We start from the raw sequence: 72089 nt of genomic DNA on the forward strand, positions 1-72089 counted from the left end.
GGGTGATTAATACCCTTGAAGGGTAACGGATGGCAAGGCAGTAGCCAACGAAGTTCTAACTGAGGCTCGGCTATTGCTGTTACCCTCTTGCCACAATCAGAGCTTTATAGCTCAATAACACCTTATCCTTACACTGTCCTCTACAGATAACGGGGAATATGAAAAGCATTCTTGCTTCGCCCCTTTAAGCCAGTCCTTATAAGCACTAAGTTGGCCGAGATGGTATGAACTGAATCGACCGTGAGATGCGGTGATTAATTAATATACTTGGGGGGTAATGGATGGCAACTAAGTTCTAACTGGGGCTTTGCTATTGCTGTTATCCTCTTGTCATGATCAGAGCTTTAATTTAATAGCTCAATAACACCTTATCCCTACACTGTCCTCTACAGATAACGGGGAAGATGAAAAGCATTCTTGCTTTGCCCTTTTAAGCCAGTCCTTATAAGGTGGCCGAGATAAGAGTAGCCCCACTATAACTCATGCATGTCGTACGAGCCGACTAAAAAGGTGTACCCAGTGAAAGTAATGGATGGCAATGCTGTAACCAATGAACTTCCAACTGATGCTAGTTATTGCTGTTACCCTACTGCCATGATCAGAGCTCATAGGTCTATATCATACCATCCTAACATTTTCTTCAATCAGATGAAGGGATAAAGAGTCAAGGACTCAGTCCATCTCCCTCCAAAAATCATATTTTCAGAAAAAAGAATTTATATTTGTTTATAATTCAATATTAATCTGTTGTCCTTGACCAGTGTAGCGTATTTTATGAAAAGAACGAAATGAATTGCGAAATTTCAAATATGGTGATTTTAAGAAGGTATAGAACTTAGCATTAAAACGTTGCTCATTATTTACGAACATTTCAAAAAACATTTTGATGTGGAGGGTATAATATTCAGTTTGACAATTAATACTGAAATTAGTATCGTTTCCCGAAGTAATTACTGAGAGAAAGAAAAATGAAATCTTACCGGCAACACTCCAAATATTAACACCAATCCATTCAGATTTAACGTTGGTGGGACGGGCTCAGTAGTAGTGGTTCGAAGCCATTGTTTGAATCGAGAATTGCTCTTGTAGAGAGACATTTCCAGGGAACATTTCGATCCGTTTTGAATTCCTTCCACATTATAAACTGGAAATGTACGATTTGCCTGCAAAACGCATTGCAATGTCGAGTTTAAAATCAAATGATTTACACTCCTGGTGATTATTCCAAATTTTGTTATCGTTTCAATGAATATTAGGAGCAGTTAATTCATAATATGGAAACAATGCATTTCAGTCAACTGTAAGGTAGAACATTTTTATGATTCACCGAAAATACTTCCAAATATAAATGAAATTACGAACTTGAAATATTTCTGTTATAGAAATTAACCAAAACACTTGTTTACATCGGTTTTGATTTTAAAAAAAAATTCGATACCTCGGTCTAAAATAATAGCAAATACTAACATTAGATAACTTGGTGCCGCATAGATGAAGAGAACAACCACGAATCCTTATTGGATCGAATACAGTCTTTCTTCTCTCTTTTTCAGTCACATTGGCAACCACTACCATCAGCTGATCTTCGAGAGGGAGATTCTAAATAAGGAAAAAAGGTTCTTAGGCAGACATCTTTATATTTGATATTGACAGACATTGGAACAAATGCAGCAGACAACTGCCGCCACCTTGTGGTTCTAATTGTAAACTAGTGTTATAATTGGAATGTATATAAAATATGCTTTTATGTACAGGTCGAAAGAAATATTCATATATTACGAAATTTTTAGATAGAATTTTATATTTGTAAGTTATAACATTAATGGCCGACTGTTTACCTCACGGGAGATTCTTATAGCTTGTTGTAAATCACGAGCCACAAAAAAGATATTCGTTCGTCCGAGTGATCGATAGTCATATCTGAGTGCTCTTTTGGAAGCATTCAAAGCGGTGTAATCAAACACAAGAGTTTTCACATAATTCTGATGCAGTTCACACGTCAAAATTTCCAGGAAAGTATAATCTGAAATAGTGAAATAAAGACGTATGTTGAAAAAGATGTTTGAATCATATATATATTAGTAAATAAATAATATGCATACCAATGCTTTTAGTAGAGGGTAGATGGCGTTCTCTGGAGAAGGTGGATTGTGTTGGGTAGTGTGTGCTCCCTTAACGGGTCCTTGGAATCTTTGGAGGTGCACGTAACTATAATAGTCTGTATTATCAATAAGATGTTTTACAGTACGCTTTTCTTCCTTTGGTTGTATAAATGACGTGTGCAACTAACGTCATGATTCTGGTATGGTGATGTCTGCTAGATTTGATTCTCAAACCAATTTGTTCTCTTTGTGGTGAGGGAACGAGACAAAAGTTTAAAAAGTAAAACCTCTCTAGAGTCATATGAGAACTATTACCTCATCTTCAGTTGTGAACATTAATATTACTCATTTCCAAAAAGAATTGAAACCGTTCTGGTAATGAAGATTCGGATTGAAATATGCCTCATCTGTTACCAAAATCAAGAGTCACTGATAAACTTCAAAGGAATAAAATTTGACCAGGCATACCTCTATTTGTAAGTTGAATTTCCGTAGTTACATCCATTTACATTCAAATTACAATATGTTGGAAATAGTGAAAAATGCTCAAAAAATATTTGTTTTTATTTTTCTTCTTCTGTCTTTTCCATAGACGTCACATCATTGAAATGATTCTGATGAAATTTTGAATATATGATAGTTGTTTCTGATGTTGCTTAAATTCATCTGAAAAATTCACTCGAACTAAAGTGGATGGGAATTAGGATGAAGTGTATCTTCTGCAAGTTGTGCTTCTTGTTTCAATCGATTTGAATAAATTTGGAATATAGTTATTCCTAAAATGATGATGTTTAAAATTAATAATCATGAATGTGATAGTTGGGGGTGATCAAGAACGGAAAAATGCCTTTTGTGGACCGAAAATAGAGCAATGATCTGAATAAGGGTTTATTATTTTGAGAAGTTATTTATTTCGAGATATATGCAAACTATTCATGGAAAAGAGCCTTCGTAGTTCAGTCCGTATAGGCGAAACCTTTTGGTCGGAATGATATGGGTTCGATTCCCGTCAGTGACGTGAATCGAACCCATGAAAGAGACCAGAGAAACCTTCATCAGGTCTCTTTCGACAAAAGGTTGAGTTAGCCAGTCTCATACGGAAGGTTGCTGGTTTTTCACCGGCGAGTAGGGTTTTCGTCCCTCGGAGAAGGCAAACTGGCCTCGTGAACACACACACACACGGATTTACAGTCAAAAATGTATAGGGAACTTCTTCCCTTGCACTTAGTTCTTGGGACAACTGTGCAGTACCAACCACAGTGTTGTATTATGGATAGATCCATAATTGCGAACCTTCAATATAAAGATGCCATCTAAAATGATAATGCATGGAAAATAATCCCATATTTGTTTTCTTTGTCACGTCAAAAGAAAAAGAAAAAAAGACGGACGGTCAAACTATTTTGGACTGATTATTAAAATAATTGCAACCATATTATCCATTTGCACACATACCTCGCCATGTAGACAGTAAAAATTAAAAATAATAATAAAATAAAATAAATTAAAAATGCTCTTAATATATGGCATTGGATTCGGTCTTAAGTGCCATCTAGCGAGCGTCCTACATAATTCCGTCTTACATAATTTTTCTTTGGATTATGGAGGAGGGTGGGGGGTCACAAGAATCCGTCTTCATAACAACACTGGAAAATAAAGAAAACTGAATGCAGGATTATATCAAAGATACGGTAACTTCAGCGTGACCTACCTTTTTTATTCGAATACACTAGTACTATCTCCTTAAGACGGTTATATCTAACAATAAGTCTCTTGAAGGAAGTAACCATGTTGATGTTCTCTTTCCAAGTTGTCCTTTGAGTATCTAATCCATCCATGTTGTTTTCATCCACTGAAAGAACAAAAAAAAAAATCAAACGAAAGTACAAAAGTAAAAGGTCACGTTCTGGATGCAATTAAGTTAGTTGCTTAACTTTTGTTTGCGTTTTCATATTTCTTTATTAGTGAACGTACTTGAGCTTTATAGGAAATAAAACACGATCTTGGAGTTCATGATGAACGGTTCATGTCGTTCATGATTCTTGTCGTTAAATCTCGAATAATAACAAAAAGAAAAATAAACATTTTTAGTCAGGTGAAACATGCAAACACTCGATCAAGACACTCGATCGCCTAAAAAAGGCGATCGAGTGTCTTGAGCAGTGTCAAAACTGTATTATAATCTCTATTTCTATGGTCTTCGAATGCTTGTGACCTCCACGCAGGTTGCAAAATCTATAGAGCTGAAAATCGGTATCATCACCATCATTAATATTTAGGATTTATCTGCCAGTTGCACGCCATAATACTGCATATATATATTTATATTTACTTGATCGGTTGAACTACACCCGTGCGCAGTTTGATTTATGCCATAGTAGCGGTGATTATTCATTCGTTTGTTTAACAGAAAATGTTAAAAAAATTTACGAATCACACTTAGATATTTGTGATTGTGAAAGTTATAGCGCTGAACTCAACTGAGAATGTCAAATGTCATTCAGCGATCGACATTGTTTTTCACTACCTCGATGATATCTGTATAGGACTGTCAACAAAGTGAAAGGTCAACTAGCAGTAGTCACATATTTACCGTATCACTATATAACGGGGTATTTGAATTCATTCTACAACCAGAGCAAACTTTAGCTCTCCAACACTGCGACAATTTAATGGAACAAACCTTCATCCATTATAATGTTGTATAGCACTTCTGTTGTGACATAGTTTTAAGAGAATGATGTGGGGAAACAGTTGGAAAGAGCAGAGTCCGAATTCCAACCTAGGTAGTAGGAAACATCTTTAGGAAGCAAATTTCAGTCCAGTCCAGGGCTAGACCAGCGTGTTGAATAATATTACGCGAACTAGCATTCATGTTGAAAGAAAAACAGTCCAAATTTCGTAATACATATAATCATTAACTGACAGTACTAATACATAATAGCATACGAGTAATCGATATTATCGCAAGCATATTATCAATAACTATTAGCACTAAGGATAGAAGAGTGGTAGGCGTGATCAGTGTCAAAAAAAGGTCCCACATACTATTGAGTGTGTGTGTGTGTGTGTGTGTGAGAGAGAGAGAGAGAGAGAGAGAGAGAGAGAGAGGGGGGGGGAACACGAAGTTTGAGTGCAGCACAATAACAGCATGCAGAGGAGCAAGCGGCTGTTTCAACCAGACGGAGTTGCATTCTTACTAACAGAAAACAAACAATTATGGATACATTAAGTACAAAAACATCTCACTTTTTACATTAGGAGCAAAACAAGTCGAATAATCTGACAGATCATAGTTCCATTTCTTATAGTGAAACTGGCATGCTGCAAGGTTTGTAGTTTGTAGAGCTTTATTAATAAATGCCACAACGTACTTGTACACTGTTGCCGACCAGATGCAGATTTTTTCCCGCCTGGTAATGACTATTTTCAGGAGAATAAAGGGCATACACTATGTTGATAAATCTATTTGGACACTTACGTGCCATTCAGATTTCGGATCCTACCACATGCAAATATTCAGGGAATATCTGCGTAAGTCTGATGAAAGGTGGGATGTGCACTGTTTTGCACTGTACTCGAAGTCAAGATGCCACGTTCAGAAGAACTCAGAAACCTCCAACGTGGGATGGTAGTTGAATGTCACATCAGTAGTCTTTCTGTCTGTGACATTGCTGTCCATCTGAGTATCTGAAATTAACCGTTGCTTATGTCATTCGTGGAAATAAGCAGCGGTTAATTTCGTTATGGACAATTGGATAGTGACGATAATTTATGGTTTTAATGGTGCATGGACCACAAACGTTATACTGCCCCATATACAAGGATTGTATAGTACAAAAGGTAAGACAATCACAACCATCCATGCCCGCAGCGGGATTCGAACTCGCAAGTTGTTAGTTGGAGAGTGGGTACATTAACGACTCCGCTAGCCGATTAACAGTTGATGATGCTACCACAAGAAAATGCTCTTGGTGACCATCGACATTCACTTACGGAAATCGACGAGCTCTGCGTCGTAATGTTCGAACATCCTACATCTTCTCATCGGCGGAGCTCACAGTCAACCTGGAAAATGGTGAAAGAATATCTGTCAGTACTAGAACCGTACAGAAGGGAGATGGATCCCTTAGGTTACCATGTCAGAGCTGCTTGCAAACAAGCCACATATCCCCCTTCCCCTCAATGAAGGGGAAGGGGGATGTGTGTTTGGACTGGTGTCTTTCACACTGTTCCTGGATCGTAGATTATTAGAAAAGGGTTTTGTGAAGCGAAGAATTACACTTCTGGCAGGACTGCATCATTCTGATAAGTTTGGTGGAGGCTCTGTAATAATTTTTTTTTAATTTTTTTATGTTGGGCCCATACACGAGAGGTTGGTTGATCAACCTATTGTACATTAGTACCGTGTATCGGTGAAAGTATGCGGGATGTTTCAGTTCGATGGTAATGGTTCATTGGTGGGCGTGCCCAAAACCATGACATCTGAACATCCTGGACAATTTCATGCTTCCGACACTGTGGAAGTACTTCGGCAGTGACCTGTGCATGTTCCAACACGACAATACTGTATTCCACACTGACCTGCGTGTCCGAGACCGGTTTCCACAAAACGACGTTGAACTGTTGACTGGCAGACTAAACTACATCGATCAACTTTGAGATGAATTAGAAAGCCGAATTCTCTATAGACCACAATTGCCGTCATCAGCATCAACAATTGGGTTGCTTGTGCGTGGAATGGAAGAATATTCTGGTTGCAACGTATCAGAAATTGTCAATTGTATGCCTATCCGGAAACCACTGATTTCTGTGAAGAACCAGAAAGTTCGTCTAGAGTGGTGCCAGAAAAATCCTTACTGGACACCGGAAGACTGGAAAAATTCATGTGGTCCGAGAGGTCTCTGTACATCTTTTTTAGTATCTTCGGTAGGAATTTAGTTTTTCGGGAACCCCATGAAATAACGAATCCAACACAGCTCGATGTTCTGAGGGTGATATCATAGTGTGGTTCGGGTTCTGTTTGTCCGGTACGGCTCCCCTGATATACTGGAATGTCGAGTGTCCTTCAGGGAATATCTGCACATTGTTGCCGATCAGATTCGTCCTTCAATGTTTTATCCAGCAGGTGACGGTTTCATGGATGAACAATGCTACTGTCCACAGGGCAAGAACTGTTCACCAGTGATTCAGCAAGCATGACGGCGACTTCCATCATCTTCCCTGTCCAACATAAACCCAGATCTGAATCCTATTGGGAATATATGGAACATGTTAAACCAAAAACAGATCCAGTAGCAGAATCCTTGTCCGTAAAATCTGAGCCAGTTGTTGGACAGTTTGGTGAGCCTACTATGTGGTAGACGCAATCCAACTTCTTGTGGAACCTGCCAAACAGCACATGTTGTAATTCGGGCTAAAGGAGTTAAAGGAGACTTAACACGGTATTAAATAAACGTTTATAATTCAGCGACCGCCGGTGTGTGTACTTTTAAATTGAGATCCTCACTAGCAGTATGGTCTGCTTATTTTCCAAGTTGAAACTGTTTCCAAGTTTTCAGGTTTTGAGCTATTTTGGCCATGTGGATTGAAGTCTCTTTCGTTGTATAATTTGCTGTTTGGATTAAATATCGTCGTCATAAACCGATAATTTGTACAGCTTGCAATAACCTTTGGATAAACTTTTACGAGCATTAATATATTGGAATTTTATTGCTGTATTAAAAATAAATTAAAAAAGCACACACCGGAAGTGTAAAGAATTTTACGACATCCTGTTGGTTTTCTTTACAGCTGACGTATGAGATTGGTTTCAGACAGTTGCATTGAAAGTCAAACGTTTGGCCCTTCTGTGAATTAATTTTGATTTCTCCTAATTTTCGATTTTTTTTCCCCGAATTAGCACTATATTATGAAATGTATTATAATTGTTTTATAACTGTATTATAAAATGCAATTAATCACAAAAGTAGTACAAACGTAATTGCAAAAGAAAATTGGAAAAATATTTATGAATATTTTCCCAAAAATATTCAACATTGATTGTTTAATGTGAATTACCGAGTTCTCTCATCATACTAGTAACTTTTTTCACAAATAAATTCATCCCCTAAAATAACAATGCTTATTTGCATTGCTATTTTAAAGAATAACAGCTTTGTTTTAATAATACCACTTTATTTTTTGGATAAATACGTAAGAGTTTTCTAAATCCTTTGGTATATATATTATATAAATAAATATGAATAAATTACAAACTAATAGCAAACAATAATCTAATGTTTAAATAAATTACTTTTTGAATATTTGGAGAACAAACGTTGTTAAGCCTATCGCCGAAATTAAGTTCGCGAAAAATCTTCACCTTACGTCTTAAGATGAACAGGAAACACGCTCAAATTAAAGAAATATAGGCACTGTCTATAGCTTACTAAAGACGCCTGTTAGGAGGAAATATAAACTATCACAGAGTAACGTAAGTCTAAGTCATTACTTACCTTTTTCAATACACCTGTTGGAATCTGCAAAATTTCCTAATAATATTGAATAAATTAACAGACTAAAAGCGATCATTTTGCATTTATTCCTTCACTTCTTCATTGAACACAATCAGAGATCAGAATGATGCTACCTGCCTTTTGTACCGGCTAACGAACTTTGGTCCGATGGTGTTGACAGAATTCATTTAACGCATAAATACTACAAAATTACTAAACTGTGCATCACTTGTGCACAACAGAGCTGCTTGTGCACAAATGATAAGTATAATTTCATGTAGAAGCAAACAAAGCCTTACTTCGTTTTTCTACACGTCATAAATAACTTTAGTTATATTAAGATAGCAGCACACCTTCCCTAAATCATTATTCTTGCCATACATTACTATCAATATTCAATAAACAATAAAACGTGTTGCCCTCTTCCATCTATCCATAGTTGCCAAGGTGAATTGCGTTTGCAGTAGAGAAAGAGATTAATATCTAATAACGTGTGTACCTGTCTGCGTGAACATAAAATATTTAGAGTTCGCCGTGTATATCACATAAAATAAAAGAAAAAAAAATTTTTGAATTCAATAGGAAGTGTTCCATGATTGATATACATTTTTATGGAGTGCATGTTTTCATCAAGTAGCGTTGGGAAACTATATCAACAATACGCTATCTTTGCACAATTATCCGGAAGTAGAATATGTTTCATTGTTTGTATGGATCTTTCAAAACTTTGGTTCTAATTTTATTCAAATGCATGGATATGAATACTTTCATCAAGCAACAGATGACTTTTACTCTGCTCAACTATGGATTATGAGCAGGTTAGATGTTGCAAAAAATGGAATTTCACTGTAGTTCAATATTTGAGCACCTATGCCCAAATTATTCGAAATATACTACTTGGAAAGAAGTTAACGAACACCATAGTGTGTTGAACAAACAGCGATGGCGCTCACGTTAATACGATGTAGGACCACCTTTCACTGCGATGACTGCAGTCCTACAGGGCTTAGTTTCCACAAGCGTACGACATCGATCAATGGGAATTTTGGACCATTCTTCCTGTAGGCATGTAATGAGGTCCTGTATTTTTTCGTTGTGTACGTCCCTTGACCTCACCTGACGCTCCAGTTCATCCCACAGATGTTTCAATAGGGTTGAGATCATAACTCTATGAAGGAGAGTCAAGTGGGGTGACGTTCGTGTGAGCAGTTGCAATAGTGGCCATATGCGGTGCATTGTATTGCACAGGACACACACTGGACAACGTAGTAAATATTGCATTGTCCAGAATGATCAGATACCTCTGAATTCAGTGTTTTGGCACCACAAACTGAGGTCCAAGACCAAAACAGGACCATACCATCACATCTCCCAACTCCAGTTACACAGTTGATGTTATGGATTCTGATAACAGACGTTCACCCTGCATCCGTTACACTCACACCCATCTATCTGCTCAGCAGAAGGCGTGCCTTTTTCGTCTCTTCATAAGACAGGTTTCGAACCTTCCACATCTCATTGTAGAAGCTGGAGTTCTGAATGCTCTGCGGAGATTCGTGTTCCAGTCGATCCTCAGAACTCCTCATTCAAAGTGTTGGCCGACTAATGGCCATTTTTACATATTATCCTTCTTAGGACCCTGCGGTCACGTTTGTTAAGTGTGGTGGGTCGTCCACTGCGGTAGCACCTATAGTTTTCACTCTTTGAGCTCCATTTCTGTATGGTATAATTGATTGTTGACCTGGGATGGCACAATTTGCCGAACAGATAGACCTGAAACATGGCATCCTATCACAGCGCATCGTTCAATCTCGATTACCTTCCTTCTCGCAGTCATTTGACCATAACGCAGTTCCACTGACTTGAGAGCATCATATTCGTTCAGTTTATACTGGCTACAAACACTGGATTCGTAAAATGGCATGATGCACCTTGCCCATTGGAGTACCTATTGACTTCTTTCAAGCAGTGTAGATACCATCCGAATTTTTAATAGAAGAAATCGCGAGATGGTATCTATACCCATACCCATACTAAGCATTAAGAACATTTTCTGGAATGGTTTGAAATAAATTGTTGGGAACGTTTTAGGTAAAAAGAATTAAACTTTGATTAAAGTCATTTTCGGGGATTCTATGAGTCATTAGAATATGTCACCGTATACATGGTCGCTTGGGCAGCGCCCATGTCTTTTAAGTAGTACAAGTAAGGCAACTCGAGGTTCTAGTAAGTTCCTAGGTCAACTTACGAAAGACTCGTCAAAAAATTTTATTTCATTACAATTTTGTTAATTCCGATGTCTTCAGACTTGTCGAATATGGACAGAGAGAAAAGAAAAACAAAGAATCTTAGTATGCGAGGGATTTCAAAGAAAAATCTGAACCTCCTGTCTGAAGAGAAAATAAATAGAATATGTTATGATAGTCAGCAATAAAAATCTTTATCTATTAATTAATCACATTATTACATTGAGATGATCTCATACCAAATGGCCTCAGCACATGCAAAACACACTTTGATTCTACTGGTTAAAGACGTCACACCACACAGCAAATGGTCAAACGCTCTCGAAAAGTAAGCACCTGAGATTGCTGCCTTATTATTTAATTTCATTTTAAGACTGTAAATTAGAATAAATTACTTATTCTAATTTGCTCGAATTGAAATTAGAAAAACACACATTCTATTTTCAGATTTGAGATCTTGATATTATAATAAATTACTTGTATTTCCAGTCTTCACCCCCCCCCCTTTGTTTCAAGTGTAATTAACATTGATTACGTGTTTCCGTATGATCTCATCATCAGAATAAGTTATGATTTTGCATACTGTTTTTTTTTTTTTAATGATTTCTGCCCATTTGTATCTCAGGGATTGTAACTGAAAGTGAGCTAACCGGTTCGTGTTGGAGGTTTAATGGAATATTATCAGCACTGGGAAAGGATTAAAACTAATTTTAATGCTACCAATATTTCGTATCGGTCACAGAGACATATTCAAGGATTACAAATAACTTTTTTGTAACAACACACACAAAACGAATACAATGATTGTATTGTATTTGTGTGTGTGAAACTCATGGTAGTTCCCTCTATCTGTTTGTAGATTTTATCGATAGAGGGAACTGCCATGGGGTTCTTCCCCTCTCACCCCCCTTTGCCAATTTGTACATGGAAAAGTTTGAAAAATGAGACAGACTCATCCCCTCTAAAACCTTCTATCTGGCTAAGATATGTAGATGATGTGTTCTCTATTTGGCCCCAAGACCCAGACACATTAGACTCCTTTCTCAGTCACCTCAACAGCCTACATCCAAGAATCCAGTATACAATGGAAAAGGAAAACGAATATAGTTTACCCTTCCTAGACACCTTAATAACAAGCCTTCCTAATAGTAACCTTTCTTTCTCTGTATATAGAAAACCTACTCATACAGGCAGATACATTCACAAACTCTTCCACCACCACCACCCCCCTCTCAGCAATATGGCATTATTAACCAATACTCTAACCAATAGAGCCCACAATCTTTGTTCCAGTGAAACCGCCCTTTAAACCGAACCCAAACACATACACTTTCCAATGGCTGCAGTGATTACAGAATTAAAAAATAATCAGTTCCTTCCCCATTCCCCGACCATCTCTTCAGAAGGACTTCAGAAATGCCATCACCATACCTTAAATCCGTGGCACATCAGAAAAAATAGCATACGTCATAGCTGGTCTCACTACTGTCCTGTAAATTTTGCCTTTGAGATTGATCGGAATCCTCTTATCGCAGAGCACTCCAGTCATCTCTCTCCAGATATAACTCCAGATATGAACCTAAATATCTAAAGTCCCTATCTTCCTGATGACATTTCTTTCCAGCTCCAGATCTGTCTCCTTGCTGGCATCCACTTTTCAGCACATATACTCTGTCTTACTTACTAGAGGGGGAAAAAAAGCAAATATTATTCGAAACTTATTATACTGTTTTCTGTGGTTATGTTTTGTAGGTTTGTTGTTTATATCTTGTGTAATTATTTTATTTATTAATTATTATTTATGGGGGGCGTTATTATTATTAATACTACAAAGTACTTTTACCTTACATATTAAGTAAAATAAACAGCGTAGATTCTAGATACTTATTATGCATTATGAATAATTACATGGAATATTAGCAAAATAGCTAATATGGTAAAAGTGAGGAATTAATAATAGTCTTAATCCACTTTACAAATTATGTATCGAATTCTTGAATATACAGTTCATTGCATGATATAGTTTATTAACAATAACAATAATATTCAACAACGCTTTGAATGTTATGCATTCTATACAACATGTACCTTAGTTTATCTGTAACATCTTAGACTTAGTTTTCCATTTCAGATTATGATTCATGTGTATGCTCAGACACTTGTGGGATCGGGCATGCGTCATCCCTGATCTCTTGTTTGGAATCTTTATCGTGCGTACCAGTAGAGATATAAAGCTATCTGGAGAGTTTTCAGGGCATTCTCGGATTCATCAAATCCGTGATATTATAAATAAATAAAAAAAAAAATTAGGACTCCAACAGAGGCACGCAGAACAACAATGTGAAAAAAGGGATATTTTGACGGTGCACAATATAAATATTTAAGAAGCATGACTATGTACTACATACTCGTATAGTACCATTGCCATGCCTCGTTCGCAGTATCTCGATGTGCCGACCAATGCTTTTCTCCTTGATTATAATACGTAGACGCGTCAATGTTGTTTACTGAAAACCAGTCGCATGGAAATACAATGTATAGATTGCACACGACCTGCCACTTCAAGTATTTGTTGATTATTCGCACTAAATAAAGACCCGGAAATTCATTATTGGAACTGGGTAGGGAAACTGTACCGGAAAATAGAAATTAATCTAATACTGCTATTCCCTATTTTTTTTTTTTTAATTTGTGAACGAATAAGGTTCTAAATAATATAATTTAATACTATTGTATGAATTGTTGCAAAGTTTTCTTTTACATTTGACTTAAGATTTCATTTTAATTTTGAAGACAACTGGAAGAAACATCATTAAGTTCATTATAAGCAGTCTAAATTTGAAAAGAACATTTCTTTAGGAAACTTTAACGATACTCTAGTTACTTAAACTATATACATTTTTATATAGTTTAACTAACTAGAGTATCGAGTGCGTATACAGTGAGTAGCCAGTTTGCTCGATAGTCTGTTGTCATTCATACTTACTATCGCTTTTTCAAAGAAAACGTCACAAATTTATTATTTTAGACAACATGAATGTAAGATACCCTTGAGCAGTGTATGATAGTTGGTGCCAGACGTGCTGGTGCAAGTATCGCAGACATTTCAGCTCAACAGACGAATTCATGCACAGCAGTGTTTAAAAGGTACTGGCGATGATTCAACAAATAGATGACATCCACTGCTCTGTAGTTGGATATAGATTGTTGATGTGTGTGTGTGTGTGTGTGTGTGTGAGAGAGAGAGAGAGAGAGAGAGAGAGAGAGACAGTTACAAGGAACACGAAGTTTAAGTTCAGCACAATAATAATATGCAGAGGAGCATACGTTTGTTTCAACCAGACGGAATTTCATTCTTGCTAACTGAAAACAAACAATTATGGATATACAGTAGCCCCCCCCCCGTATCCGCGGTGTTTGGTTCCATCGTCTTTCGCGTATACCTGAATCCGCGGATAGTAGCGAACCCTATATATACGATGTTTTTACCTACACATAAATACCTATGACAAAGTTTAATTTATAAATTACGCACAGTAAGAGATTAACAATAATGACTAATAATAAAACAGAACAATTATAACAACAAACTATAATAAAGTTATCTGAATGTGAATGGAATCTTAGCAATCTCAGATGTGTGTGGCTTTCTCCACCTTTGCAACGAGTTGCACTGGTGTTGGACTACCTCTGGGATTAGCCGAATTGTCTCTTACTAAAAGAAAGGTATTTGCACACCTTACTTGCCATTCAAATTTTGTATCCTACCACATGCATATATTCAGGGAGTGTTTGCATAAGTCTGCTAATAAAAGGTGGAATGTGCTGCATGGTTTGCACTGTACTCGATGTCAAGACAATGTTTGTGATTATCTGCATGCGAACAAGCCACACATCATCCTACCCCCACCCTCAATGCCAAACGGCGTTCGGACTGGTGTCTTTCACACTGTTCCTGGACCATGGATGATTGAGAAAAGGTTCTGTGGAGCGCCGAATCACGCTTCCGGCAGAACTGCCTCATTGCAATCTTCACGTTTGGTGGAGGCTCAGTGATACTATGCGGATGTTTCATTTGGATGGGTCTTTTGGTTCATAGGTGGATGTACCCCAAACCATGACGTCTGCACATCCTGGATAACTTGAAAGTTAATTTTCACTTGGTTAGATTATAATAAATTTAGTTTAATCCTTTATCCAAGTGTGAGCAAACAAAGTTTACGCCTGAAAATATCTTCAGGACTGGGGTAAGGTAGTGCAATACCAGGCAATTACAAGCAAAGGTGGACCAAGCTCTCATCACTCCTTGTCTCAGTATCTCCCATAATGCAAAGCACATCTCCTTGCAGACATGTACAAATGTTATGCATTCCCTTAATGCATAATATGCATAGGTGTAATGGTAGGGGAAAAACCAGGCATCTTCACATACCGGTCCCCGAATTAGAAACTTTTATGGAAATTTACGTAAACGTCATCTACCCAGCGTTTATGCAGAATACATGGTTACGTGAGTCACCACGTGTTCTAGGCAACTATCTAAGAATGCTGCTGTTCGTCCAGTGTTGACCATAAAAACAAGGGACCTTTTGGAGTTCGAAAAACGGCTTATTGTAGGTGCCAGTCTTCTAGACCCATGATTTTAAAAACAGCTTACTTGTTTCTCAAAAGATGGGATATCAAAGGTGTTTAATCAGTAGGAAAATAACCCACATTGCTTGTGTTCGAGGTGTAACTGTGGTTCTAAAATAGTCTGTCGGGAACGCGATCATCTGAGAGGATCTGTACAGAAATTCGAAACTTCCCGAGTGCAGCAATCGACCGAAGCATTTAATGAATAATGTTCCCAAAACTTGTCTCCGCGCTATGCGCAGGGAACTGAAGAAAAAACCACTGATTTCTGCGAAGAACCGAAAGATTCGTCTAGAGTGGTGTCAAGGACACCAATACTGGACACTGAAAGACTGTAAAACGACCATGCTATTTTCCACAGGACAAGATGTGATCAGCAGTGATTCAACAAACATGACAGCGACTTCTACTATCTTCCTTGTCCACCATAAACCGAGATCTGAAACTTATTGGGAATGTATGTGACATGTTGAAAACCCAGATCCGGGAGCAGAATCCTTTTTCTTCAAATCTGATCTAGTTAATGGACTCTTTTGTAAACATCTGTAGATGGAATCCAATACTTTGCGGAATCTACGCCAAAAAGCACATATGCTGTAATTCGGTGTAAAGGAGGTCCAACATGGTATGAAATCTATCTTCTTCTTCTTCTTCCTCTGCGCGTTTTTCCCGCTTCCATTTCAGGATCCACGTGTTATATAGATACGACTTAGTACAACCCCCACCCCCACCCCCACCCCCATCCGACCTGTCACCGAGCCTTTCGCTAAGGGAGGAACGTTATTTTTTACTAGCAGCGTATGTTCACTGGACCGGTTTGCCTGCTTGCTGGATGAAACACCCCAGATAAACTGGGGGGGGGGGGGGGGGTTGCTGTCCACGCTAACTTAGCTATCGCTGAGAAAGATTCTTAAGCTCCTCACGTCGTCGACGGGAATCGAACCTAGGACACTCCTTTCCCATGGTGGCGAAGCGCACAGCCACTAGGCTAACCGCGCAAACTTAACACAGTATGAAATAAATATTTCTAATTCACTGACCGCCAATATGTGTACTTCAAAAACTTGAAAGTGTTCAGTAGAGTTTTGGGTCTCATTAACATCTTTCCAAATCCTTGGGACACTTTGTTTCTTTCAAAAATTGAAATTCGTTCAACTGACGCGCTATAAGTTCGAAATGCAAACAGTTTTGAAACGCATGCTATATGAAACGCACACTTTTCATGGTGCTAATCCACCGGCATCCAGCTTCAAATGCTAGAACTTCTGTTTGTAATTCTTGAAAGTCCTTAAACTAATGAACGTACAAGTTGATTCATTGACGACATTTTACAATTATGTTGGACACGCTAATGCAAGAGTTAACGGGTGAATTGTAATGTGGTGTACCAGATCCATTTCTTATGTCTCGTGTTCTTGCAACCTTCTTGAACAAGTTCTTGAAATGTCTAAAATAGATTTCCACTTTACGGAGAAAATTACTTGTGAATAATTCTTTCCAGCCAGAGAAATTCTTCTCGTTTTTCACTTTTTGATCTGTTTTGGCCATATGGATTGAAGTCTCTTTCGTTGTACAATTTGCTGTTTGGGTTAAGTGTCCTCGTCATAAATTGATAACTTTTATAGCTTATAATGACTTCTCGATAAACTCCCACGAGCATTAGTATATTCTAATTCTATTGTTGTATTAAAAATAAATAAATAAAATATTGACAGTGCCTTTTACCACATGCTGTCGACTTTACAGCTGACGACTGTGAGATTCGTTTCAAGGCAGTTGCATGTAAGCGCCGTGTGAAAATCAAAACATTACGGCGCTTCTACGGATTAATATGATTTCTCCTAGTTTTCGATTTTTTTTTCAGAATTAGCAGTGTATTATAAAATGCGATTAATCACAACAGTATTACAGTAATTACAAAATAAAAATTGAAAAATATTTATAAAAATATTCAACATTGATTATGTAACTTTAATTACCGACAGATGTCGCAGTTCTCTCATCATACTAATAATTTTTCCAAATACATGAATTCCCTTAAATAACAATGCAATTAACCTGTGTTTTAATAACAGCACTTTATGTTTTCGATAGATACGGAAATAGTTTACTAACTTTAGTATATAAATTATATAAATAGAAATGAATCATAAATTTTAAACTAATAAACAAAATAATCTAATTTTTTAAATAAATTATAATTCGTAAGAATCAATAAATTTTACAAGTAAAATGTAAAATATGATGCTTATTGTAAGTCCCCGTGTGACTGGAGCCACGATTTTGAAAACAGCAGAGCTGACTGATTTTTCAAAATGTGAGATATCTCGGTTGTTTAATCAGTGGAAAAATAGCCCACATTGCATGTCTAAGAGGCTTAAGTAGGGTCATCGTTCTGTCAGAAGCGAGGTTGTAGTCTTCTGAGAAGGCTTTGTACAGACAAACAGAACTTCCTGTGTGCAGCAATTGACTGAAGAATTTAATGAAGCCTGTTCACGACCCATATCTCACTGGATACTGAAAAGGATCGTTGTGGAAGTCGCATGCCTATACATAAAATAAAAGTTTGTAATTCAGTGGGTGGTATGTGTAGATAGCGACTAAGGTAAACATTCCACCCTGTGTCTTTCCCATCCGATACGCTGTAAATTTCCCCTAATTCACTAACTGGCATACAAGATATGAAATCGAAATGAAACATCGAAATTTTGATGTCCAAAATATAACGTGCACGTCTTATTCATATATTTATATGTTTTCTAACTGAAAATCATCTACTTTAATTTCTTTTTTTTTAATAAACCAGAATAAGTTACTTTTTGAATATCTGGAGAATAAACGTGGTTACATATCGCCAAAATTAAATTCGCGAAAAAAATCTTCACCTTAAGTCTTAAGATGAAACTCTCAAATGAAAGAAATATAGGCACTGTCATATATCTTACTAAAGACGTCTGTTCGGAGGAAATATAAACCATGAAAGAAACAGAGTAACGTGAGTCTAAATCTTCATCTTACCTTCGTCAAAACACCTGTTCGAATCTGCAAAATGTCTTAATAATACTAAACAAAATAACAAACGAAAAAAGATCATTTTGCACTTGCTTTGTTCACTTCTTCATAGAACACAATCAAAGATCAGAATAAGGCTACGTGCCTTTTATACCGGCTAACGATTTTTGGTCCGATAGCGTTGACAGAATTCATTTAACGCTTAAGTACATAAATACTAATAAATCCCTACATGAATCATTTATGTGCAAGCAGAGCTGTTTTTATTGAGTACTTTTAGAAGTAAAATTTCACGTAGAAGCAAACAAAGCCTTATTTCGTTTTTCTATATGTCGTGAATAAATTTGATTATATTAAGAGAGCAGCACATCTTCCCTAACTCATTATTCTTGCAATACAACAGTAGTGATATTCAATAAACAAGAATATGTCTTGTCCTGTTCCATCTATCTATAGTTGCCGAGGTCAATTGCTTTTGGAGTAGAGAAATATTAATATCTAATAACTTGTGTACCTGTTTGCGTGACTATAAAATATTCAGAGTTCACCGTGTGTATCGCATAAAATGATAGAAAAAAAAATTGTTTGAATTCAATAGGAATTGTGCCATGTTTGATATACTTTTTATAGCGTGTATGTTTTCATCGAGTAGCGTTGGGAAACTATATCAACAATACCCTTGCTTTGCACAATTATCCGGAAGTAGAAATCTAAAACAATTCATTGTTTGTATTGATCCGTCTTCAATCTCTCACCAATTGGTTTTAATTTTAGTAAAAATGTATGAATATAGACAGTTCATCAGACAACAAATGGCGTTTACTCTTTGGACCCCCTAGCCATTGTAAGCAGGTTAGATATTGTTGTAGAACCAATGGAATTTCACTGTAGTTCAATATAGGAGAACCTACCTCCAAATCCGTCGAAATACACCACTTGAAAAAAAAAGTGAACGGACACCATAGTGAGCAACAAACAGTCATGACGCTCATCTTAATAAGATGTAGGACCCCCTTTCGCTGCGATGACTAGTCTTACGGGACATACTAACACAAGCGTACGACAACGATCAGTGGGAATTTTAAACCATTCTTCCTGTAGGCATGTAATGAGGTCCCGAACTGTTGTGGTTTGTACTTCCCTTGACCTCAACCGACGCTCCGGTTTATCTCACAGATGTTTCATTAGGGTTGAGATCAGGAGTGAAATGGGGTAACGTTCGTGTGAGCAGTTACAGTAGCAGCCTTGTGACATGGTGCATTGTCCAGAATGATCAGATATCTCTCGGGGTTCAGTGTTATGGTTATGGTACGACAAACCTAGGTTCAAGGCCAAACCAGGACCATACCATCACATTTGTCACCTCCCAATTACATAATTGGGGTTATGCACTCTGATAACAGACGTTTACAAGGCATCCGCTACACTCACACCCGTCCATATAATCAGTAAAGGGTGTGCGTTTTTGTCTATTCATAATAGAGCTTTCGAAGCTTACACGTCTCATTCTACAATCTCTTTGCATCACTGAAGAAAATGCTGCATGCTCGTTCGGGTAATGTGGGGCTTGCATATTGCAATCATACCATGGAAACCCATGTTGTGAGCCGGAGTTTCTGAAAGCTTTGAGGAGGTTATTGTTCAAGTCGATGTTCCGAAGTCCCTATTCAACATGTCGGCCGACGAATGGGTTTTTACATATTATCCTTCGTAGCATCCTACGGTCACGTTCGTTAGGTATTGTGGGTTGTCCACTGCTGTAGCATCTGTAGTTTTCACTCTTTGCGCTTCCATCTCAGTATGGTGTCACTGATTGTTGACCTGGAGTTCCACAATTTGCCGATCAGATAGACCTGCAACATGCAATCACAACGCATCTTTCAAACTCAGTCAGTTCCCTTCTCGCAGCCATTTTACCTGGACACAGTTGCACTGACTTGAGAGCATCGTATTCCTCCAGGTTATACTGGCTATAAATACCAGTGACTCGATACGATGCAACTTGCTCATGGGAGTGTCTCCCTGACTTCTTTCCAAGCAGTGTAAATACTATCAGGATTTATTCACTGGAATAACTACAACAATAATAAAGGACGAAACTACCCATGCTTAGCATTAAGAAAATTTTTTCGACTGGTTTGAAATAAATTCTTGGGAAGGAACGTTTTAAGTAAAAATAATTAGACTTTGTTTAAATTCATTATCGGGGATTCTATGAGTCTTTAGAATGTATCGCCGTATATACGGACGCTTAGGCAGCGCCTGTGTCTTTTAAATAGTCTACGCTTAACAAACTCGGGGATGCCGAGGATTATATTCTCGTAAGATCCTAGGTCAACGTACGAAAGATTCGGCAAACATTTGTATTTTGTTAGAATTTAGTTAATTCCGATGTCTTCATACTTGCCAAATGTTCCGAATACAAAGAAAAACAAAAATGATTAGTATGCGAGGGATTTGAAAGAAAATTCTGACTCCCTCTCTCTGAATAAAAAATAAATAGAATGCGTCTTGAAAGTCGGCAAAACAAATCTTAATCTGTTAATCACATTATGACATTAAGATGTCTACATACCAAATGATCTCAGCACATAGAATTATCATTATTTTCATTTTAAGACTGTAAATTAGAACAAATTACTTATTCTAATTTACTCGAACTAGAATTTGAAAAACACACGTTCTATTTTCAGATTTTAGATTGTAAAGTTATTGTAATAAATTACTTGTATTTCCAGTCCATTGTTTTTTCTAAGTGTAACCGAGAAGGATTACGCGTGTTATCTCATCATCAGAAAAAGTTACGATTTTGCATATTCTTTTTTTGAATGATTTGTGCCCATTTGTATTTCAGGGTTTGTAACTGAAAGCGAGTTAACCGGTCTCATGAGCTGGCAGGATTTCCCCTTCACAAAACAGACAAACCGGTCAAAAGAATACACGCAGTTAAAAGGCATCATTACAATAGACTCCCAGTCTAAATGCGTTGCTTCTGCCGTATTCAAAACAGTTTTTTCTTAATACCTTAAGTTTTAATAATCATTTAATGATTTTAATAATAATTTTAATATTTTAATAAAATTACCACAACATACTCACTGGAATACCTCTCAGCGGAACAAAATATTCTAATATATTTTCATATTTATATAATTATTTTGAATCAGTATATAAAATTAATAAGTATACATTATAGTAGTAAATATTATTATATAAAAATTTGTCATTAATATAAAAAGAACTAAGTTTTATTAAAATAGAAATTATAATTAACAGAAACACCTTAATTATTTTTTAATATCAGTTTAATTTTAAATATCTCTCTGTCTTTCGTTTTCAAATTCAGAAGTAGATTATTTTCGTTAAATCATTTTTCAAATCATTTTGTTGATTTTCTTAAATGTTCTTTAATACATTCTTGATACATTTTAAGTTTTAATAGATTTTGAAAAACCTTTAAAAAAGATGGACGGAAGCTGTTTTCAAATTCCCATTGAGGTAATTTCATATATGCAGATTATATACTGAAATTTTCAATAGTTAATTCAACTGTAATTTTCGAAGTATTTTCGGTGCAAATGGTGTGTCAGCTATACATAGTTTAGATATTCTTAAAAAGAATGCTTTCTTTACGAAAGTGTTTGGAAACTATCAGAAAGAAATGAAAACACATGTCTAACATCTTAATAATAAAACTGACTCAGTGTTCATGGTCGAAATTAAAGAAATAACCAAGAATTTGAGGTTCAGGATATTATGTCTGTCAGTTGTATGTTCTTCATCTTATCTGTTTACCTGCTTTGAGGGAATAAAAAACTTGCTACTAAAACATGAAAATCTTGCGGTCGCCTTACGAGTCCGAATAATCCACATTCCGTTTTTCAGAGAAGTAATAAGATATAAGGATTATCCTTGAATATTTGTGGTAGTTTAAACGCCATTGTACTACTAATGATACACAAGGAAGATTTTAATGCATTGCAGCTCTTTATTCTAATAGGAGACGCACGAAATTTTTTTTTTTTTTAAATATGAGTTTTCACAAAAATATTTTACTTCACGAAGAGGAAATAAAAATCTCTGAGAGTGATCATTTTTAAATTTCCCTTCCGGAAATACTTATAACACGCCTGTTTTAATGTTTGCATTGAAGTCCTTGTTGACTATACTTACTAACAAAAAATAGATAAAGTGGATTAGGTGTATCCTTTCATTTTTAGCTAAACCTGAAATTGTAGTTGGATTGCTTACTATTTACCACTACAGTGATTACATGTTAAAAGTAAAAGAGTTATTTCCACTTCCCTTAGGGAATAAGAGGCGTTAAAAGAGGATTTACTGTATTTTATTTATAATATTACATATAATTGCTGTTATCTGCTTCTAGTCTACAGCCAGTTAACTCAGCTAGTGTCGATGAATTCGTAGCCCATTAATATTAACACAGAAGTAGTGGATAACACCTTCAATGTTAAGTATGGTTAAAGGCTCACAGTGTTTCAGATGAAATCATGGTTGAGAATGATCTGTATCCTGATCAGATGGAAAAATAGAAAGTAAGAAAATGAAAGTAAGGTACTGATCACCGTAGAACGAGCTAGTTCCCAAATAGACACAAACCAACTTGCTTTGTTTTCAACAATTTTGACAAAAACTAATACCAATTAATTGAAACAAAAAGTGCAATTATTGGTTCTCATTTCATAGCATTAATTCAAAACACATCGGATTTTGTAGTCTTAAATTAAATGTTTTAAAATCCATTTTTGTAAGTCGATTGGGAATGTCTTCAAAATCCAGTTTTTATTTCTAATCGACAATGCTTTTCCAAAATTAGGAGATTTCCGGCAACTATTGACAAGGAAAAGATGAAGCGAAAAGATGAGCATATCACGATTTAATTATTTCAGAAACCTGTGGGCAATGGTCCCCCAGAATGGTATTCATACGACGAAAGTTCCCACTACAACTAATCTTACTAAGTCATCTATCTCCTGTATCGGCGTCTCCATTTCTGATATCATGGTGAATGACATCAATGTGCTGGTGTAACCAGCGATGAGAACGATCGGTGCTACCATCCACACTCCATCTGACAATCTGCAGAAAAAGTGGAAGGGCACATTTCCGTTTTTGTTGCCATGGTGAGAAGAAATTTTATTTGAAGTTTTCCTTGTTATTTGTTACTGTAAATTCAGGAATATGGTGGGAAGTATCGACACTTCTTCTGAAGCCTACCGACTGGTCAGGGAAATGCAGATTACAATACACATTGACATCACGATGACAATGGGAGGAGTTTGATTTATTGGAAATAAACTTCCTTATCACCGCTTTTGAACACATCTTAACAGTATGTTTAGCATCAGTGGAGGTCCCATTGAAATTTTAATGGAGATCCCATTGAAAATTTCAGTCCACCATTTATGGTTTTTTTCTTCTGTTTTTTTTTCCTAAGCGTATCAAAACAGTGAAGTTTTCTCCATTTTGATACTTATATTAAAATAATTAAGCCATCATATTAGTTTTCAATCTGGTCATCGGATTGCAACATGGTGAAGTCATCAAAGAACAACTATCATTGACATCACTGTCCGCGCGGTTAGCCTAGTTGCTGTGCGCTTCGCAACCATATGACTGGGGAAGGAGTGTCCCAGGTTCGATTCCCGTTGATGACGTGAGGAATTTGAGGATCTTCCTCAGCCATAGCCAAGTTAGTCAGTCTTGGGCTCGGTCAGTAGGGTTATTTCCGCCAGTTTATCTTCGTTTTTCATCCCGCAAACCGCCCCATGAACACACACGGATCTACAACCATAAATACTTAACCCCCCATGAGGGGGCTCAACTCCTCCCAATAGGGACGGGGGAGAAAAAGGAAGGAAACTCCATACGAATAAATAAACTGACATCACTAAAACATGGATAAGTGATGGTGAAAGAAATCCAGTTACAACCGACATACGAAGTAAAATAGCGTAAAAGATCCAAAATGGTTCTGGATCCCTTCCATCCATTGTACAACGTTCAAATTATGATTACTTGTGTTGGTTGGGACAAGGATACATTGATGCAGTGCCCCTAAAATGATTGCTATATAGATATTGAGGACAGTTCAGTGTTGCATACAAGCAGTTGTTTTAGGGAAACGATCGGTCGAACATCAGTCAGTCAGGTGTTACTATACGAAATGTGGCTATATGGTTTGCAGAAATAACACAACAAAAATTAGACTGACTGAAAAAGTGGAGTTTCGAGAATTAAGCTTTCCTGTTTCTATCTGAAACTAGATATCTCGTCTTCAGTTTTAAAAAAGCCCTTACAAAGAATATTCGTTTCCTAGAGAGGATTCGAAGCCAGGTTCTTCCATCCAAAAGGCAAAGGTAATGTCCTCATCCGTGTGGCGTCAAGAAATGTGAAGACAGTTCAGAGTCCTCAGCATTACTAGTAACGCTCCGGTCTATGGACAGAATCATTAACTTTTATATTAGTGGGTTGCCATTCGATAACAGGCATACAGATTTGCTGCAGCCTCAAGTGCTTCCATTGGGTGGAAATGTCCGAACCATGTGGTTGAAATATACCTCGAAAAAATCAGAGAGAGGTTTGATATTTCTTGGTGTTTGTTATCGTTCGTCTACATTGGAGTTTTCATCTGTTCTGCAATGAGCGCTGACCCAAAGGACTCGGAGATTAGTGAAATGCAACTTTATAAAAGTAACGTAAGATAATCCCATCTGAGATTGTGTTTAATTTCTGATACCGTTGGCCATATTGATATCGATACGCTTTACACAGATTAATACATTTACTTAAGTTGTCTCGTTTCCGAAACGTTTCAAATTTTATTCCAAGTGTTATTCAAAAGCCAATTTACAAAACGCAAACGAAATAAAAGATTTCTGCCCGATAGATTTTATTAATTCTTATATATAATTTTACATAATAAAAATAAAGGTGTATTGAATATATTTGGATTATTTATATGGATTTTTCAATTATTAATAAATATAGATAAAAATAGCAAATATAATTTTACTTTATCTTGCTAATTTAAACAAAAATGAAAAATAGATATTTTTCTGTATTTTAATGTAACTACGTTCTCGCGGTTAGCCTAGTGGCTTTGCGCTTCGAAACCATATACCTGGGGAAAGAGTGTCCTAGGTTCGATTCCCGTGGACGACGTGAGGAGCTTAACGATCTTCCTCAGCCATAGCCAAGTTAGCGGGTCTTGGGCGTGGACAGCAGGGTTTTATCCGCCAGTTTATCTGGAGTTTTTCATCCCTCAAGCAGGCAAACCGAACCCGTGAACACACAGGCAACAGTCGTAAATATACGGCAAGGAATATAGTGAGCGAACATTCAGAATAACAGGGCGATGGGAGATGGGTCTAGTGGCGATAGATTTAAGTTCTTAGGGATTCCGTGAAAAAGTGATTCTTCAGGATGATTAGAGAAAGAAACTACGGATACGACATTATATTGACATGAATAACAAACCAAAAGCAGTTCATTCGTGCGATTCCTCTGTTATTTCTTCATTCACCTCAATAAATCAATAAAAATAGAAAACAAATATTCTTAGTTCCATTAGTGCAACAGTGTACTGGAGGTTTACTAAATTTCGTGGGGAGTCAAATAAAAAATTTAAGATGACAAACTTTCAAAGAGCGATTACCTTTATTGAAATCACGAAATCTTGAACCATGAGGTTCAACATAGATCAACATCGTGAGTAGTAGGCCGGGCACTTCCGGAACCTTTATAATGAGCGACATTATAAAGGTTCAATTGAAGTGTCCTACAGGAAATTGTGGTATTTAATCTCTCAAATAGCTCTGGGGGACAATAAGCAATTAATAAAATTAACAGACGTAAATACACTGGCCTTGTCTTAGTTTTTTGCCCTGCAATTCGCTGGCATGGGATGTTGATCCACGATAGTAGTAGGCCAGGCACTTCTGACCAGATCAAGATCAAGATAAGAGAAGGAATCGTGACGTCATTGGTTGATAAGAAGATGACGTCATTGTGTGTATGACGTCATGAGTTTGGAATATTTGGAATTTCCCTGTGGGAATATGTGTCAAAGGCTTCAGTTCTTGTGATTTGGTTCGCATATGGAATTATGGGTGATGGTAGAGTTAAGGATTCGTGTCGTGATTAGTGCTGCATTTCTGACCAGATCAAGATCAAGATAAGATAAGGAATCGTGTCGTGGGTGGGTGTTGTTTTCAGATGTAAATAAGTGACGTCATTTGTTGTTGTCAATAAGTGACGTAAAAAAACGCGTTTTTTTCTCCAAATTATCAGTATCAGTTGGAAGTGACATCACTAAAAGATATCCGCAAATGAGGAGCTCGCTCATCTCCACTAGTCTGAGCAGACATTTTCTGGAGGAGAGAGGGATGAGGGGTTAGAGTATGGGGGTGGGGGAGCATTGCAGGGAAGCGTTTCTTTCTTCTTTTTTTTTTGCTCTGCATTTGTCAGTATCAGCTAGAGGTTTTTTTTCCCCTCCAAAGTTATCAATATCAGTTGGAGGTGACATCACTAAAAGATATCCACAAATGATGAGCTTGCTCATCTCCACTAGCCTGAGCAGACATATTCTGGAGGAGAGGGGGGGAGAATAGGTTGACGATGGGATTAGGGTTACCTTTCACCACCTAATGCTATTTTTACCCCATCCCAACAATTTCGGATATGTGAGTGAGAGAACTAGTCACATGGTCTAACATCAAAAACACTTTTTGAGGATAAAATACTTAACATAATAAGGACAACATGTCCGTGAATCACCTGCAAGAAAGTTTCATTTTGGAAGGAACGGTCAGGGTTATGGGTCAGGTAAACAGTACTATAAGGAAAAAACAAACGAGTCAAGTGTCTTTGCAGTTACGGCAATTCATTCATCCAGTGCAGCTATCGTAATGTGTTGTGTGTTTTGTGTCCAGGAAACTAAAGTAAAATAATGGGTGAGCCACAAAACTCATTGAAATTTTCTTTCTTCAGGAAAATAGCACGAGATAAAACTCTTCACATAGCTCTAAAAGGATGGAAACCGATTATTATTGAAATAAGAATAAATAATTATTTATTTGTATTGCAAAGAATATGTAATGTAATAATTGTGTTAAAATATATATATATAAATATCCCTACTGTGAAATAAATGTCCGGCTGAGAGGACAACAGTCAATTGGGACTAATGGCAATGAGTTTTACACAATTGAACTATGTAAAAACCATAGTTCAACTTGTTTTGAAATGTCACATGGAGAAAAAACACATGAATTACACGTAAGCACCAGTGAAAAATCATACACTATGAACATCAGTGCAAATGTTAAATCAGAAGAATGAGAAGAAAACAAAATACTGTCTTTTCACTTTATTTAATTTCTGTATGTTAGATTCAATAAATACAATTTGTTAATAATATTGCAGTCAAATAAAAGGTAACATAGAAATTAACAAAGTCTATATTACAGAGCTAATATTCGATTGAAATAAATTCAGTTTCCTAGCTACACAAAATGTAAACAAACAAACAAGCCATCTACTTGAAAACAATAAGTGTATAAAATCCTAAATCAGGAATGAATAATTTTAGGATATGTGTCATCACAATCATGTGAATGCTAATCATTAAGTCATATGTAAGTATTTGAGAAACATCCAACCATGGGAAAATGATACCTTTTGAACAATACCGCAACTCATATATTACAGGATGTGATTAATACAAACAGTTCCATAGTGTGATAGAGGTCGAAAACTAAGACCGGAAATTAATGAGTCATCATCATCATACGTATCAAGGATTTAGGCCTAGTATGGCCTGTTCCGGCCTTAGAAGTCATCGTTGAATCGTTTAAGAGGACGTCCTGGTTTTCTTTTTCCTAATGGCTTGTACTTTAAGGCTTGTTTTGGTCATCTTTCTGTTTTCATTCTTTGAACGTGTTCCATCCATCTATGTTTATATTTTTTAATTTTTACAATTACTGGTTCTTGGTTTAATTCTTTCATAATATCTTCGTTTCTTTTGTGATCAAATAGGATATACTTTGCAGTTTTTCTCATAAACTTCATTTCTGCTGTTGTTAATCTTTGTTTGTCTTTATGTTTTATTGTCCAGATTTCGCTTCCATACATTAAGACCGGTAGGGCTAATGTATTGTATACTTTTAGCCTGGTTTGTTTTTGAACTAGGTTTGGTTTAAATATAGAGTTAATTACTCCTGTTAGTTTTAAATATTTTGCAATTTTTATGTTTATATCTTTTTCATTTTCATAAGTGATCATACATCCTAGGTAGTTAAATGAATTCACCTGTTCTAAGATCTTGTTATCTAATACTATTTTAGTTCTTGCTGGATCTTGTCCTTTAAAGGCCATAGTTTTTGATTTTTCCGTTGATATGATCATACCATAATCTTTGGATATCTCATTTAGATTTAAAATAGCTTTCTGTAAGTTATCTTCAGAATTTGTAATTATTATTTGGTCCTCTGCAAAGAGGAGAGTGTTTAAGTTAACTGTAGGTGAAAGTTTAATTCCTTGATGTAAATTTTTACTCCATTTTATTATTATTTCATTTAAGTAGATATTAAAAAGAGTTGCTGAGAGGGGACATCCCTGTCGAACCCCTTGGTTTATCTCTCTTGTATATGATAACTCATGATTTAATCTTATTTGTATTTGATTATTTTCATATATACTTGTGACAGCTTTTAGGATATTATTTGGTATTTGTCTTTCTTTTAATATGTTAAATAATATGTTTCTTTTAACTTTGTCAAATGCTTTTTCAAAGTCAATAAATGCAATATGTGTTTCTAAATTATATTCTCTTCTTTTCTCTATTATTAATTTTAGGCAGAAGGATGGGTCTATACATGGTCGTCCTTTTCTAAATCCATTTTGTACCTCTAGAATAAAGTTTTCGGAATATTTCATTAGTTTGTTATTTAAGATTCTGCTGTATATTTTGTAACATGAATTTAGTATACTGATACCTCTATAGTTTTTAGGGTCATCTCTGTTACCTTTCTTAAAGATAGGAATCACAATTGCTGGGAATACCAGTTGAATAAATTTTATTTAAAAATAATAAGAGTCTTTCTTTGAATCTTGTTCCTGCATATTTATATAGTTCTGAACCTATCTTATCTTCTCCAGGTGATTTTCTTTCTTGTTTCTTTCAGGCTGATTTCTAATTCTTCTTCAGTTATTTCCTTTTCATTTTCGTTAATTGTTTGCCAGTTGTCTTTTTTAAAATATTTGTCTGTCCACAGTTCTGTGTAGTAATTTAGAAATTCTTCTAATTTCAATTCAGTGTTTAATTTTATGTTTTCTTTGGTATCTGCATTTAGGTGTTTCAAAATCGTATATACATTGGGTCTTATTTTATATAAATCATGTTCTAAATTAGAAACAAATTTATTCTATGATTCTCTATGTCTTTTTCTGACTTCTCTTTTAGCTATGGCTCTTATTCTTTTATAATCTATTTCGTCTTCTAATCGTTTACTGCTTAACCATTTGTGATAGGCTTCTTTTTTCGTTTTGATTATTTCTTTGATTGTATCATCCCATAATCTTCAGTTTTTTTCTTTTATTGAATTTTTTGGTCTTTCCTAAGCTTTCATTTGCTGCTGCATTTAGTATCGTTTTTATATTAAGCCATTCTATTTCTATTTCTTCATTTTGTTTTATTTTATCTAGATACTGGTTAATTCTTTGTTCATATAGCCATTGTACATTTGTGTCATTCAATAGTCTAGTTTTATAAACAAATGTTTCAATTTTTCTTTCTGTTCTTGTTACGTGTAGCCATTTAGGTGGTAATCTTAATTTTATTTTAACAAGGAAGTGGTCACTGCTTATTTCATATCCTCTGTGAACTCTAACATCTAGTGAAAATTTTGATGTCTTTTCATTTAATATGAAGTAATCTAATATTGATTTCCATCCTCTTGCTGCCCAAGTATATTTATGTATGTCTTTATGTTTATAGAAGGAATTCATTATTTTTAGGTTATTATAAACTACAAAGTCAATCAATTTTTTACCATTTCTGTTTAGAGTGTGTTGTCCATGTATTCCTATATTATTATTAATTTTCGTGTTTCCAATTCTTGCATTTAAGTCTCCTGCTAAAATTATGTAATCATTTTTATTTATTTTATTATATATGTTTTGTAGCTGATTATAAAAATCAATATTATCCTGTTCTCTTCCTTCTTCTGGGGCATATAAATCAATTATTATTAAATCGCCTCTATCTATTTTTATTCTAGCTTCTATTATTCTTTCATTCCATAATTTATAATGTTTTAACTGTTTTGAAAGGGAGTTATGAATCCAAATCATGACTCCTCCTGCTTGTGCTCTTTGGTCTCTGTCGACTCCACTGTATATCACATTAAAATTTTCAGTTCTCATAGTTCCTTTTAATTTCTTTTTTGTTTCAGTGATTACTGCTATTTTAAAATTTCTTTCATTTAATAACTGGTCTAATTCTATTTCTTTATATGCTATTCCTCTTATATTCCAGTTTGCTATGTGTATTATATTTTGTCGTTTCCATTTTCGTTTTCCCTTTTCCATTCCAGGGTCGTTTCCCATAGATTCAATCCGATTATCTTTTTCTGTCAGCTTACAAGTATGGTTATGTTCTCTATGTCAGGGGACTAGCCTGACGATGGAATAGTTCAGTGGTAGGGCTGCTACCTTAAGGCTTCTGAACTCGCCTTCTTCCGAATTTAAACCCATAGGAGGAATAGGGTATATTGAAGGGGAAAGGGTAGATTATAGAAGAAATACAGTAAGGTTTATAGAGAGGACATAGTTGTAATGCCAGAAATGAAAAGACCCCATGGCCCTCGAGTACTCTAATAGCACAAGGGTCATAAAGTAAGAAGAGTTGGCTGATAAGGCCTTATAGGAAAGATTAAAGTAAGTGGGTCTTCCTCAAAGTAGAAGAAGGAGAGGATAGATCCAGGTAGGGGTCCATGGGAGTGCCGCTTCCCTTACAATCAAGATGATTGCCCCTTATAGGCCCTGTTGGTCCACGAGTCCTTATTCAGTGTATTCGGACCACCCCACCATATATATATATATATATATACACACACACACACGCACGCGCATGTACACACACACACATGGTAGGCTCCCCTATCCGCCACCCAAGGGATGCGCTCTTCTAGGGGTTACAGGGTCCCCTGTAACTTTTCCACGAAAACGAACGGAACCAAACGGGTGGAAATCTAAACGATGTAGTCAACTATATTTTCTATATTTTCTGGTTATTTACAGAAACAGTGTTCTGTGTGAGCGTTTGTGTTGTGCTGTGGATATAAAATTCAACTATTTTGGAATATCTTTTTTGGAATATTCGCATTTAGAACAGCCATTCTGGAAAGACTGTAAGCAATTTAAATTATCATTAGAATTTCTAGAAAGAATTCCCGTAGTCTTTAGAATATGAATATAGAATAACATGTGTATGAGCTATGTAAAACAAAGTGTGGGTTTGAGGGACACCAACATATAATTAAATTTTTCAGAAAAGCCTAATCACTGCCGCCATCACGACTCTACTCTAAGAATTACCAACCTTTAACAGGAATGAAATACTCCCGAAATGTATTGGAAAATTAGTACAGCCATCTATAGACAAACAAAGACAAAACATGACGACAATGACGGATGTGTGTCACCCTGGGAAAATTCCAAGATATCTTATCTCAAAAACATCGCACACAATTCCATAGGCAAACCAAAACACCATGTGATATCACAGAGAGACATATGTTCTCCAGAAATACAAAACACAAAATAAAAAACACAAAACGTCACGATTCCTTATCTCTAAACACCACCTACAATGATGAAAGCGAACCAAACACACCATGTGATGTCCCTGACAGATGAGGTCCCCCAGCGAAATTCCAAACATTTCCAAACTTTATCTTATCCTATCCATCACCCATAATACCATACGCAAACCATTCACTTATCTACAACTCATAACAACACACATCCAGGACACTGACATCGCTTCCCATTTCGACCTACCCCTATTTGGTTGATAGTATCCCACCAATCACGACACGAATCCTTATCCTCTAATATATCTTCCTTTTCCATTCAAAACAATAACGTCACTTATTTACAACTAACAAATTACGTCACTTATTGACAACAACAAATGACGTCACTTATCTACATCTCATAACAACACACACACACACCCACGTCACGATTCCTTATCTTATCTTGATCTTGTTCAAAGTGTCCCACCAATCACGACACGAACCTTATCTCTACCATCACCCATAATTCCATACGCGAACCAAAACACAAGAACTGAAGCCATTGATACATATGCCCACAGGAAAATTCCAAACATTCCAAACTCATGACATCACACACACGTTGATCACGATTCCTTATCTTATCTTGATCTTGATCTGGTCAGAAGCGCCCGGCCTACTACTATCGTGGATCAACATCCCATGCCAGTGAATTGCAGGGCAAAAAACTAAGGTTAATTTTATTAATTGCTTATTGTCTCCAGAGCTATTTGAGAGATTAAATACCACAATTTCTGTAGGACTGATCCTTTCACTTTATATGAGGCTGGTTAACTCAACTTCAACTGAAAGGTCGTCCATTATAAAGGTTCCTCGCTTCCTGGACGAGATTCCAAACTATAACCCATATCTCTTCGTCTCAAGGACTGCACTATGTAAGGTACTTCCTTAAAAAAGCATGTAATCCACATAATAGGTGACGTGCACTTAACGGACTATCATAAATTGAATGTTGATTATTGTGAATCCACCCATTTATAAAACTATAGTACAGTGTATTGCTGTAGTGCAGGGGTTTACGGTAAGATAATCCCGAAATCCAAGTCCAGGAATTCTGACATGACTAAATGAAACCATGTAAGTTGCCCTGAAGTATTCTGCAATGAAATAATCAGTTGATCTCAGCGCCGCAGGTCAACGACCAGGGAAAAACGTGATCCTACAAATGTTTGATGGAATTCAAATCAGGAGAATTAAGCTGCCAGGAAGCAAACGAAGTGATTGGATATACTCTTCAATCATGCTTGATCGGATTCAGCTTTGTGTCATTGGGCATTGTCTTGCTGGAAGAGTCCACATCGACTGAACCAGATCGTCGCGATGTACGGTAAATAAGAATAAGCGGTCACAGTGTGTTCATTGGGGGTGGGGGGAGGGTAAGACGACTCAGTGATATTCATGAGAAACATTTTCTTACCAGGACGCAGCCATTACTAGCCTGTTTCCGTCCAACTATACAATGAAAGGAACAATTATTGAAATAAAGATAATCTTAACTTAAAAAAAGGGCTACACGAATTATGCTTCGAAATTATCTGTGTGTGGAAGCTACTATATTGCTCTTAAGATCGTTTTTTGCAATCCATTGAAGATAGGTTTCTCTGAAGATCATATTTTCAGTAAAATATGATCTTCAGAGAACACGTATATTATAATTCATGGCATACTTATTATTGATTTCAAAAAAACAAAAAAAAATTATTTTTTTTATTTCATGTGATATACAATGATATTTGATGTATCTCGACAAACAAGCTCTCTCTCTCTCTCTCTCTCTCTCTCTCTCTCTCTCTCTCTCTCTCACGCACACGCACTATTATACAGCAATATGTTGCTCTGCTAGAAGTAATGGACCTGAACAACTCGAGAAAGACTAAATTGCCAACATGAAATTTTTTGTTCAACGGACATCGCGAGTGATCTATTGCAAGAATAATGAGTGAGGAAAGGTGCACTGATCTCTTGATACAAGCAAATTTATACGTGACATGACATTTCAACCCAAACGAGGTCATGCTTTATTCTCGAAATGAAATTTCAATTGCAAAAGTGCTGTAGCTGCAAATCATTCATACTCAATTATTTATTAGTATCTACATATCTACGTGTTTAGCGAACTCCGTTATAGCGCTCTGGGATTGGATTTCATTACTTTTGTTACTACGAACTAAACTAACAGTATTAGTAAAGGCAGTTAGCATCGTTGTGGTCTCTGAGAGTGTTCCATGAAGAAATGAATGAAGTAAATATAAAATGATCGCTTTTCTTCTGTTAATTTGTACGATATTATTAGGAAATCTTACAGATTCGAACACGGGTGTTCAAAAAGGTAAGATAAACCTTTAGAATTGTGTTATTCTAATTTTCATGGTTATATTTCTTTGGAACATGTTTCTGAAGAAATACGCTGTATGGCTGTGTCCTTATTTTTTTCGTTTAGCTTGTTGTTCACGTTCATTTACGTGTGAAGATTTTTTAGAATTAATTTTGTGCGATATGCTTTTCAAGCATTACTGTCTACATTTACAAGAAATAGCTCGCTGGGTTAATTTCAAAGAAACAAAACAAATCGTTTTCATTTAGAAAACTTATAGAACTATATGAATAAGAAGTATCGACAATGTAATGGATACGAACATTTTGGGTGGTATCAACACATTGTGATAATGAAAGGCACGAATATTCTGCAATCCTGAAGGTTTTCATGGTGAATAAAGAATAAGTCAGAGTTGGAAAGTAGTCTAACCTTGTTATTTGTTTACGGCTATTCTGGGCCTAGTTAAAATAGTTAAACATTTGAAACAAATTTTATATTTACATTTGAACTTTCTCAAAATTGCTCTGATATTCAAAATAACACCGTTAAGAACTCCAGCTTCCACAATCTTGAATAAAAAAAAAATCTAAATTTATACCCTCCTATTAAAATTCGTTAGATACACCGTTGATTACATAAAAATGGACTTGGACTCAGCTAAGAAAATAGGCAAATTTTGTGGCCTGTAAACGCAAATCAGAAATTATTTGAAATTCTCTCTTGTATGGCAGTTGATGAGTTAGCAGAAATATTATTATTATTATTACATAACACCTCCAGGGAGTCGAAGACTCATCGAGGGAGGGCATCTACTCCACAATTCTCTGTCTCCACCGATCAATCCACCAACTACAACGAACCGCAGCTATCATTATCATCTACACTATCGCCATCTACCGCCCTTCATCACCACTAGTATTTTCACGATAATCACAAACATCCATGCCAGTGGCGAGATTCGAACCCGCAGCCTTTCAGCTGGAGAGCTGATACGTCAACCACTCGGCAAACAGACCGGCTAAATAGTGAGCGTTTTGGATGAATGAGAAAGACTGTTGAAATGCCACATAGGACAAACCTTCAAAACACAGAATCAAGATATACTGCTTTTAGACATGGAAACCACAGGCCTCAATTTTCATGGAAAAAATGGTAGGTAGCTCGCAAACGTTTGCTAACAACAACGAAACACAAACAACAGCACCAACCACTATTCTGATAGACATGTTTGGATAGAGAAGATGCCTTAACAACGCTTTTACTTTAGATATCAATCCCAACAATGAAGTTTGGAGGTGGGCATCGTATAGTGTGGGTTAGATCTGCTTTTAGATGCACTGGTTATTTTTCTGGAATCATGACTGCTGGATCTTACACTGCTGCTCGGGACAACTGTGTTTGCCCCGCTTTATGAAAATATGTAAATAGGACTTGCACTGTGATAGCAATTACATTGTTTGAAAAGAATAACACTTCAAAATAATGCAATGAATAGAATCAACTATCTTGTTTTTTTTTGGGGGGGGGGAGAATGAGTCCTTGACTTTTTATCCCTTCATCTGATTGAAGCAAATGGGTGGATGGGGCTGTCATGAGCTAAAGGCTCGAGTCATGGCTGGGTAGCGGCAATAGCCGAGTCTCAGTTAAAACTTCATTGGCTACAGCAATGCCATCCATTACCCTCCCTGGTTGCCCATTTTAGTCGCCATATTTAAAGGTAAAGCCGTCTCTAAAAATTCGGACGATCCCTAGGCCACTCAATCGTGGGCGAGAGACCGTCGATCTCAGCGTTGGCTCCACTCAGTGATGGCCTTCCACCCACACGCCACCACCGAGCAGAACCGCTCATATTCCGAAGAAAATCATTCACCGACAAAGCTCCTCAGCGGGCCGTACCGGAGAATACTTTCCCGGAGACTCAAATTTCTCCCTTAGGGCAAAAACCTTAAGAGGAACGTACTCATAACCCTCGAATCTCAGCTCCCCGGGGGGTAACAGCAACAGCCGAGCCTCAGTTAAACTTCATTGGTACAGAATTGCCATCCATTACCATCCCAGGGTTTTTTTCCTTATTTTAGTCGCCTCGTACAACATGCATGAGCTACATTTGGCTGTTCTTATCCTGGCCACCACCAAGCAGTGTGTTATTTTATATTTTACCTATAGAATTTATATTTTACTGTATCATTTATTTACTGACATCTTGCTTTATTTATTTATTGTATAATTATTACATTAATACTTTCTTATTATTAATACTTTATATATATATATATATATATATATATATATATATAATAGTTCAAAAAAATATGAATCTTTATACATGGACAAAGAGCCACAAAGATCTATTCAATATTCCATTAGAGCGTCATGAACTCAAATTATTTTATTTCGAACGTTAATTAATTGTAATATTATGATAATGTTTAAAGATTAATTTATAAATATCATTTTCAATATTTGTCAAAAAAATAATAATAAATAAAGCATGATTAATAAAAGATAACTTATTGGGAATAATTTACTTTAGAAAAAATTATTACTCTGATGACAAGACATCAGAATTTAATCCCTAGAGGGCGCTAAATGTTTCACACTGCGTCTACACGCAAAGCATAAATTATTAATGTATATAATCGATTTGCAAAATTTTAAATTTCTAAATTTTAAAATTCATATGATTTGTAGACACAGTGATCAAACACCAATTTAAAAACATTATCAGAATGAGTCTATGTAGATTTAAAACATTTTCATATAATATGTTTAAGTTAAGGGATATTACATCCCATATTGTTTCTTAGACGAATAAGAAACTCAAAGAGTTTCATGCCGAATATAGAAACTATACAACGTTCGGGGAGTCCAAGTGTAAGCAAATACCTGGATACTGCAGCAACTGACCCTTTAGGTAGTCCAACACCGAGGCAACTCATGGTAAGGGTGGAGCAAGCTCCGATCACTATTCTTGATATTTACCCATAATGTGAACTTAGCTCCTAGGAGCTGTATTACTGTTCTACATTACGAGAGAATGTCACTGCCCAGAGAATGTACTTACTTAAATACACCTCAATAAATAAATACCTCTCTAAAAAATTATTACTGTTCTACATTATGAGAGAATGTCACTGCCCAGAGAATGTACTTACTTAAATACACCTCAATAAATAAATACCTCTCTAAAAAAATTAGGACGATCCCTAGACCACTCCATAGTGGCCGAAAGACCGTCCAACTCAGCGTTGTTCCACTCAGTGACAGATTCACTCCGTCACCGAGAAGAACTTCTCAGCGTTGGCTCTACCCAGTGGCAGGCTCACCCCATCACCAGCCAGAGCCATAATCTCAGCCGTGGCTCTACTCAGAGACAGGCGTAAACCTATCCTAAGCATAGCCTTTCATCATCCATTATCCAGTGTCTATCTCTCATAATTAATTTGTGAGTTCAACGTATCTCATCATTGGCCTGTGGAGTAAGATAGGCTGAGAGTCAGCAGATAGTAGGAGAGGAAATAAAGATAGAGTGCATAGTAGTAGAGTAGATGAAAGAGGCCTCAGCTGACCTGTTTTAGCTGTTGACCCCCCAGGGGTGCTTCTAAAACGGTCGTTGATTTTTCGCTTTTAAAAAGGAAAAATCCTGAAAAGGAAAAAAAAGGAGAGACTAAGCAAATTTAACAAGTGTAAATAAATCTAAAGACTATGTGGAAGACAATTCTATAGAGGAATGAGTTTGCCGAGCAAACCCAGAACAGTATAACCAGGAAAAGAAGGGAGATGACCTGGCCCGGAAGACTCCGCCCTGAAAAGGGCTTGGGACCACCTCGATGTTGGCCTTCGCAGTCCGACTTTGTTCAGGTCAACCCCAACCTTGGGACAGAAAAACTCTCTCATCGGTGAGAGAGTTTTTTTTTCTTCAAAAAAGTCACAAAAATTCATTTGTGTTGAAATGTCTTTCGACTACAAACAGTCAGTACAATTCTACTTGTACATTCACTGATTCATCAAATGTGCTTTAAAAAAAAAAAAATAGAATCCTCCACACAACGCGAGATAATCTCATATCTCTCATCAGTGAGTAGGTAGACCTAGTTAATAGTTAATAATACCATCCTTATAGTCCTTATAAGGACTGGCTTAAAGGGGCGAAGCAGAATGCTTTTCATCTTCCCCGTTATCTGTAGAGAACAGTGTAGGGATAAGGTGTTATTGAGCTATTAAATTAAAGCTCTGATCATGGCAGGAGGGTAAGAGCAATAGCCAAGCCTCAGTTATAAGGTGTTATTGAGCTATTAAATTAAAGCTCTGATCATGGCAGGAGGGTAAGAGCAATAGCCAAGCCTCAGTTATAACTTCACTGGCTACAGCATTGCCATCCATTACCCTCCAAGGGTATTGGATTGAATGAATCAGTAACCGCATCTCACGGTTGATTGATTTCACTAATAATACCAAGTTTGTAGCGAACAGAACTTACATTCCTTCTATGAGTATTGCCAAGAGGTGTCCTAATAAATTACTAATTATATGAAGAGCCAAAGGCTTCAATTCTACGACATAACTTGTTTAAGTTAAGGGATATTACTCTACCTACTCACGGATGAGACCTCAATAAAGGTTGAAACCGGTCTGGGTAGTGACTTTCTCTCATAATGTAGAACAGTAATACAGCTCCTAGGAGCTAAGTTCACATTATGGGTAAATATCAATAATAGTGATCGGAACTTGCTCCACCTTTGCTATGAGTTGCCTCAACTTGCACTACCTTCAAGGGTCAGTTGCTGCCCTATCCAGGTATTTGCTTACGCTTGGAATCGCCGAACTTTATATATAATTTCTATATTCTGCATGAAATTCCATGAGTTTCTTATTCGGCTAAGAAACAATATGGAATGGAATATCCCTTAACTTAAACAAGTAATGTCGCCGAATTGAAGCCTTTGGCTCTTCAATATAATTAGTAATTCATATAATATTTTTAAATCAGATGAATTTACATAAAATATTAGAGAGTTTAAATATATTTTAGAAATACAACTAATATATTTAACATAAATTAAAAATTAAAGAATTTATCTTGTTAAAACCTTTAACACCTTTATTATGAAAACATAATACTCTTTAAGATTTTCTACAACTGTGATCTGACGTGTAGTAGGGTTGACTCCTGTTTCTGTTTGCTGGTTTGTCAGATGCATTAACGTATATTACAATAAAGGAGAATAACATTGATTAGCACAATGATATTCAGAACATTGAAACGCAGTGGAAATATTGATGTAAAAATAATCATAATTTAAAATTCTGAATATTTTTATGTTAGTATGTTTATTAGTTTTAGTTTCATAACACGCATTGTCGGCACTTGCGATGTGCCCGTTATTGAAATTGTTTTGTCAAAAATGATATCTAAAGCAGATAAAAATTTATGTACTTACCGGATTTTAATAGTTGTGTTATTTTAAGCAAATTTATTGTAATTTAAAATATTAAGTTGTGTTTTATGAAGACATTCTCTTGTCGCTAACGGAGACAACGTGTCAGCCATTATACCTAGTTTTTCCCTTGCCACTTTCATGGAGTGCGCATGCTCGCTGAAAAATTATAATAAACAAAATTTCTTTGTCAGATGACACTGTTTCGCGACGAATTAACGAAATGGCAGCTCCCGTAAAACAAACACTAATCGAAAATATGAAGCAAAACAAATGGTGGTACATATATTTTTTTATTCTTATTTATGTGGTACAAAATTTAAAAAGTTTGAGAACCCCTGATATATAGGATTAAATTAATAAAAATCCTATATTGAAATAATGGCGCAGCCAATAGGATTAATATTATGATAATATCCTCTGTATAAAAATCTCACATTTTAGTAACAGTGACTATACCTACATGCAGTACACGGCAACACTTACTTAAATTTTTAAATTATTGTTCATATAAAAAACTGTTGTGTATAATCAGAACATCCATTTCTTCACTTGTCTGACGCGTTGTGTGGAGGATTCTATTTTTTTTTTAAAGCACATTTGATGAATCAGTGAATGTACAAGTAGAATTGTACTGACTGTTTGTAGTCGAAAGACATTTCAACACAAATGAATTTTTGTGACTTTTTTGAAGAAGAAAAAAAAAAAAGAACGCGAAAAATTGTTACAACTTAAAATGAAGACAATATGGAATCATATAGGCAAGCATTGGATAATATACTCTTGCACATAATAAAAACACAATGGAAATAAACATATTCTTTTTGTTCTTGCTTTGGTTCTTACTTTTAAATTTCTCTTTGCTTTCGATATAAAGGACAAGCAAGTCAGGAAGATAGTTCATATGCACACACATCATGTGCCCATTCGTCAGATCTCCGACAGGATCAATGAAATATAAGTTAATCAATCATAAAACTTAGCATCCTAATATAAGTGGCTCATTTATGTATTGTTTTTAAGAACTTTTTTTTTCTTTTTGTGCAAAATTTTGTTTTTGTATTAATAACGAAGGAAGTTTGCATTAGAATTCACATGCCAATATCAGACATCTCCCAGACAGACTACGAAGAATTGGAAAGAAATGGATACAGAAGTTAATGTTAAATTTTAAACTTTTTAGTATTATATTTCTAAGAAAAAGATGGGAACTTAAATATTTAAAATTATTTTCTAACAATATTCTTATCAGATCCATAATATACATACATGTTAGCCGATTAGATATACACACCTGTCACAGTCATCGATTATATGAACTAACAAAAAAGGCATGCATTGCGATGTGGTATTGTGTATATTTGTGGATATACTGGCATTTCGTATGTTGCTATTCCTATCACCGTTCTTGTATGTTCGATCGATATTAGGTCTCCAAGTCGTCAGTAACGAACGAAATGGGAAGATGATTGTAAAATATTAAGGTATTTTGGGAGATAATGTTACTGATATGAGAAACGAATTTGTTGTACACCAGTTGGATTTAATTGTTATCAGATTAATTTAGGAAATCACGTGTAGGTTCAAATTACATCGAAACCATGTATTGCTTATTGATCAATATCATAATGGCAGCCGTATCTCTATGTGGATGGTATGCATGATTGATGTATGGGAAAAGAAACGAATCTGGTTCGATGTGAATGGAACTAGATTCAGGGAATCCTGAAACGAGTACACCTTCTTAGTATCATGGATCTCTTTTGGACTTGATCACTGTGATGATATGCATTAGATATTTTGAATTTTTTTTTCCTTTAACATGAACGCTAGTCCGTCCAGTTTTGTTCAACATACTGGTCTAGTCCTGCGTGTTCAACAATTCGCCCCAAAGTTGTTTCTTACTCAATTATGATTCGCAAAATCTCTGAAAACTCTGAAATTTATTCAACTATCAACATTCTTATAAGGGTTCAAGTAGGCTCCGATGAGATCCCTATGTTCTTGTTTATATGGCCTCGTTACGTTTTAAAGAGTATTAGCTATTAAAGATATTGGAGCTACGCATGAGGTTAATAGTACTATTATTAGGTTATGATTGTATTTATGCATTATTTCTTTTCTGTACTTTTGTGACTACATATTTCAAGCTACTTTCTAACAGAAGTATCTTCTCTAATATTTCCATACTGATTAATAGCTGTAGTGCCTAAGTTTAAAGATATTCCATAGGTATGTATTGCAGCTCTTTGGTAATATCCATACATTTACTAATACTTGGAATGTGAATTGAATTATTCTGTAGAGAAATTAGAAGTATTAGGGTAATGTGATAGGTTATGATGTCCTTTGGTTGGAAAAACTTGGGAACGAATTCAGTCTATGATACAAAACTATTATCCAGTTCTGTTTTGTTTATTTTTATTGTCATGAATTAGACGATAAATAGCTTTTAAACTAGAAATGGGCGCCTCTAATTCCTATAATCTCAAAAGGTGGACACTCAAAAGCCTCTCTGCAGTTCTGCAAAAAATGCTAAAGTTAGACGATGTTTTACTTGAGATGAAACAAGGTTTGAGCAGTTCAATGATGCGTGCTCAATATTCTATTTCTGTCTGAATCCAAACCGGTTCTTGGATATGTTGCTTTTCTAAAAAAAACAAATTACGAATTTGATTTTAATTTTTTTTTCTAATCTCTCTAGTACGTTATAGAAAATTGGAAGAAGAGAGATTAATCGGTAATTCTCATGTTGCATTCACTTCTTTTATGAACATTATCACAGTTTTATTCTTTGGAAAGACCTATTTCAAAACATGCGATGGTACTGCCAGTTGACCTTACACTCTGCTCACAGCATATAGAGATATCATCGATGCTGAAGGTAGTGAATCACCATGTTAAATATCAATATTAGACCACTAAAAAGCATTCTCTACCTTCAATTAAACTCTCTACCCTGCACGGTCACCAACATCGATGTATAACATGGTAGATGCAACTACTTCTGCTACCACCTACACTCCACACGCATAATCTCAGATTGTGGACACTAGTGATTTACGATAATATCTATTATGTTTTTCTTAATTACTTCCCTAATTATTGGTACCAATTAGCTTTAGATACCTACATTTTCAATGAGGTAAGAGGTGTAGTGGGAATCTCTTTACGAAGAAGACTCGAGATAGCATAAATCTTACTTTGTTGCATACTTCGGTAATATGTCGTTTCCAGTTTATGTTGCTGTCTATTTTTAATCCTAGGTAGAGTATGGTATTCAGGTTTTCTATCTCCATACAATTACAATTTTGGTTACTTTTACAATTATGTAGGAATATATGGATGGAAAAATTGGTTTTACTATTAGGTATGTTTGAGTTTATAATTACAAATTTTGTTTTTTTAGCATTGAGAGTGAGTGTTTTCACGCGAAACCACGACACTATTTGCAAATCTGTGTTCACGATATTTTGCATTTCATTTACAGAATTTGCAGTGAATATCAACGCGGTATCATCTGCAAAGTTGTTTACTTTACTTGATAACTGTAGGTCACAGAAACGTTTATGTCAATTATAAATAGTACTTGCCTAAGCACAGAACCTTGGGGAACACCACAAGAATGAAACTGCTATAATTTTTGTTGATTTTTACTGCTTGTGATCTACATTTTAAATAACTCTTAAACCAGTGATGTGCACAGCCTCTAAAATTCCTATATGCTCCATTATTTTAATAAAATATCACTGGTTACTATGTCAAAAGCTTTCTGCAGATCTAGAAAGACTACTAAAGTTAGTTTGTGTTGGTCTTGTGATTAGATTAATAAATCAAGTTTACGAAGTTCAGCAGCGCGTGCTCAGTGTTTAGTTTCTGTCTAAATTATTGGTTCTTAAGAGAAGTGTGTTTTTTTTTTTCTAAAAAAAGTTACTGGTCTATTTTTTACTCATTTCTCCAATATTTTGAATAAAAACGGGATAAGGGAGATTGGCCTGTAGTTTTTTAAGATCATTTTTGCGTCCTATTTTATATATTGGTATTACCACAGCTTACTTAAATATTATTGGAAACACACCAGTCATCAGCGAAAGATTGAAGATTAGTCATCAATGGAACTATCAGATATTCCTGGCACTCCCCCACAATGCTAACACTAATACTATCGTGGCCCGGAGCAGAAGAGGTTTTAAGTTTCATTATAATATTTTTGATTTTTAATAATAATTAAGGGGATACAAATCCCTTGTTGTTCAACTGCCAGTAAGCAAAACTCTAAGATCGAGAACTACGAATCTATGAGTTTCATATACAGAAAAACTATCGGCGAATCCAAGTGTAAATGACCACTTGATAGTACGACACTTGGATTCGCCGATAGTTTTTCGGTATACGAAACTCATAGATTCGTAGTTCTCGATCTTAGAGTTTTGCTTACTGGAAGTTGAACAACAAGGGATTTGTATCCCCTTAATTATTATTAAGGACGCCAGAAAAATAGCCGTTTGGTTTTCAATTTGTGTAATAATATACAAACACACCTTTATGGCATTCGTATAATAAATGTATGTAAGTTATTTTCACTTAAACCTTGTTGTTATTATGGGGAGAAAATAGGGAGGGTAATGTATATGGCAATGCTGTAGCTAATGAAGTTCAAACTGAGGCTCGGCTATTGCTGTTACCCTCCTGCCATGATCAGAGCTTTAATAGCTCAATGACACCTTATCCCTACACTGTCTTCTACAGATAACGGGGAAGATGAAAAGCATTCTTGCTTCGCCCCTTTAAGCCAATCATTATAAGGACTATAAGGACCTTGTTATTATCTGGGAGTTGATCAATCGACCGTGAGATGCGGTGATTGATTTTATATGAGATGCCCATATAGGGTAACGGATGGCAATGCTGAACCAATGAAGTTTAACTGAGGTCGGCTGTTGCCGTTATCCTGGGTAAATGAGTTCGCTCTCTTAGGTTTTACCCTAAGGGAGCACTTTGAGTCTCCGGGGAAAGTGTTCTCCGGCACGGCCCGCTGAGGGGTACTTGCCGGTAAATTATTTTCCTCGGAATATGAGCGGTTCTGCTCAGTGGTCGGGGAGCCCGTCACTGAGTGGAACCAACGCTGAGATTAGGACGGTCTTTCGCACACTATGGAGTGGCCTAGAGATCGTCCGTATTTTTGAGATTTCACCTTTACTTACATAGTCGGTGATTGATTCATTCAATCCAATACCCTTGGAGGGTAAGGGATGGCAATTCTGTAGCCAAAGAAGTTCTAACTGAGGCTCGGCTATTGCTGTTACCCTCCTGCCATGATCAGAGCCTTAATTGCTCAATAACACCTTATCCCTACACTGTCCTCTACAGATAACGGGGAAGATGAAAAGCATTCTTGCTTCGCCCCTTTAAGCCAGTCCTTATAAGGACTATAAGGCCCTTGTTATCTGGATCAATCGACCGTAAGATGCGGTGATTGATTCATTCAATCCAATACCCTTGGAGGGTAATGGATGGCAATGCTGTAGCCAATGAAGTTCTAACTGAGGCTCGGCTATTGCTGTTACCCTCCTGCCATGATCAGAGCTTTAATAGCTTAATAACACCTTATCCCTACACTGTCCTCTACAGATAACGGGGAAGATGAAAAGCATTCTTGCTTTGCCCCTTTAAGCCAGTCCTTATATAAGGACTTTGATGTCATCAAGGTCTACCTACTCACTGATGAGATCTCAAAAAAGGTTGAAACCGGTCTGGGTAGTGACCTCTCCTCATAATGTAATTACTGTATTACATCCCCTAGGGGCTGTGTTTTTACATTTACATTATGAGAAAATATCACGGATGGTGAAGGTTCTTGCTCCACCTTTGCTTCGAGTTGTTTTGGTGTCGTACTACCAAGTGGTCATTTACACTTGGATTCGCCGATAGTTTTTCGGTATATATGAAACTCATAAATTCGTAGTTCTCGATCTTAGAGTTTTGCTTACTGGCAGTTGAACAAGGGATTTGTATCCCCTTAATTATTAAGGATGCCAGAAAAATAGCCGTTTGGCTTTGAATTTTTGATTTTTCTCACAAGTAGGAAAAAAAAATACATCGAACTCTCATTTAAGTCCGCAATTTATAGATGGGTATTAGGACTATTTACAAGTTTGTCATTGGCGGTTTCGAAGTATTTATTAAATCTGTCTGCTAACATTCTTTCAATGTTTATTACTACGTCTTGGAAATGTTGGTTCGCGGATCTTTTTGCCCAGTATATTGTTTACGAATTTCCATTGTTTTTTGACACTCCTTCACATTCCCAAAATTCATTACGATAATACTAGTTTTTTCATTCTTTCAATTTTTGACTTACCTGGTTGCTATAATATCTGAAACTATTCTCATAGTATTCATTGTGAGGATACGTTTTGTGTTATTTATACAGTATGTACTAATTGTAGTTCTCTAAGTAAATGTTACAGTTTTCGGCTATTTTCATTTTTGTACTGCTAATGTGCTTAATAGTCTTCGAGCAAAGAGCATTTCTGTTAGGGATTTTTCCGTTATTATTAAAGTTTTTGGAAGTCATCTCCACACTTTATCCTCCATGTAGGCTTTTTTATTATTTCATACACACTTTCATGGGGTTCTTGAAAGACACTTACTATTTCTATATTTCTGTTTATGACTTGTTGGCCGAGATCATCAACAGTTTGATTAATTAATTTAAGATCGCGCGTACTGTAAATTGGACTTTTCTAGTTCAATACTTTTTTTTTTAATTTAAGTTCTTTTTATTTCCTCTGTTAACCCAACTGTCGTGTATAGAAACTCATCTATTTTGGCAGATGTATATTCAGCAAAAGTTTTCAGTTCATTTACCCCTTCTTTGAGTCGTAGATCACACTCGTTAAATTAGCAATAAACATAGCTCCATTGGTGTCAAGGCTGAGTGACTCAGTCCTGATTGAGTGACTGAGTTTTTTTGTCACGTTTTATGGACTATTGTTTCTGATATTCTTAGCATTGTTTCGTTTTCCTGTATGTCTACTATGTTATGGCTTTGTCGATTTTAAAACTGGGTATGTTTCTGTTCAAGAGCGTGGGCTACTATTTCTGCTTTCTCAGTGTTTGTTGCGTAAATGTTCTGGGATTGGTATGTTGCACTCATGGAAGTGTTCTTGTAGTCTTACCTATGGTCAAAACAATAGCCATAAAATGTGAAAAATCTCCTTAAAAGTTCACCGCCCCTATATAATCTCTGAGAATCGGAAGTTCCAAAATATAAAAATGAGGTCACAATTCCGACCAATAGAAATCAACACAGATACCCAAGACAAAACACCAAGCTGACATGACATAGCCTCCACTTTTTCCACGCTCTCCGAAGATGACACTCAGTCGAAACGGCTCACACCCAGTTACTCCCACCCCAATCTTGATTCAGCACATTCTATCCTTCTTCTTTACCCTAACCATATTCTATCTTTCACCTTCTTTCCAAAGAATTTACAGTCCATCCTTAAAACTCGGTTTTAATCTACATACCTTTGTTTTATCTACAATTCTAGCTCCCACATTTTTCTATTTCCATACCCCCCCCCTTACTTTCTGTCGTACTTCAACAGTGATACATAAATGTTTATCGTTATACGCCTGATGCTGCCGCAAAAGAAGACAACCTCGAACATAAAGGTATGTCCAAAATTATTCCTTCCATATATTTTTCATGTAGCTATGTCTGCAAGATATCGATAATGCCTTAAAATTCTTAAAAATTAAGTAAAAAGCCAGTGGTATTATACAAGGGTTACTCCTAAAGACAAATAAGAAAAATAGCCATAAAAATTAATACTTGATGTATGACTGGCGTCCTCTGTTTGCAAACAGAAAGAATTCATATATTGTATATATATATTTACGTACTTTGAAGATGTTTTCAGCTTTACGTTTTAAATTATGCACTCAACAGGCATGCATTCCTAATTTCCTAAATAATAACTACTCTATATCCTATACATGCTTTTCGCTTTCCTATTTGCAAAACATATATACATAAATAAATAATAGTATACGTCTACAGCTGTGTAAATCAAACTGCATGAGTACAGATCAAGCAATCGAATAAAGATAATTTCACTATTAGCCCATACTTTTTTGCAATATTATGGCGTGCAGCTGAAACATAATCATAAATATTCATCACAATGAAGATGTCATGCCATCGACGCTATTCAAGTGCTATAGATTCTTCAACCTTGAGTGTACAAGTCATAGGAATTCGTAAAAACTAGAAATATAAATGACGATACATTTGAGAATGAAAGTACACTTGATCGCCGTTTTGGATTTACGTGTTTCAATTGACTTAAGGAGTTTTTATTAATTGGGTCCAGACCTAAGGCAGAGAGAGAGAGAGAGAGAGAGAGAGAGAGAGAAAGTGTGTGTGTGTGTGTGTGTGTCAGAGAAACTAGATCACCATGGGAAGGACGCTTAGAATGTATGAGTGTGAGTTCAGCTATTGTATGCACACGTGACAATACTATGAATATCGTTGAGCATGGTTAGGAATAGGGTGAGTGAGTAGACATTTACTCTATGAATTCAGATATTTTAAATATCTCTCTATTTGAATATGTTCCTGAGAAGTAGCTAACTACGTTCATGTTTCGATTAGCTCAGGTTGCATGCTGAACTACAAAGCTGGAAATTATAACAAACTCGGGAGAATACTGTCTTTAGTCCAATCGTGTCCATTGAATGGGAAAAAATATCAGCAATGCATGGTAACCTTTGAAAAGATGCGTAATAGAGGCAGTATCTGAATGTGTCCCCTCCCTCGCTAGAGTTCGAAGAACAAATAGGGGATAGTCCAACTTTATTATGAACGAATTTCAGAAGATGATGTGTTAGAATATCGTGAGAATAAGAGTGACAGCAGTTATGAAATATACAAATCGCAGGCCAGAGGTGTTCGAAGTATTATGCTGAAATGTTGAAAGCTAAATCGGAGCGAACCCAAAAGAAATTTATCGCCATTCTGCAACTTTGGAATATAAACTCAAAAACTAGGATGTACGTAATGGTGCACAGTGCTACCATTACAGTGGATGATGAGATAGGTGCATGAGAATGAGACTGAAGAGCTATTGCATAACCTGGATAAAGCTATACATTAATCATAATGGGATGAAGCTGACAGGATATGCTCCATTGTTTGATGAGAATGCAAAGATAGGCAGCGTAATCAAGGACGCCACTGATATACAGAGCTAACAGAATGAATTGAATAAGTTGGAGCGGTGATCAAATGATAATAGCTATCGGTTTAATGTGAGTAAGTGTAAGGTTATGCGCTTTGACGTGCTGAGGCTATTCATTGGCATATTACGCCGTTCCGTAAATTAAGAAACGAGAGAAAAATCACAACTCAAAACCTGTATGATGAATTTTGATGCAATTCGCCAATAAAAATTGTAAATAAATAGTTTAATTGAGTAATTAATGGGTACATGAAGACAACGGTCAAAATAAAGAGGTCAAAATGAGTTTGTCAAAGTGCCTCAATAAGGAATGCGGTCACCCTTCACGGCAATACGGTGCTGACAGCGATATTATAATCGCTGTCAGCACCGTATTGTAATAGCAACCATCGCTTCTGCAAAGTTCTCGTAATTCCCTCGAGGTTTATTCGGCTCGGGGGGAGGGGGGAGGGATGAGAGCCGCAACGCGACTACTTGGAGCATCCCATACATGCTCAATAAGATAAGGCCTGGTGATTTGGCCAAGTCCATACGTATGATATTCTCTTCTTGACGATATTGGTCCACGAGCTTCCTTCGATGAGGACGACCGGTATAGAATACAGAGACAAGGTCCTGTGCCCTTTTCGTACCCGCATACGGACGAACATGGGGGATGGGTACAGGACCTCGTCTCTGTAAGATGCAGCATCCATGATTCCACTAGTAATGCTACAGTCCGTGCGTCCAATTAATGGCACCCACGCGTCAGTGCGTGTCCCTGATTCTCTCTGATCTGAGCACCACTGGTGTCGCTTTGGAAGCAAATCAGAACCCGTTTGTGAACAACACAGACTCGAATTGGTCGTTGAAAGAGTTGAAGTGGAGTCTGTTCCGCGTCATTGCAAACATTATCTCCTTCTGCGTGGCGATTGTATTTGATGCGTGGTCAGGTCGTAGCTAATTTGACGAGCATCTAATCGGAGATATAGGGATGCAGTTTGTAATTGGTTCCACTTTGACCATGAAACACCTCACGTGCAACCATCTGGCTATCTCCGCCTGACTTTGGCCGGCCTTTAGTCTTGCGATGGCTCGCCTCCTGAATTCATCGGTTCCATGATGCCCTTCAGAAATATCAGTGAATTTTGCTGTCACTACTCGAGACACGAAATAGAAAATCACTCCAAAGCGCCCTCTTTCAGGAATGCGATAACTCGAAAGGAAAAGGGAAAAATACATGAAGATCATGTACATTACATAAGAAGTGATGCTATGTGTCATATAAAAGGGTCTCGTGATTGCATATAAATCAGTGGCGCTGCCGGGAGTATTGAGTGGTTCTAATTTGTATATATGCTGAGAGCGCCACTGATTTGTATACATTCACGAGACTCTTTCATAAGATATGTAGCATCACATTTTTATATAACGTACATGACTTTCATGTGTTTTTCCCTTTTTCTCCCGAATTATCGCAATTTGTCTTTGTTCCGTAATTTATGGAAGTCCGTGTTATTGATGAGATTATGTTTCAAGAAATTAACGAGGCTAGGAATCTTAGTGGATAGGAAACTGACGTTCAAAGCTCTCATTACAAACATTGTAAATACAATTCAGAGAACATTTGCAATGTTGAAACGAAAATTGACTTGCGAGGATAAGAAAGTAATTTTGCTTCCTTAAGAAGCCTTGATACGACCGACTCTGATCGTACGTAACGCAGATTTGGTCTCCTGTGCTCTGAGAAGTGGTAGAAAGGATGTCCAAAAGAGTAACAAAGATGACACTAGGATTACGGAATGTAGATTATGGGGTATGTGGACTCCAAATACTTAAAACGGAGAACCAGAGGTTCTCCTTTTTAAGTATTTGGAGTCAGTTAAATCCGATAGTTCGGATTTAACTAAAGGAAATTAAAATGGCTTTTGGTCTTTTATGTTTGAATATATCCGTTGCCTCGTAGGCTACAGCTTACTCAACTAGATCATTGGGATGTATGGACGTTTGTAGGAAAAACTTTGTTGCTAAAGATTGTAAGAAAGAGAAGAGATAAGGAACATTTGTATCTCGATGAAGTTGATTATTTCTGATGAACCACGGGGCGTTTAGAATCATTCGCAGGCCCTTGTTTTGTACACGTTGCAGTTTGAGAATGTTAGAATTGGAGGTATCGCTCCAGGCTGGAGATGCGTAAGTGAGTATAGGACGAAGCAACCGCTGGTATAAAAGCAATATGATTCTGATGTTTAGCTTGCTGTTCCTGTTGATTAGGGGTAGATCTGGGCGAGGGCTTTAGATGCCTTTGCACACGTATTCTTGATGTGCTGGTTAAAAGTTAATTTTTTGTCACACCAAGGTATTTTGTTTCTGTCTGACAGGAAATTTTAGTATTGAATAGTAAGATGTCTCCTGCAGGAGATATCGATATTTTCGTGAAGAGAATGGCTGAGCTTTTTGGGGGATTTACTTGCAGTCTCCATTTCGAGAACCATCTCTCTCTCTCTCTCTCTCTCTCTCTAACTTTAGAAGGTTTTGTTGAAACTTTTTACAACGGAAACATTTATAATTTATAAGGATTGACTTCTTAAAGTGGCGAAGCAAGAATGCTTTTCATCTTCCCCGTTATCTGTAGAGGACAGTGTATGGATAAGGTGTTATTGAGCTATTAAAGCTCTGATCATGGCAGGAGGGTAACAGCAACAGCCAAGTCTCAGTTAGAACTTTATTGGCTACAGCATTGCCATCCATTACTCTCCAAGGGTATTGGATTGAATGAATCAATCACCGACTATTTAAGTAAAGGTGAAATCTCATCTCAAAAAATCGGACGATCTCTAGGCCACTCCATAGTGGGCGAAAGACCGTCCATATCTCAGTGTTGGTTCCACTCAGTAACGGGCTCCCCGACCTAGCACCCCGTCGGGCTCCCCGTCCTAGCAGAACAGCTCAGCGTTGGTTCCACTCAGTGATGGCCGCCACGTCCTAGCACCCCGACCGGCTCCCCGACCACTGAGCAGAACCGCTCAAATTCCGAGGAAAATAATTCACTGACAAAGCCCCTCAGCGGGCCGTCCCGGAGAACACTTTCCTCGGAGACTCAAATTGCTCTCTTAAAGCAAAATCCCTAAGAGAGCGAACTCAAAACTCTCGAATCTCAGCGCCCAAGGGGATAACAGCAACAGCCGAACCTCAGTTAAACTTCATTGGTTCAGCATTGCCATCCGTTACCCTCCAAGGATATTAATCAATCACCGCATCTCACGGTCGATTGATTCATCCAGGTATTGCCTGGAAACTGATAACTGATAACTTTTGTGGCTTGATGGATATCAATCCCATGGATTCTGATCCCTTCATCGCTATGAATAGACTTATATTAGAGGTTAGCGAGCACTTGGCTCACCCTGTTTAGGGCAAGGAAGCGCCTGAGCCGAAAGGCAGTGCAGCTTTCGGGCGCTTAGAAAACTCCTGAATGGGTTGCTTGGAATGAAAAGTTGCTTACGTGAAAAAGTAGCGGTAGTTTTACGAAGCAATGTAGGGATATCTGGGATATCAGCATCGAGATGCAGGAGAGCATGTCATTTGTTGATCATGGAGAAGATGACTTGAGTATTCCTGAGGAATTTCTTAGTGTCGGCTTGGCTGGGGTTCATCTTGCTAAAGGCCATTAGCATCTCCCCTAGTGAGGCAGCAAGAATTAGTGTAGAGTTTTCGCTGTAAGCTGTCGAGGCTACGGGTAAAATCCGCGGAGAGACTGCAGAAGCGTATGTTTTATCGTGCGGGAACACTCCGCACTGTGACTTCCGGCGAAGGTTTCGTGGCTTGAATCTGAGTGGGCGGAGCCAACGCCGCTCTTGTCTACAGTAGGTTAGAAGGGCAGCCTTTATAATTGGATGGATGGGGGCCGCCACAATTCGCACATTTAGCAGGTGTAGACCGTGATTTTGTGCAAGTGTGCGAGGGATGACTGTCACCACACTTTACGCACTTGTAATCTGCTTTGCATAACTTTTGTGCGTGCCCAAATTTTTGGCAGCGGTGGCATTGACCGGCGGATGCTTTTCTTCTGAGTGGTTCGGTCTTGATGACTAAGTCGCAGACTGTAGTAAGGTCGTAAATTTCCCTCTGATATTTACTGATCTCCAGTAAGACCAGAGGCATGGGGCGCTTGTCTGCGCGAGATCTTAATTGGTTCAAGACCTTGTGATCTGAGGTCAGTGGCTATTTCATCAGCTGTTATGGTTTCTGCCAGACCTCGGATGACTACCTTAAGGTTTTTTTCACTTTTCAGTTGATATGTGTGATATGGGACATTCTGTTCATCCATAAGTCTGGTGAGCTGGCGGTAGTCCGTTGCTCCTTGAGGCTGTATGCGGATTCCATCGTCGGTGTTTTTAGCTGATGAGAACTTGATATTATTGTTCTTCATCATCTCTGCAAGTGACGACCAGTTTTCTTTAGCTCTCAAGATTACTGGTGGAATCTTCTCTTTGGGCTGTGTCGATGTATCTGTCTCTGTTCTTTCATCAGCTAGTGCTGATGTGTCCACTGCAGCTGTAGATTCCAACGTCTGAGGTATTATTTCAGGATCTGCTGCATGGGATTTTTTCCTTCTCTTCTTCCGTCTGACCTCCTGAAAGCCACTGGAGTTTGAAAGAGAGATGTCTTCAGTTGTTATTGCTGGCTCGCTGGCGTTGTCATGTGAAGGGTGAGGAAGTTGAGAGGGATGGGTATCCTCTGTCTCCACTTCAAGGATCTAGTGTGCTCCGATTTTATCTGGCCATTTTTTATGTAGCAAGTTGCCTAAATCCCTGAATAGCGTCAAAAGTTCCTGAAAATTGAGATCGTCGAAAGATTTGTGCATGGCTAGGCTTACGAAAACGAAACAGAAACTAAAAAGTCTTACCTGCTCTGCTGATCGAGCACGAATGCCTTATCGAGAGTCTCGATCTCTAATCATCAGTATTAAATCAAAACTTTATGTAATAACTAGAGCGCTGAGAAACACGTCTGTCAATAGTAATCAAAAATCAAGATCACTCCTTCAATCTTAATGAATCGAGATGCCGGGATCAGAATTCGATCAGGGATCAGTAACTTATCCTTATAGGCCTTATAAGGACTGGCTTAAAGGGGCGAAGCAAGAATGCTTTTCATCTTCCCCGCTATCTGTAGAGGACAGTGTATGGATAAGATGTTATTGAGCTATTAAAGCTCTGATCATGTCATGGCAGGAGGGTAACAGCAATAGCCGAGCCTCAGTTAGAACTTCATTGGCTACAGCATTGCCATCCAAGGATATTGGATTAAATTGGATTAAATGAATCAATCACCGCATTGCACGGTCGATTGATTCCCCGGATCAGTAACTGTCCTTATCCTTATAAGGACTGGCTTAAAGGGGCGAAGCAAGAATGCTTTTCATCTTCCCCGTTATCTGTAGAGGACAGTGTAGGGATAAGGTGTTATTGAGCTTATTAAATTAAAGCTCTGATCATGGCAGGAGGGTAACAGCAATAGCCGAGCCTCAGTTAGAACTTCATTGGCTACAGCATTGTTATCCATTATCCTCCAAGGGTATTAATCACCGCATCTAACGGTCGATTAAATTTCCATCTTGCCTGTTGAAGTAGTTACTGTACAGTATGAATTACATTAAGAGGTGTATTATTAAGTATGAGTGATCTGAGGCCTTTCTGTTGAATTCTTGACTCTTTCAAAGTATTAAATATAGTAATAATTGTTGTCATCTGATTATAATAATAGTTTATCATAATAATGATATTTTTACCATAATAATAATATTTTATAATAATAATAATAATATTTTATTGATCTCTAAAATATTTACATAAACTTTAGATTTAACGCCATTAATAGAAGGTTCTCATATCACCCGCATGCAGCATGGATCCCAGGATCGTGTTTTCTTTATATTGCCACAAAGCAACAGTCATTCATAGTACACTCATACCTATATTCTTCATATTAAATAATATGAATCCTTACTTGTGATCTTTCGTATGACTTCGTTTTTTTTCTGTTTTTTTTCAGTCGATGGAAACAACAAAGATGGATTAGATATTCAAAGGACAATTTGGAAAGAAAAATTTAGAATGGTTACCGCCTTAAAGAGATTTATTGTTAGATATAACCATCTTACAGAGATAGTATTGGTATATGCGAATAAAGAAGGTAGGTCACATTGAATTTACTTGCTATATCTTATACGTAATCATTGAGAGGCTTTTCTATCATCAAGTTTTTTTACTGCGTAATTTGCGAAATATTCAAAGGGATAAGCTAACTGTAATTTTTTATTGATCAGCCTTAAACTCTTCATCTCTCCTGTTTTCTGTTTTTACCCCTTTCGGCTTGATAAGTAAATCAAATATGGGATTATGCTATGAATAAATTATTTGCAACCGAAGGTGAGGGACTAGGTCTCGTACGGTGTTTAGAGATTTTACCTTAGAACTTATGTGAGAACACACGCAATCTAACAGACATACTTATACTAGGATCTTAGGTGTTACATTTTTTATATACACACAGGCAGGAAAAAATAGAGTAGTTCTATTTTAACAAAGAAAAAATATTAATGTTTAATATTATTATGTGCGCCTCCAAGGATCCACGGACTCATCGCTAGAGGGCACTCTTTACCAATCCACTGCTTACAGTACTTCAATCACCACCTACATACCATGCAACTATCTATGATCGTCAGACAACGCCATCTATCGGTTACTAAAAGTATATATTTACTTACTAATATACGAGTAATATATTTGTTTCAAAACTTTCTTTAAAAGAAGAAATAATATAGGTAGCTTTTATTGACCTTTCTAGAATATGATTTCGTGGAAATTCTTGCTAGCGAACTGCATCAGAATGACGTGAAGACACTCCTGTTTGATCACGACACCTTCCAGAACGTTTTCAAAAGAGCAAGCAAACATGACTATCGATCCATTGGACGAACGAATATCTTTTATCTGGCTGGTGACCCACAACAAGCAATTAAAATCTCCCGTGAGGTAAACAATTGACAACTAGTATTAATATAAAACTTTATTTAATATAGTTTCTTAAGATATTATCATTTCTCTTGATGTGCATAAAGAAATATGTTCTGTGTCCTATTAATACTAGTTTACGATAAGACCACAAGATGGCGGCCGTTGACTTCCATATTCACGTTATCTTCTTACCCAAAAAGGTAAGTAGAAAATAATTCATTTGAACTGAACTCTAGGTTGAACTATTATTAAGAAATATGAAATATCAAGAAATATGAAATATTTCTTAATATTTCATATTTGCGACGTAACACTCCTCATTTTAATTACAAAACTTTGTAATACAATAAATATGTTACTGAAGTAACTCAACCCATTTCAACTAAGTCAAAATGAACTTACATATATTTAGTAGAACGCAGAACATTACTTGTTTGATGGGTGAAGCCGAAATGCTTTTCATATTCCCCTTTGGCTGTGAGGGAAGTTCTTTGAGTGGAATGTTATTGAGTTCTAGGCTCCCTCTGTGAGGGCGTTGAGATCAGCTGTGTTCAGCTATGCATAAGATAGATTTGGGTCTTTTATATTTGCAGTATTCCGCTTCATCGTAGTCCGAAGCGTGTTTGATGAGCTGGTTTGAATGCTTACTTGCCTTGATGAAGAACGTTTCTGTTAGATCGTGGAGAAAGGAGGCAATATAAGACATATTGACTTCTGTGTGAATCCGAGAGTTTTGTATGAACCATGGGACATCCAGAATCATTCTCAGGCATTTGTTCTGTATCCTGTGCAGTTTTTGAATATTTGTATTCGAGGTATGATCTCATGCAGGAGATGCGTAAATGATGACTGGGCGTATTGCCATCTTACAAGTAGCTTCTTACGTACATCCAGCTTGCTTCTGCTGTTGATCATGGAATAGAGCTGAGCGATTGATTGCTTTAGATGTCTTCGAGCCAATGTGTTTTATGTGATTGCTGAATTCAAGTTTTTTGTCAAGCAGCACGTCGAGATATTTAACTTCAGTATGCCATGGAATCTTGACTCCTAATAGGTGAATGTACTTCTTTCTCTGGATCTTCTTTTTGATACACATTATAGCTGAACTTTTTTGAGGGTTTACTTGGATCCTCCAGTCCATCAGCCACTTTTCTAATATATAAATACTGCTTTGAAGTCTAGAGTTTGCCAGTCTATGGCTGAGTGATCTTGCTAGTAGAATGGTTTTATCTGCATATAATGCAGTGATGGTTATACTAGGGTTTTGTGGGATGTAAGCTGCGTAGATTGAAAATAAAAAAGGGGGAAGAGAGCCCTGAGGCACACCAGCCAATATTTTGCGTCTACTTAATGTAACTTCATTTATTCTGACTTGCATATATCTGTCTTTCAGGTATCATCGATTATTTTTATTAGCTTAATTGTTAGGTTCAATTCTATGAATTTATAAAACATGCCCTGATGCCACACATTTTCAAAAGCCTTTGCAATATCTATGAAGACTGACTGCAGATGTATGCAGGTTCCAATTGTAGCCTTTTTTGATTTGCTCAATCTGTTGTACAGTATTATGGTCTTTACGGAATGCAAATTGCTCGTTTGGAATGATTCCTAACTTGTCCATTTCAGATTGAAGACTTGTAAGTATAACTTTTTCTGCGACCGTATCAAGACAGGGTGGAAGACTGGTAGGTCTGTAGCTTTCTGGGAGTTGGGAGTTCTTTCCAGTCTTTTTAATAGGGATGATGTCGGCAGCCTTCCATGCAGGTCGTCGGAAAATGCTGAAATCGAAGAGTAGCCTTGATTATGTTGACTAAATGAATTATAGCTTTTCTGGGTAGTAATTTGATTATTCTCTTGGTGATGCCATCTGGACCTTGAGCCTTTTTGATATTCAGATGCCTGCAATGAAGCCAAATCCGCAATTGTCCAGCTCTTCTCAACCGGAGAAGCCAATTCAGCACTGTAAACAAGCTTTGGATTTAGAAATCAATCATCAGACCCACTCTAACATACGGATCATCGACTTGGGGTCACACTTCCCCCAGCAACATCAAAAAACTACAAGTGATTCAAAATAAGTGTCTCCGTATGATATTTGATGCTCCGTGGTTTGTCAGGAATGCTCTCCTTCATCGTGATGCTAACATACCGGATATACCCACGTTACTTCGCGAGACTGCCTAGATACTTCGGTAAGGCGGCTCTCCACCCGAATCAACTCATTCAAGAGTCATCCAACTACTATGAGAACGACAGAGGGAAACATAAGCGCCCGAAGGCAGCTCTGCTCATAAGCGCTTTCACACAGCCCTAAATTGGGTGAGCCAGGTGCTCGATAATCTTTCTTCATTTCTCAACTCCTTAAAGATGACGGGATAAAAATCCAAGGGATTGTCATCCATCTCGCCATAAAAGTTAATAATAATTACTTGTCACTAATTAAAGATATACTTATATATACTTATTGCATTTATTACACTTTTTTATTCTAATTGTTTGTAATGCAGTTATTCATTATAAATAAGAATAGAACATTTTTTCTTTAAAAAATTTGTTGAAAACGCTATTGCGTGGAAGCCAAATAAACAGTAAGAAAAAATGTATCCCAGAAATACAAAATTTCGAAATTATAGATCAATACGCTTACTGTCACATATATAAAAAGTGTTCATAAAAATAACGACAGAATCATGAAATTATTGTACGAAGCTCAGCCTAATGAACAAACTCAATTCAGAAATGGATCGAGAACAATGCTCCATCTGCAGACATCGAATGAACTAAGAGAAAAATGCAGAGAATGTAACTTGTCATTGTACTTAGGTTTTATAAGTATAAAAAATCTTCGATTCGGTTCAAGAAAAAGAAATCCTATTAGCAATGAAGAAATATGGAATAAGATAAAATTATACACAGCTCATAAATAAAATATATGAAAAACAACTGCTGGTATCGTTATATATCAACACAGCAGCTTATTCCAAATAAATAAGTAGAACACGTCGAGAATACGCTCTTAGCGAACTAAACTGGAGGGACAAAGGGATCAACGTCAATTAAGACAACGGGATCAACATCAACGTAAAAAACTCAATCATTTACGATATCCTGATCATATTGTAGTAATAGCAAACAACAAAAGAGAACTAGAAGAAATGATGAATGAATTAAATACAGTATCAACTAAAGTAGGATTATGCATAAACGAAGAAATAGAAATACATTAGACAACAGAAGATCTAGCAATCATGGAAAAACTTTGAAAGAACGTTTTTACATTACGAAAAAAGAAACATTCATGAAGAAATAAAGAGAAGATTTCAGTTAGGCCTGGGGGCTTTTGACAAACTGAAGATTCTTGTCCAAAAAAATGAAACCAGAAAATAGAACGAAACTTTTCAATCAGTGTAACATCCCGGTTATGATCTATGGAAAAGACATGGCGAAAAATCAATCAAATACTGGAGAGAATGAGGAAACTTGATCTTAGAATGCAGAAAGATATGCTAGACATCAGATTTCAGGACAAAATAAGGAATGGAGATATCAAAAAATAAATTTTAAAACTGAAATGGAGTTCAGCAGGACATATTGTACGAATGTGAAGCGACAGATAAATAGAGATAATCACCTACTGGCATCCATGAAGCAAAACGAATGCTGGATGACCAGACAGAAGATCAAAGGACGGCCTAGTGGAGATGGCTGAACGATGATGGCATAGGTGTTCCTTCAACCGAGAAAGATGGCGACAAATTGGGGGGCTGTAACTAAAAATTGTTATAAAAAGGCTTAGAAGAAGATTCGAATTAGTGCTCAATTTTCCTCAGTCAGCCAGCAGACTTTGTTATTCATATATGACCTTTTCACAGAATGGCTAGTTTCAAAATATGAAGTATTATCATTATTATCAAATTTTGAAAACAAGGACCGCAAAACTCGCTTTTGAGGGGGAGGGGAATATGAAGTATTCTCTACAGTTTGTTAACAAGTTTAGGACATTGAATTGGCAGGTTTCTTTACTATATACAATAATATAATTGCTTATAATGTATGTTATACGGTGAGGTTTGATTTGGCATGGGATAGTTATTTGTTTTCTGTATTGTTTTTAGAAAAATAACGTTTAGTTATGAAAGCATTGTGTCTTTGAGATTTAGTGTATTAAGGAATCGATTGTTGGAAATGTGACGCTATTTTGTGTGTGTGTGTGTGTGTGTGTGTGTGTGTGTGTGTGTGTGTGTGTGTGTGTGTGTGTGTGTGTGTGTGTGTGTGTGTGTGTGTGTGTGTGTGTGTGTGTGTGTGCGTGCGTGCGCGTGTGTGTGTTGGGCACGGACAGGTGTGTATATATATATATATATATGTATATATATATAGTTGCATGAATGAATTTATGAAGGTGAAAGATAATCACAAACATTCAAGCCCACAGCAAGATTTGAATCCGCAGCCTTTGGGCTGGAGACCGGACACGCTAACCACTCGGCCAACTAGGCCATCTGCCTTCTGTTAGATGTGATTCTAACTGCAGTTTGGTTTGCTAAAATGTTATAAAGGGATGATGATAGAATTGCCTCAGTTATTATAAGTGTCATTTATTTTTGTAATGTTAGTTCTGTTTTACCAGTTGTAAAGATTTGCCACCCGCTTTGAGTTTTTAATTTTTTTCAATAAAAAATTGTTTGCTGTATGGTGTCAAACGCTTTAGAGAAATCAAGAGAGAGGGCAAACACAAAGCGGTTTTGTCCAGAGATACGTTCATTATGTCTAAAAATCATCGAATAAGAGACTAATATTTTTTTACGAAATCCGTATTGAGTATTGGACATTACATTATACAGGAGTATAAACGCATATATTATGACTTAGGATTAGTCGTAATCTTAAGTGATTATGCGAAATGCAATTCATAGGGGATAATGAAACGACAGAGCAATTTGGTTTTAAGTATTAATCATGATTTTTCTAATGACTCCATGTGCCAAAGAAGAATTATTATATCGTAAGAAATTTTTCCTCTTTTAGAATCTTCCTCTCGAAGACCAGCTGATGGTAGTGGTTGCCAATGTGACTGAAGAAGAAAGCAGAAAGACAGCATTCGATCCAGTAAGGATTCGAGGTTGTTCTGTTCATTTGTGTGGTATCCAGTTTTCTAATGTAAGTATTCCGAATTATTTTAGCCAATTATTCATTGAAAGTGAATCACCATGTGTATAATCATTTGGGGTATAAGTAACTTAATTTTAAAGCAATGATTTCAATGTCTTTTGCAGGCGTCTGCCACTTGGTTTTCGGTTTATAATGTTGAAGGACTTCAAAACGGATCAAAATGCTCCCTTAAAATGTCTTTGTTCAATCAAAAGTCTAGATTTAAGAAATGGCTTCGAACTACCACTGTTGAACCAATCGAACCAACTTTAAACTTAAATGGATTGGAGTTAATATTTGGAGTGTTGCCGGTAAGATTGCACGTTTTCCATTTAGAACACTTGCACGAAATTTTATATAAAAATTAAATATAAAAGTAACAGGTGTTTTTGAAAAATAAAAAAGAATTCGAAAACTTTAGGTTATACGTAAATTATTTTAGTTTATTTTTATTAGTATTTTACATAAAAGTATGTTCAATAGGAAAAGATTATTTTTTGCTGAAAATAATAGTACTCCCTTCACTATAACAGCATTTTGACACTTTTCTGAACTTGATTTTTATCTGAGCATGCTTTTCAGAAAGGTTTTTGCCGTGTTCGTTGTCCTAAATGACGCTAGGTGGATAAAAATTATAAAATGTACGGAAAATATTCCTAAAACGCATGGTAATTGTATTCTATATATATATTAGCTATTGTATCGAACATAAATGGGAAAAATGATTTATGTTTTTCAGAGGAAGCCCTTTTTCAAGTGGGATCAATCAGAGGGTGGATATTTGGAAAATAAACTAATTCGTCTTCTGTCTCAGGAGATGAATTTTAAGTAAGTTATTATTTCTCCCTCGAAAACATGCAACAGAATTATTATTAGTGCACGTAATAAATAAATAATAGTAAAAGAAATTAACTAGAAATTTGAAAACAAAAAACAAAACTCTGTAGTGCAATAAATCACATGGCAATTCGCCAGACCAAAATCATACTTAGCAGAACAGTAAATAATATTTAACAGAAATATTATGAATTTTAATCATAGTAAAATAAGTTACTATAACTTGTTGGCAACAGTATGATCCCATATTAAAATAAAATTGTAATAACCTGAATTTGTCACATGAACATAAAGAAACCTATTTGTAAGGATTTTTTAATTCATTTCAAGTACACTCGGTTTTCTTATATTGTTTAGTTTTTATATTATCTCCTTCAGTTCAATGAGAAGATGACAATCTCATAAAAAATTGAAGATTGTTTAGTATCCTTCCAGAAATAATGATATCCCTTGTTAGTCCATTCACGTGTTTTGAACATGTGTACAAGAATAGTTGTAAAATGTCTAGGAGCTATTGGGTAACTTTGTTTAAATCTCTTTTATGGATTGAGAACAATCTTCCTTTCTGTATTTACAGAAACCCATTTCCAACAAACGCTAAGCAAACAGATGCTCGACTTTTACTGTAAACAGCTTCGATTATAATAAATTTAGTTTAATCCTTTATCCAAGTGTAAGCAAACAAAGTTTGCGCCTGAAAATATCTTCAGGACTGAGGTAAGGTGGTGCAACACCAGGCAACTCCGAGCAAAGGTGGTCCAAGCTCTCATCACTCCTTGTCTCAGTATCTCCCATAATGCAAAGCACATCTCCTTGCAGACATGTATACTGCTATACATTAAGGGAAGGGCCACTAACCAGACCGGTTTCCCTTTGTATAAGTTCGGGGATACCATTCCAAAAATTCGTAAAATCCCCCAGATCTTAAACTAAATTAAACTAACTTTATTATAATCTAACCAAGTGAAAATTAACTTCCAACATCTTTCTCTAAATGCAGAGTAATTCAATAATAAGATTGTACACCTGTTGGCAACTCTTATAGGCAAATATGACCTCTCCTATTGCTTCTGCCTTAGTATCTCGAGAGGAGTTAATCTCGAGAGGAGTTAATCGACCATGAGATGCGGTGATTAATACCCTTGGAGGGTAATGGATGGTAATGCTGTAGCCAATGAAGTTCTAACTGAGGCTCGGCTATTGCTGTTGCCCTCCTGCCATGATCAGAGCTTTAATAGTGTTGACGGTAAGATTGCACGTTTTCCATTTTGAACACTTGCACGAAATTTTATTATATAAAAATTAAATATAAAAGTAATAGGTGTTTTTGAAAAGTAAAAAAGAAATTCGAAAACTTTAGGTTACACGTAAATTATTTTAGTTTATTTTTATTAGTATCCCTACACTGTCCTCTACAGATAACGGGGAAGATGAAAAGCATTCTTGCTTCGCCCCCTTTAAGGCAGTCCTTATAAGGATAAGGACCTTAGTATCTCCACGTTTAGGTCCGTCTCCCACTGACGAGACCTCAATAAAGGTTGAAACCAGTCTGGGTAGTGGCCCTTCCCTTAATGCATAGCAGTATACATATCCGCAAGGAGATGTGCTTTGCATTATGGGAGATACTGAGACAAGGAGTGATGAGAACTTGGTCCATCTTTGCTCGGAGTTGCCTGGTGTTGCACTACCTTACCTCAGTCCTGAGATATTTTCAGGCGCAAACTTCGTTTGCTTACACTTGGATAAAGGATTAAACTAAATTTATTATAATCTAACCAAGTCAAAAATAAAATTTCAACATCTTTCTCTAAATCCAGAGTAATTTAATAAAAAGGTGGCACACCGTTTGGCAACTCCCATAGGTAAAGATGACCTGCCATTGCTTCTGCCTGGAAGGATGGATTAAATCCAATCCAATACTCTTGGAGGGTAATGGATGGCAATTCTGTAGCCAATGAAGTTCTAACTGAGGCTCGGCTATTGCTGTTACCCTCCTGCCATGATCAGAGCTTTAATTTAATAGCTCAATAACATCTTATCCATACACTGTCCGCTACAGATAACGGGGAAGATGAAAAGCATTCTTGCTTCGCCCCTTTAAGCCAGTCCTTATAAGGACTATAAGGACTGGAAGGATGAATTTGAGAATGTCAAGTGACATATATTTTTGTTTAGCTGTTGAATGGCGTCCTTGATATCGTTTACATCCTCCATTCTTGTGTACGAAATATTAAGATATATTTCGGAAAGGTATGATGGCGTATAGAACCGGCTAGGGCCAGAAAATTGTATCAAAAGTTAAATTCTTACCTTGTATTCCGTAAACAAAGCAGATTCACAATATCTAAAACTCACTAATCACCACTGATACCTGTGGGGATGGCTCCCACTGAAGAGACCTCAATAAAGGTCGAAACTAGTCTGGGTAGTGGCCTTTCCCTTAATGCATAACATTATACATATCCGCAAGGAGATGTGTTTTGCATTATGGGAGATACTGAGATAGGAGTGATGTTAGCTTGATCCACCTTTGATACGAGTTTCCCAGTGTTGCACCACCTTACCTCAGTCCTGAAGATATTTTCAGGCGCAAACTTCGTTTGCTTACACTTGGATAAAGGATTAAACTAAATTTATTATAATCTAACCAAGTGAAAAATAAACTTCCAATAGCTTCGATTAGTTTGATATATTTAACCTTGTTCCACTGGATTATATAAAAGTTAATCATGGATTACCAAGTGAGATGCTTTAATTTAGACGATAAAAGCATGCATTGTGAAAGATTCGTTATATTTTTCAATAGTTTATCAATAATTTATAGTATGAAATGGATGTATTGGAATTTTGTCCCCTAAATCCGGTTTGTTCATTCGGCTGATTTGCTTTATTGGAGTGTTTTCAATCTCTAATGAAGAAGTCGTAGTTATCAGAAGTAAAGCTGATTGGTTCAATTATTCTGAGTTACATTTTTTTTCTTCTGTAAAAGGAATAAAAGGGATGGATTCCCCGATAAATGACATTATTACGAGTTCACCAGAATAGGTGACATTTCTCCACTTATTTACAAAGCACTGTGGAAAATATTGTGAATCTCATCCATAAAAGGCTGTAAACGTGCATGGGTGATCAAAGAGCCAGATATCGGGAAGCAATACTCTAGCGACCAATAATGAAAAATCTTCAAGGCACTTTAGGTTACTAATAAGCAGAGAATTGACCTTATAGAGAACCTAAACTTTGCCCACTCTCGGACTGGAACTTACAACATGTGTATGCTTTATAGAAGCTAAAACTCTTTCATATACAAAGAAAGGATATCCAGTCGAAACAAGTCCTATAGTATTAAAAATTATTTTTTTTAAAAAAAGGAACAATTTTATAATGCACATAAAAAGTACATCAGAAACAAACTTCAGGGTAGATTGAGATAAAATAATCTGGTCTTTGAGATGCTTGACGCACATAAAAGCAAACTCTTCTGGACCCATGAAACGCACCTCTGAAACACACATTAATACCCTATTAATGTGTGTTTTCCCCTTAACGTAGTGGTTGTTGGTGGTGTTGTAGTAATGCTATTCTACTAGAGAATTCTCATAAAACAATGTGGTTCCCTGTTGCCTTCCTTGTCCAACAATATTCCATGTCTGTAGATATATGCTTTCACCAGGCCAGTTTTCCAGGCATAAAAAACTCGAGTATCCGTTGAAAACAACCTCCACCACCATACGAACCGACTCAACTAAATAACCTTTGAAAACCTCTGATACAGGTTGCTAGAGTCATAGCATTATTTTTTGCTTATTCCGATAGATTCCACATCATCCGAAAAACACCAAGAGAGAGGAAAAAAAGGAACAACAATTTTGAAATATTTTTCTCAAGCATATGATCAGCTAAACAGTGTCCAATGTTTTTGTGATTACTGCATTAAAATCATTACTTCATGGTACCCAAATCATACGTTTGAATAACTCCCAAGCACAAACAGTGTTTATAATAATAATGCATTATTATTATAAAAACCGCTAACGCCTTTCATTCTCGCATAGGAAGTAGACGAGGCCGTTTTAACTTTTCGAGACTGAGGGTGCAATTTAATCCCCATCCGAGGTCAATTAGAGATAGCTAGCCCAAGACTATCACTAACAATATCAGGTATACGGTAAAGAGAGGCGGCTGTCAAGCGCTGCCATCTCGTGGTCCCTAATCCTAACACTAATCTGAGATAGTTTGAGTTCTACGGTCGATTTCCTTGAGTTTACGCCACGAAAAACCTGCGTTTCCGAGAGGAACATGCTACCTGTGCCAGAGATTGACTAACTCGTGAACCGGTCGAAGAAAGGCTTAGAAAAAGTTCCTACAGTCGGCGACTGAATTTGAACCTAGGTCTTCCTTCAGGCGATCAAGCGTCTTAGAGTGCAAAATGACACTTCCACTAAGTTACACAGGCTCTTTACTACTACTAGTAGTATTATTATTATTGCCACTAATCAATAATATTAAGAACCCGTAAAATGTTTTCATTAAATTAATTGCAATTATTGTTATCAACTGCTAATTTACTGTAGGTATAAGGCTATCGAATCGGATGATGGTGAATTAGGAAGAAAGTTACCGGCTGGAAACTGGACTGGGATAATGGGACTCGTCTGTAGTGAGGTCAGAAATCGAATAATCAAATATCATTAAATAATTAAAATCTATTATTTTCTTTTTGTGTGTGTGTGTGATTGTAAGGTCTGCAATCAATATTTATCTTGATTAATCCTTTTCGATCCATGTTTACTGTTTTAGAAGGTAGACATTGGACTTGGTCCTCAGCTATTATACAAGTATTGGATCGAAGTGGACTTTTCTCAATTCTACCACATTCAAACAGTTACGTACATGACTCGAGCTCCAAGAGAACTACCGGTCACGTTTATCCTATTGAAACCTTTCCAGCCTCAGGTAATTTGCTTATAGATGACCAGATTTTTAAAAAAAATCGTTAGACCTTGAAAAATTTATTTTAAAAAATAATACATTCTTTAATTGTTGCATTCCCAAAGGCGTAGAAAAATGTCCAAGAAAAGCTCCTAAGTGGATGGTTCGAGATCGTGATTGTTGCAAACAGATTTAGTAGCCGATCAAGCGTAACAGCCTACTAAACTCGTATAAATTTATTGTTCCAGGGTTTAAAAAGATTGACTTTCATTCCTTTATTTCTGTACACTGTTTTGTAAAACATATAATGATATAAATAACAATTGACAAATATTAAAAATAAATTGCATACATAAATGGGTAATCTCGATATTGCGTACATGTTTCTTCAACCTGAGCTATTACCAATCTGCAGTTACCAAAACAGATGTTCTAAAATGGTTAACTTCCTTCTCTTAAAAACAATTTTGGTAACTGTGATGCTGTCTTTTTCAATAAACCTGGTTTAAAACTATGGCTTTGTATTCGATTTTCTCAAAGATATTTGTTTGCATATATATTAGATGTTTACGAATAATATTTGTTTATTGATTCTAATAGATATTTTAAAATTGCTGGTATTAATACGTTGGATTCATCGTGAATGCAAGAATTAGTTGTTTTACGGAGTTGGCGGTATTTTCCTTCCAGATTACACAGTAGTACAAAAAAAAAAAAACGAATGCTGCTTGACTTCTTAAACTTAACTGACACCATGGCAACAAAAGTTGAAATATATCTGGTTAAGTATCATACAAACTTTGAAATACAGCTGTGTTATTTTGACAGAATTCCTAGAGCGGCATGTTTGATATTTGCAGATATGGTACCTCATTCTAGCGTCCCTTGCTGTTGGAGGATTTGCACTCACCATAATCGGATGGTTGGCTTCGAAATTTCTTCGGAGTGGTGAACCACCCAACCCAAGTTCTGTTTATTGGCATCTGTTTGCTTCGCTAACTGGAAAAGGTATGTGAAAGCTTACGCGAAAATATATCTTGTAGATTATTGTGCACCAGACTTAGAATTTGATTATGAGTGATTGTTTTATATATATATATATATATATATATATATATATATATATATATATATATATATATATATATATATATATATATATATATATATATATATATATATATAGAAAGTTTTTTAACTTGGGTATATTATGTATTCAAGATACTAAGTAATTTTATATAAACTTGGTTTTTAATCCTATTTCCCAAGTGAATAAACAGACAAGTAAGTCAAGTTTGCGACTGCACGTAGTGCAAGTCTGAGGCAAGTCGTGGTAAAGGTGATTTAAGATCTGATCACTTTCCTTAGTATTTTTCCCTTAATGTAAAGCACATCCCCTTGTGGAGATATATGATGCCATGCATTAAAGGCCCATACCGGTTTCCCTTTGTTTAAATGCAGGGATACCTTTCCAAAAACTCGTAAAATCCCCCGGATCACCCAATAATGAGCGACCCACAGGATCAGAAACTCAGTTGGCTCTACACCGTGCCACCGAGCAGAGTCGCTCCTTTCCTCATCTGGAAGGGAAACAGCCGTGCCTCAGTTAAAACTTAATGGGCTACAGCATTACCATTCATCACCCAAGCTTCCAACCGGTTTCGACCTTTATTGAGGTCTCCTCAGTGGGAGCCAGACCTGACAATGCTAAGGTTGAAGTAATGTAGAGCTTATGAATTTTACCTAAGCAAGTTGCCACAAGGTCAAAGTCTTTGACCAAGGTCTTTTATCAAGTTCTTCGACCTTAATTAGATCAACGCACCTTGTGGCAACTTCTTTAGGTAAAATTCATAAGCCCTATATTACTTCCACCTTAGCATTGTCAGGTCCGGCTCCCACTGACGAGACCTCAATAAAGGTCGAAACCGGTATGGGTAATGACCATTGCCGTTAATGCATAGCATCATACATGTCCGCAAGGGGATGTGCTTTACATTAAGGGAAAAATACTAAGGAAAGTGATCAGATCTTATCCACCTTTACCACGAGTTGCCTAGAGTGGCACTACCATGAGTTGCCTCAGACTTCCACTTCGTGCAGGCGCAAACTTGACTTACTTGTCTCTGAAACCAAGTTTACATAAAATTACTTGGTATCTTGAATATATATATATATATATATATATATATGTGTAATTAATTTTTTTTAAACTTAGAGATACTGTATATTAGGGTTACCAAGTAATTTTATAAGCTTGGTCATTTAACTCCTAATCCCAAGTATGCAAACAATTAAGTCTGAAACATAGTTCAAGTCTAAAGATGGTACAACACCAGGGCAACTCATTGTAAAGGTGGGTAAAGATCTGATCACTATTCTTAGTATTTTCCCATAATGTAAAGCACATCTCACTAGAAGAAGGATATACTGCAATACATTATGGGTGGGGTCACTACCCAGACCGATTTCAACCTTATATATACAGTATCCCCAAGTTAAAAAAAATTAATTACATCTATATCTCCTCCAGAGATTCTTATTAAAAATAAAATCACCTTGCAACAACATCTATAGGTAAAGTTGATAAGGCTCTGTATTACTAAAACCTTGGTATTTAGGGCCTAGCTACTCACTGAGGAGACCTCAAAAAAAGGTTGAAACCGGTCTGGGTAGTGACCCCCACCCATAATGTATTGCAGTATATCCTTCTTCTAGTGAGATGTGCTTTACATTATGGGAAAATACTAAGAATAGTGATTAGAGCTTTACCCACCTTTATAATAAGTTGCCCTGGTGTTGTAACATCTTTAGACTTGAACTATGTTTTAGGCGCAAACTTAATTGTTTGCATACTTGGGATTAGGAGTTAAATAACCAAGCTTATAAAATTACTTGGTAACCCTAATATATATATATATTATATAATACCCCATATTATATATTATATATTACCCCATCCATACAATCGTACACACGACAAGAGACAGTCGGAAATACAACTCATCCTGTATTGACCATATAAATATACGGGCCCCTCCAAATAGCCACACAGTAGCCGTCATAATATGCCAACTGGCAGAACACTATTTCACAGCACTACAGTTACATACTGAACCAGGACCCATCAAACTCACTGAGACTACAAAACAGTGTTATAAACGAAACAATTCGAAACATTCTAAACGAAACAATAGTAAACGACGAAATCAGAAAAACAGACTGGATGTAGATAGCATCTTTAGACTCTGCTGAAGCTGTATATAATAATCTTAAACTTGCATTTAAAAATATATATAACAAAAATAAAAAATACGATCCCAAACAATAGAGAATCCATGGATAACAGACAGCATATTAACAGACATACAGAGAAAAGATGCCCTATGGAAACAACTTAAGAAATCGCCGAACAATATCGCTTTACAAGCTGAATACAAAAGAAAACGAAATCTGCTCACAACACGGAGTAGAACGGCAAAACGAAACTACTACAGCAACAAATTAACAACAGCTCAGAACGATATAAAGGAAACCTGTCACCTGATTAATGAAATGCTGGACAATACGCACAGAACCACTGCCTCAGAAACAATAAAACACAGCTTTGCCTGCGATCCCAAATCCTGCAAACTGTTGGCAAACAACTTTAATCAGCATTTCGTGAACTCTGTCCAAAAACTACAAGAAACAACCTTTCTTCACACAAACGAACATTCTCCACTAGATCCACGAGCAACCCAGTCAATGTGGTTCCACACAGTAACAAAAGAAAAACTATCACTTGCAATTCAACAAATTAACCCTACCAAAGGACCAGGGATAGACGGAATCAGACCAAAAGACATCAAGAAGCAAAATAAATAAAATCTTCGAAACGGGATACATACCTGAAACACTAAAGACTGCATTAATCACACTCATACAAGGAAAAAGAAACATTATAAATAATTACATACCATCGCCACGTTGTCTGTAATCAACCAAATCATGGAGCGCATCGTGCACTGCAAACTCTCCACATATGGAAAAATTTCAAATCATACTCAAAACACAATATGGCTTTCAAAAAAATAAAGGAACAGCAACTCTCCTGGATGACTTCATAGATCTAATAAACGCTGCATTGGATAAAAACAGAATAGCATTAGTAGTATTCATTGACCTAACAAAAGCATTTGACACACTGACACACAAAACCTTATTAACTAAACAGACGCATATCGGAATCGGAGGTCGTCTACTCCAGTGGTTTAAAGCATACATGGAAACCAGGAAGCACATCACACGTATAGGATCAGCGTACAGCAAAGAGGTACATGTAACCTGTGGAGTACCGCAAGGAGCTATCCTATCTCCCATTCTATTTAACATATACACACAACAGAACAGGAATAAGAGTCATAGGAGACCTCCTAACCCACACCCTAAAGTGGAAAGCATTCACAAGCCTACCAATGAAGAACCCAAAAACTGAAAAGCAATACCAACAGCTGCAAGCCTCCATTATAAAAGCCTATCCAGATATCGCTACACCTCAGGAAATCCGTATTCCTTCTAGAAACTGTTCGGGGCCAATATTTCATCTTGTACAATCTGAAGCCTCACTTCCAATTCTCCCCTCCAAATACAAGAAATTATACCACTTCCTCATGTCAGTGTCCCCATCCTCGCCCTTCTTATACTCAGCCTTAACACTCTCATCTACAAGGCTGCATATACCACACAGTTTTCAGTGGGATCTGCCATATAAATCAAAATGTGCCAAACCAGATTCCGATATACAGTAG

Source organism: Typopeltis vanoorti, chromosome 10 (assembly GCF_054136105.1).
Source record: "Typopeltis vanoorti isolate ZY-2024b chromosome 10, IOZ_Tvanoo_1.0, whole genome shotgun sequence".
Classification (NCBI taxonomy): domain Eukaryota; kingdom Metazoa; phylum Arthropoda; class Arachnida; order Uropygi; family Thelyphonidae; genus Typopeltis; species Typopeltis vanoorti.